At 50.4% G+C, this 71,877-nt stretch overlaps 2 protein-coding genes across 2 annotated transcripts; one reads left to right on the plus strand and one right to left on the minus strand.

The window, feature by feature from the left end:
* Positions 1-36,983: 36,983 nt before the first annotated feature.
* LOC119395042 (uncharacterized) lies at positions 36,984-48,994 on the plus strand. Its single transcript, XM_037662335.2, has 2 exons — positions 36,984-38,461; positions 48,831-48,994. Exons 1-2 carry the CDS (start codon positions 37,027-37,029, stop codon positions 48,992-48,994), a joined length of 1,599 nt encoding a protein of 532 aa, XP_037518263.2. The 5' UTR covers positions 36,984-37,026.
* Positions 48,995-54,764: 5,770 nt separating this feature from the next.
* On the minus strand, positions 54,765-58,781 carry LOC119395043 (uncharacterized protein K02A2.6-like). Its single transcript, XM_037662336.1, has one exon. The coding sequence runs from the start codon at positions 58,779-58,781 to the stop codon at positions 54,765-54,767; it is 4,017 nt and encodes a 1,338-aa protein (XP_037518264.1).
* Positions 58,782-71,877: the final 13,096 nt, after the last annotated feature.

Here is a 71,877-nt window from a genome sequence, read left to right on the forward strand (position 1 = left end):
ACACCGGAACCTTATGGTCTGGGCGATGGAGATGGCCATGATCTGCAGCTTCCTCTACTAAGAATACTGTTCCTCTCTAGCGGTAGCACTTCTACTTGTTCCTAATAAACGTTTTTTTTTTTTTCTCACACACATAACCACCAAAACGGACCGATAGCCTTCTTCCCACCGCACGAAATAGATTTCCTAAACTGAAAACTGTCCACTTCTGGCAGCGGCTATCAGTAGCCACAGCCAAATTGTTCAACGCAGAGGGATCTTTTTTTTTTTTTTTCGGGAGAAACGGGCAGCTGTCGGCTATTCCGAAAATAGTTTTGGTGTTTACTCGACGCATCATTAGTGAAGTGCTGTTTATTACGTGCGTACATCTCATTTTGACTCCGTGAATTTCGCGGTTTTGTGACATCATGTCGCAGGCAGACGATTTAACCTCAGACTGAAAAATTTCTCACCTACAGCGAAGGGCCAGAAATCTAAAATCATGTACCTTTCGGAAATAATTTGTTATCTTATGTCCCAAGTAATCGTACAACATGAGTCATTACACGACTGCAGGCTTTCACACCTTTCGTTGCAGTGAGTTTCCACAGAAACGCTGTGGAACGACCCAGTAGTTTTCTGCCAGTCACTAACACCTTTCGGTTTGTATGGAATGGAAACAGAGGTTACCAGTTGAATGTTATGCCCGTCCGCACCGTCAAAGCAAGTATGGAATTGTGTCGCTTGTCTAGGCGTACTTACCAGAAGTTGTGAGGAAGGGGTAGGACTTTTAGGAGGGATGATGACACTTGCTCTCAACCGAGCACCCCCTTCCCTGTAAAAAATGTAGATGAACAATATATCACGTTAAGAACATATATTCGTTCATGCTTACAATTATTCATGCCGTTCACTGTAGTGTTTCGTAAAGACAAAATCGATAAAGTAGGTGTTCATGCTGAGGTTTTTATATAAAACTCTGAAAACAGAAAATACTGGTCGTCTGAATTTTTGACTACTTCAAAGCCTTTGACCTTGTGAACCACAAATTTTTAAGGGAGTTCCAATTCATGGCATCAGATGCATTACATATCTTATACTTGTCGTAATTGCAACATCGAAAACTGATTGCGATATCTGCGGTGTATGCCCATATCAATAAAAAAACGATGAAGTGGGGCACCCGACATGGAACCGACCATTTTTTTCTTAATGGTTTACATTAAGCGACATCCCTAACATTCATAGCAAGGCTGAAATCTAGGGGTCTATCCGCATCTCAACGTCCATTTTAGTGTAATTCGGGTAGGGACTTGAATGAAAATAAGGGGCGCTAATCACGTAATGTCTAGGCTAATTTATGGCTTACTCAAAACCGCTTAAACATCAATGATATTAAGACTATGAATGTATTATTTCGACGATGAAACATCCACTGCTCTGATCACGCCTGCTAAGGTAAGTGACGTAGTATAGATGGTTACCATAATAAAGCCGAATGATATATTGAATGACCATGGTCGACCATACGATAATCTATCTCAAGCGATTTGTATTCTGTGCAAAGTCAGCTTGTGATCGCCCTACATTGATTAACATGCTCACTGCAACCCGCGTTATACTTACGATAAACTTATTACACGCCAGCACCAGTGTGCAGAATGTCAAGTTAACAAGGGTCGAACTAAATACGGAAAACAAATGCTACGTTCATTGTCAAACGCAATTCAGCGTAAATAGATTTTTCCATGTTAGTGTTGTTATATCATTGAATGATATACGAAGTAGGCTCCTGGAAAAAAGGGCAGTATAGCACAGCATGTTCGTGTTAGTATTCACTTTAGGATTTTTTTTTTGTGGGGGGGGAGGCAGTGAGTGTGTGTTTATTACCCAATTCACAAACATAATTCTCAGTTCCATGTGTCGTCAAATTAAAAGTTTATTTCATCATCATCATGAAATTTATGTCGCAGAGTAGGCTATTTAAAGTGCATTGTACTTTTTATGATATTGCCTTCTTGCAAAATAGTTGATACCCCGATGCTAGACGATTGATGCAGCACTGAAACGAACTAACTCAGATGGAGCAAGCCAATCGAACGGGGCTCTCATGGTGTCGAGCGCACACCGATCTCCGAGGTCGGCGTTTAAGCGCTTCTAGTCGTGACTTTCTCCGTGAGGCGGCGCAAGCATGCTGCGAATCGAGCGAGGCAACGGTACGTTGTATATTTGGTCAAGTATGCGCAGAAGCTTTGCTATAACATCGGTGGAAATAAACCGGCCCTAAATAACTACTGAAAGGGCATAGAGGTAGTCAAGTGGGAAGCATTTGATGACACTTAAAAGGGAGCACTTTACAGCTTCAAACAAGGTCGCGTTGCCTTTGTACGCGTAGTTACAAAAAGAGAATCAGTGAAGACGCACGTCAGTCCCGGAAAATTGCAATGCCAACATTCTAGGGCTAACTAATACAAGGCATTTCGTTTCGTTCTCGCTGTTACGCTCAATGTGGGCATGACTTTGTCTTGCAGACTTAGCGTAGGACTGAAACAACAGGCAGTTTTAGAATAGCGTATGGTAAGCTTTGCTTTAGCGTTTTTTGCCACTACGCATGCGTCGTACGCTATCTTCTTGCGGGCCCCCGTTAAGTGAGCGGTGACCGCATGGAGGAAGGAATACTAAGGAGAGGCCCTGACGTCACACTCGTGAAGCCGCCACATCGCAAAACACCCGCATCGCCTCCTAGCGAAGGCGCAGCGAAACTTTTCGCGACTTCCGTTGCGACGTTCGCAAGCGCATGCGCGCATCGCGAAACTGTGCAGCCTTTTTTTTTTTGTTTGTTTGTTTTTCGCCGTGCTAGCGGTGTAGTCGGTGTAGGTGTAGTAGATTCACGCATGCTGCTCTTTGTGTGTGTTCTTTAGGAAAGCTACGCAATGCCCAGCTGTTGCGTATACCCTGTGCAAATCGCGTGTATACTGCGAGCAGTACCGGGTGTCACTTTTCATGTGTACGTATACGTTCGTTTGATTACTGATCACTAAGGCATGGTATTTGCATGCGGAGCACTCGGATGTGCGCTCTGTTGCTTCTTACTCGTTGCGTCAACTCGGAACACATGTGAAATTTTGTTTTTGGCGTCTGACGCGCCGTACATACCATGCGCTGAAGACATCGTACGTTTTAGAGGCTGTGTCGTTCAAACGAAAGCGCAATAAACTTTTGTTGTTATCGGACTACGTGATGTATGTATCGTGCGGTGTGCGCTCGCTGCGTGCTTTGTTGTGTGCGCACTGGAATGTACAAATTTTATGTGACACGATCGCGTAACAATACGGCGGTGTCTTCTTTCGACGTGAAGTACGTCAACTATAGGTTGGCGTTGCGACCGAATAGCTACTGCGCTCACTCCATATACACGAAACAAAGAACCGCTAATCGGGCAATAGATCAGGAAATCGGGCTACAAGAAAGGAAAAGAAAGGCCTAACGCTCAGCCGAACGCGTAAGTCACTGCTAGGTGAGTTCGAATACGATGTGGCAGGGGCTAATGTTTTGATTACGGCACGTACCGGTAATTTCTGTACTGTTGCACAAAAACGCTCTCGAAGAACTTCAGCACGCACCGCGGGCCTGCCGCGCACGAACAGCCAGGTAAAACGTCTGCTTGCGAACATTTTACTGCTGCGCAACCGCACAATACGCGCTAAGTTTACGCCGGGACTACAAATCCGAAACAGAAGCGACCACCGCGGAGAGCACGCCGCGGGGCGTCTGCTGTTTTGTTTGCCCCATATCGGCTTGTTTGCCCCATATAATCTGGACGTCACTTCCGCACACTTTTCGCAATGCATTGGGATACGATAGGGCCTCTCCTTAGTTTTTTCCTTCCTCCATGGGTGACCGCAACTAATGTGTACCTTTGCGTACGCTGTTCTAAACGCCCTAATGTGTGCAACAAATGTTCACTAACTAACAGAGAGTTAACAACGAGGAATTGAAAGTAATGCTGATTTTTTTCCCGGCTGTGTTAGGAATAACATATATTTCCTAGCTTTGTTTAAACTTGCTGTTACCTTTGAGGAATGTTAACCTATGCTCTGTCTCACCTTGTTTAGCTTGATACATATGTTGTCTTATTGCGGCATAAATATAACGCGTTGTACTTAAAACTGCCTCCGCTGCGATACTGCCTGCGAGGAAACGCAGGTCTTCTGTCAATTAAGAAATAAAACAAGAGGGCAGACAATACCGCTCACGCACTAACTTTCCGGGCAGTGATACTGGCCACCTTAAGTGACTTCTAAATCACAATCCTTCGTCAAAATAATAACACCACTACACTCGCAAGGGGAACCACTCGCATTTACTTGAAAACTTTTCAACCCTCCCAACAAAAATCCAACAGCTTGTAAGGCCATTAATTGGAGAAAATTTCAAAGACGGATTTATCCCCAATCAAAATCTTTGGCCGGGTCGCTGAATCGGGTGACAGACAGACAGACAGACCAAAATTTCTGCGTGTAAGTGTGTAAATGTGCAGATATCCCACGCATTGTGGCAATCAATTTCATGCGAAGCAGTCAGCGAGTACAGCGTACGCAGAGTTTCATCTTTGAGCCAAGTGTTACGAGGTCTATCGACGTTTTTGTGCAGATTGAGTACTTGTGCACAATAGTGCGCTTATCAGGCAGGGCGAAAACACTGGTATGAGGGTAACTCATGATCCAATGTAACGTCGGCGCTCACGTTTGAGAATAGAGGTCAGTTTTAATCGCCACGACGTGCACGATACGGTATGATGATGTTCATACGATAAGTAGCGGCCGTAGGCGTATTCGCGCAGCTTTGTTTGATACCTTGCGCAGTCATAGCTCTACACATGTAATGCAATTATTACATTGATATAGAAGCAGACAGCCACTACTACTGCAAACACAGTTGGCATTTTCCTGAAATGAAGCATGCACAGGATATTTGTTCCAAGCAATTTGAAGCACTGGCGTTGCTCTATGGTGGAATACTTGACTGCAATTAGAATGCTTGGGTTCAATTCCGGCTTGAGCCTTAATTTTTGTTCTTTACTTCTCTATGATGTTTCACCAATCGACAAAGCTGTCAGCACCGCATTTTCTGCGACACGGACTCCTTTTGGCTTTCGCATTAAGATTTCCAGTTTTGGTGGCGCACACCTGCATACCATGGGCAGCGATATGCGGCTATGTGCCACACGTGACGGTTCAAAGGATGTCATGACGTACGCAACAAGGCAGTCACGTTATTAATGTTATGACCTGCGAATAGTGTTCATCACACATTGACGTCCTCGTATGTCCATTTTGGTACACACAAGTTAAGAAGACGACCAGGAGAGGCCCCCTACTACGTAGGCGGCGAGTAGTAGATAGATAGATAGATAGATAGATAGATAGATAGATAGAAGATAGATAGATAGATAGATAGATAGATAGATAGATAGATAGATAGATAGATAGATAGATGATAGATAGATAGATAGTAGATAGATAGATAGATAGATAGATAGATAGCTAGATAATAGTAGATAGATAGATAGTAGATAGATAGATAGATAGATAGATAGATAGATAGATAGATAGATAGGCCGGTGGGTGGGTGGGTGGCGGGTGGGGTTTGTGGGTGGAGAGGTAGGTAGGTATGTAGGTAGTAGGTAGGTAGGTAGGTGGGTAGTAGATAGGTCGGTAGGTAGGTAGGGTCAAGTGCCTGTGGTTTGCTAAGAATTAAATGCTTCGCATTTAAAAAGATTACACATCATGCTGGTGATGTACTTCCGGGGCTCCTGCCCCGGAAGAAGTCCATGCGGTTTACCACATTCCCGGGGACTACTTGACATAGCCCGGGCACCTGAAAAACATACAGTCCACGGCCATAACCCTTTGCGACACGGCGTCCTCATTTGGGGACGCGAACTTCGGAGGCGCGTCCGACGTCGCGTGTTTCTTCAAATGGCCTGAAACTCAGTGTGCATATTCGTGCACGCTTCTTGATTGGACAACTATCGGCCATTTTACTTCATTGTTCTGCGTGTTGCTGCAGATGATCACTTTGCTGGAGACACTACCATGTTAGACGATCGTTCGACGTGCCGCGTTCCAGGACTACCGTCAAGAGTTTTTTTTTTTTTCTCCGCTCGACGCGAGTACAACCAAAAAAACAAGTGTGCATGCTTTTCGGGCCTAATAGTTGATTCTTTTTACGCAAGCATTGAAGCTGACTGATGGCAGAATAATTAGATAATTAGTTACACGCTAAATAACATTAATTACTGAAACTCACACAACACAACACATTCCGTCGTTTTCTTTCTTGGAATTCAATAGTGAGCGTCTTGAAATTCATGCCACGTAATTTGACGCATTTGCAGACAGTGCATCCATAAGTCGTGTCTGAAGGGGATAAAGACGACGGAGCACTGGGAGGCGCGACTTTCCAACTGTGACATGGAAACATGTGACCAACAATTGGCTGATCAACAGAGCTTTCCCCAAGGGAATAATTTATCTTCGATTAAAGTTTTAAAGACGATAGTCTTTCTTGGGGAACTTAAACGCAGAAATTTTGGTCTGTCTTTCTGTCTGTCTGTCTTTCTGTTTGTCGGCACGTCACCCGATTCAGCCAACCGGCCAAAGTTGAACCACTTGCTTACCGTCCACCCATCTTGAACTGGTACGGCTGTTCATACTTGTGAATGTTTGTCGATCAAAAAGTAAATATTACGCATATCTGAGGGCGTAACATCATTAGGTAAGTATTAGGCGATGTGTTCCTTTAATAGAACAATACATAGATACGCAATTTTAAAGACCTTGATGGTATGCGTTTAACGTTGAGACAGTAACGCGTTTATTAAAAGATTGCCACAGCTGAAGCGATCAGCGGTCCAAGCCGAGCAAGCGCGAGCGCCAACAACAACCGTCTTCGTCTTCTCTTTCGCAGGCGTTCTTGTCTGCGCCCTACCATGTTACAAATCACTCCCCGCAAAAAAAGGAGCCATCCTGGCGACCTAAGGAACAGGTACAAACTGGTGGGTCATAATGCGGCTTCAGTCGATCGACGTGAACAGTCTCGCGGCCGCGACAACGGCGGTCCGTTGATGATTGAACAGGCTAAATCATATAGTTAACTGGGGATGCTTGACGTAGGACGTGGTAGGGGCCTTCGTACTTAAGCAGTAGCTTTGTGGAAAGGCCAGGAGCGGAGGAGGGAACGCGAAGCCACACCAACGTTCCAAGTGAATACGACTGAGGAGGCAGGTTTTCGTCGTGACGGTCCTTCTGGCCCTACTCGCCCTACAATGTTACAACCCTAATTTCTTAAGGTGCGCTGAAAATGCAACTGCGCTGAAGCTTGTCTTCCTCCGTGCCCTCTGCACAAGCTCATGTTGTGTTTCGGTTTCGGTTCAGTATTGCATTGTACGAATGACAGGGGGCGCCGCTCTGGCATTCCTGTTTACCCAGGCGACGTGTAAGTAAGAGAGTTTGTGGAGAGTACTCGTTGAGTGCGGACGTTTCTTCTCCTTCGGCGCATCGCGCCAAACAGCGTGTTCGGGCTGGCCGGCGTCCCCACCGGTCGCGTTGGTCACCGCCAGTCTTCGCCTGCCGCTGCGCCGGGACTACCAGCCCACAACACAGCACTCATGTTTCCCGACGTATTGCCAGATGGCGTCCATATCTCACGCAGCGCCTCTTCTATCGTCTTTAGACGACATTTGCAGCGAAGCACGCAGATACGCGGCCAATTTTTTTCTGTTCAGTTATGTTCTTTAGGGAGAAGATTTGATTCGGGTCAGCAAGGCATTAGTATAATCAAATATATAGCTTCGCGTCTCATAAATAAACTTCCCGTTATAAAGGGAATGCTCATAGCCTCGATCCATCCAGGCTTCTCACAAGGTGCCTTACGGGAAAAAGCGATCTTGGAGTAAAACACGCATTTCAAAAGCTAACTTAAAAGAGAAACAAAAATTGCACGTGAAATGTACTGGAGAACGTGAATACAAGGGAGTTGAAAGAGCGCGAATGATGGGACGCCAGAGGAAGAAAGACATACACTAGAGGTGGCTTCTACAAACAAACCTACAAACGGAGGATGGACAGACCCACGGCATAAGGAGCTTCGCCCCTAAAATTTGTTGTGCACTTAGCTCTCGTTTTGATGTAATTTCCTTTTTAAGGTGTTCACTGCGGTAACGTAGCAGAAATTTTTAGGGGCGAAGCTTCTTATGCCGTGGTCTGTCCATCCTCCGTTTGTGTGTAGCGTTGTAGTAGCCACTTCTAGCTCGTGAGAAGCGCGCGCTCTGGTATGCAGTAGAAGAAGCAGACGACGTTGACGAGTGACACTCTCGTGCTTGTTCGCCTGTGTGGCGTTCTTCCTTCTTTACTACGTCTCGTGTTTTCAACGACACCCGAAGACAACATTTCAGAAGTAACGCGCCATGAGGCGGCTCCCTCTTGACACGCTTTCTCTTTAGCTTGGTGTCGCCAGATGGAAGACAAGGCTGCGGAACGGAGGGCACGGAAGGCGGCGGCAGCGCACGCTCGCAGACAGAATCCTGAGGTGAGAGCCCGCGAGGCCGAAGCTGCACGTCGACGCCGCGAAGGAGATTCCGCCGTTCGAGCCCGCGAAGCCGAAGCTGCTCGACAAGCTGCACGGCTGCGGCGAGAAGACCCCGCCGTTCGAGCCCGCGAGGCCGAAGCTGCTCAACATGCTGCAGGGCTGCGGCGAGAAGACCCCGCCGTTCGAGCCAGCGAGGCCGAAGCTGCTCGACAAGCTGCACGGCTGCGCCGCGAAGACCCCGCCGTTCGAGCCCGCGAGGTAGAAGCTGCTCGACAAGCTGCACGGCTGCGGCGCGAGGACCCCGCCGTTCGAGCCCGCGAGGCCGAAGCTGCTCGACAAGCTGCACGGCTGCGGCGCGAATCGGATCTTTAAAATGTGAAGGACCGTGAAGCGGCGAGAAAGCGCGCGTACCGGCAGGCAAAGCCCGAGGCTGTGCGAGCACGTGAAGTGGCTGCAAAACGCATCAGGCGGGCTCTGCCCGAAGGCGCCGACGCGCGCTTCCAGCGGGACTTCCTTGATAACAGTTTCGGCCATAGTTGCGGTGTGTGCAACAGATCGTGGTTCTCAAACAATCTAGTCACATTATCTTCCATCAAGAAAGACCACGCTCGCGCCAATGCCATCGCCGTGCTGCAGCGCGAGTTCGCTTCGCCCCACTCATCATCATTCACCACGTGTATATGCTGTGATTTTTTTCGAGTCGTTCCACCATACTTTATGTATGTACGTGCATGCGCTTGTATGTGGGCGTGTATGTATACACATGCAGAACTGAAAAGTTTCGGGGAGGGAGGGGGGGTTCAAACACCCGAACCCCCCCTCACACACACACACACACACAAACGCGCGCGCACACACACCACCTGGCTACGCCAGTGGTTCGCTGCCAGGGGAGAAATTGGCTCTACGCGATTCGACCCGGCCAATAGGGGGACCCATAGGCGTGCGCACAGGGGGGGGGGGGCAGGGGGGGGGCGGCCGCCCCCCCTAATCACCTAAGAGGGGGCCGCAAAATCTGCCCCGTACATTGACTTAGTAGGGTGGGGGGGGGCGCTGTGATGAACCTTTGCCCCCCCTGATGGGCAACCCTGCACACGCCTATGGGGGGACCTTCTGGTCTTTTAGCGATCTGGCTTTCTGATCCTGCTCTGCCCTTCTCAGACATCCCGAAAAGACCCCCAGGAGTGTGTTGATCCAACATTGAACACGCGACTCACCGTGTAGAACACGGGAGAGATCGTGTTCTGTGAACCTTGCGAGGCAAAGCACAATTACGCGGCTATGTTCAACTGTATTCGCCTTTGTGCCATCTTAAGTAATAACATTTGTGTTTTCCTGTCGTAGATAGAGTTCGCGCACGTCTTCGTTTGAAATTACTTGGATTTATGTGAAAATTTATCGTGCCTATATTTACGATATTGGAGGCCTAAAATGTTGTTTTCCCTGCCTATTTCTGGATACTAAAACAAGCTTTTTTAATGCCTAAATATATGGCCTCTAGTTATTAAAGGGACACTAAAGGCAAATATTAAGTCGATGTTGATTGTTGAAATAGCGGTCCAGAAACCTCGTAGTGCTACTTTTATGCCAAGGAAGTTCTTATTTTGAAATAAAATCACGTTTTTAGTGGTCCGCATCGCGTTAGCGCGCTTCAAATCTCCCGCCTGAAAATACGACCTTCATACGTCACTGCTGCCGTGGCCAACGTTGCCCGCTTTTACTGCGCGGACGCCGACACTAGTAGCAGCAGAGCGGAAGTAGCGGGACCCCCAGTAGCAACAACGGCCATCGAAGCTTGCCGCAGTCCCGCAGTCCCGCAGCGATCGCACACGCAGAGGTTTTGACTGTTTAGCACACTGGCCCAATGGCATGACACTAAGCCACATCGAGCGTAATTGTTCATTCCGCGGCACCCAGTGAAAAGACACACCGGTTTCCCTGCTGCAGCACTGGCCTTGTGCACCATTCGGGCATTCGGCAATGTCACATGCATGCGGCATTTTGTCGACCTTTCGGTCAGAGCGACTTTCACGAGCGCGCAAAACACACGCGGCAGTACGCGATCCCGAAACTACCACTGAGACGCGACCGCGTGAGCGAAGCAGGGCGCCGGGCGAGGCGCAGTTCGGCGAAAACGGAACCTTTGAACAACGCGCGCCGTTCCCCATATGGCAACGCCACGGATTCATTTTTCTATGAATCAAGCGGAAACGAACAAACAGCATTTTATTACGTCTTTTGATGCTCGGAAGGTTCTTTTTTTACTGCTGCTAGTTTGTTTACTAGTGATTTATTGTAGGCCGACTTCCATACGTCATCGGGATCACTTCGAAAATGTCCCACCCGTGGCGCTCATCATGTGATACATTTAGCTTAATTTCTCGGTAAGTAGGGCACCGCTATTGATAATATTGCCGTTTTAGAAGTTGTCATACATTGGGCTTTCACTCTGACATAAATTGTTATTTGCCTTTATAGTGTCCCTTTAACATATGAGGTCTGGCCTTGGAGCTTAAGAGAGAAGGGTATCAGCTTCATTTATAGAAGCAGGAATTGTCCGGGCTTGAGCCGCAAAACCATGCATAGAAAGCTGAAAATTTGATCATTATATGTGATCCAATTAAGGAAGCAAAACGACGGCATATTTTTAGTGCAATACCGTTTTCGTCAGCCCTAAGTAAAAGAGGCTAACACAGAGGCGTCATTGAAGAATCATTACGTTTCTAGTACCATTACAGAAAGAGTAATATTAAACCTTACATTTATCAAAAATAGGTTCCATGTGTTGTGGAGAAGAATGGCGTAGGCATTATGGTATAAAAACAATTTACGTCAGAGAAAGTTCATTTTGTGGAAATGCAACACATATTTGTTATTACCAACCCGACAGAGTAAGGCTGCTTTTAGTCGTGCGTCTGTCAGTACATCATCTGCCAACAAATCTTTCACTTCAGCAGAGAAGACCCTGAGCACACTGAGAACACTGGGAACACCCTCAGCACACTAGTCTTCGCTTTGTTTAGCAAAAACTGGCCTTATCGTCTACATATTTTGTCATTCCGGCGTTTACAGAATACGCTACAAAAAGAATAAAGTTAAGAATATTAAATGCACATGCTAAAGTAATTATGACACGGGGGCGATACAGTAGGTTATTCTCTTATATACAGCTAGGTTTTATGCGACAACTTTGTTCATTTCGTTTTCATTTATTTAGGACGTACCTCATTTTGTTCATGCATCAAGCATTTAACGATTTCATAGTCACGCGAAATATTGTCACAGTAAACACATCAAGAAAAACTATTGCAAGCGATGACATGAAATGGACTGGACAACTGCTGTCAATCATTAGAAGATTTAATTAAGTTAAACAAGTGTAATAACGGGAAACCGCCATAAAAACTTCAGTCACCAAAAAAAAATTAACCGCGTATCTGCGTGCTTCGCTACAAATGTCGTGGAAATACGATAGTCTTCTGCCGGCCGTAGTACATGAGTCCTCCTCTACGTTGAATCGCCGCATCTGGCTCATAGCGTCGCATTTGCAGCGCAGCCCCAAAAAACACTACCATTTTCAGCGCAGCCTATGAAACACTAGGGTCCTTAGAATTACGTATCTATGTATTTTCTAGTAAAGGAACACACCACCTAATACTTGTATATTGATGTTGTGCATCAGATATGCGTAGCATTTGCTTCTTGATCAACAATGTTCACATGTATGAACGGCGCTACCAGTTCAAGATGGCTGGGCGGGGCTTCGCGGGGGGGGGGGGGGCTGAATCGGGTGACAGACAGACAAACAGAAAGACAGACAGACAGACCAAAATTTTTGCGTTTAAGTTCCCTAAGAAAGACTATCGTATTTAAACGATACAGCAATATTTCACTATTCGTTCATCCATGAGATTTCCAGGACAAATTATTCACAGGCATAGCTTTACTCGGAAGAATATCGCCGCCAATAAGCCGCAGCGTCCATTGTTACTACAGGACGAAGGTGTACAACTGCGACATTGGTGCAAGAATATCAAATGACCTCTTGCGCTGCAGTGAGGAAGGTTCATAAGAAAGCATTACCACTTGGAAACCACATCGAAGCAGGAGTACTCAGTTATTATGGCGGTTCCGGCTTCACTATTGTCGGAATTTTTATTTTATCTGAAAATAGACGTTTGGGCTACTCATACAGTAGATGCATTATGCTCCTTTGTAGAGGCATATTGCGGGTGTATGAAAACATTTGCTCGTGGAGTTCTCTTTCCTATAAAAAATTTCAATCAGTTTTGACATGAGCGGTATTTGATGTCTACCTGTCAAACCTCAAGGTACTCGCGAATAAGACCTTCTCGCCGGGGACGCCTTCTCGCTAAGGCACTTTATATCTTCCACGTGCGAACTCCGAGCACCCTTTGCTTCGGGACATGGTGAGAGTCGTAGGGCCCGAGCAAAGATACTTCAACGCGCCGTCCAAGGACCCGTGCGTTCTCGAGACGCCAGATCTCTGCGATTCTGCCATCACTCACGCACGAGCCAAGCGAGCGTGAGCCGCTACGAAAAGTGTCGAGCTTTGTGCTGAAAAGCCCGCCGGCTGCCCTCTGCCTGCAGCACGTGCTCCCAAAATAATAATGCGCGAATGCCGGGAACACTGCGAGCTGCGTCCATTCGTCACTGTCGCGGCTGCGCTCTTCTAATTGCTTTCCGACCGTTTGCCAACGCGTTCCGGTTGTTGCGGCGGTCGGTGCACACGCGATTGGAGCTGCGGCGGACGTCATCCCGGCATGCCCTGCCACCGACCTCTCTGGGCAACTCCTACCCTGCCGCGTTGTGTATACAAGCTCGGACTATGTAGGCCCGCATGCAGTAAAAGCACCGCACGGCGGCTGCCGCCTTCTCTCTGTGCGCAGCTAAGTGAGAGAAGCTTCAGAAGCAGGCCATGGAGTCCCTTCGTGTGAGCATCGACGCGCGCACACGCTTTCCTACAGGGCAGATAACGAGTTACCCCTGGCGTATCCTCGAACTCTTCAACGTGTCCAACAAAGAAAGCATAACGAATAACAAAGCTGTAAAAAAGCAGCCCCTGCTCGGAACGTGCTCGAGTCCGCCCTCGCTCTCTCTCACTTTGCTCGGAGTCCTAAAATTAATGGAACTGAGCACCGGTGCAGCCTCCCTATGCAGCCGTGCCCAGCGAACAGAAAGACTTAACGAAGCAGCAAAAAGGACCCGAATAAAAATGAAATTTCGCAACCGAGTGAGCCCTCGCGAGAGGCGCTTCTTCTTCTTCGCGGTGATTCCATTTTCATTTATTTCGCTGTTGCATTGCTTTATTTCTAACTTATTTCTCGGTCTTACGATTCGTACAACAAGACGGCGCCAGTGGACCTGACGTCGCCGCCGCTTCGCGTATGATTAATCGGAGCGCTGAGCAAATGGAAACAACGAGCCGCACTGCTGGAAAGCGGGATGACCGATGGATCGGGACGATGACTGTGGTGCAGCGGCGGGCGGCGGACGAGTGCGCGGGCCAGTTTTGGGAAGAGCGCGATGGCGTCCGCGTGCTCATGTCATTAGACACTTTTAGTTGGGCGTACGCAGAAGTTGCGTACACTGCGCACAATACGTTGCGTACGCTGCAAGCGAAGCGTGCTACAACAGTTTTAGTTTAACGTACCCTGATGCGTTTCACTCATATAGATTAGTCGTACGCGAGATGTGAGTGTTTTCACATGCTTATCAGCGCCACCGACGTCAGAAGTATGCTAGGTCCCAGGAGTAACGTGGCCTCTGTGATCTGCACGCAGGACCTCCCGATGGCCTGGGTAATGGCCACTGGCATACATGTGAGGCCGCGGCGTTCGCTGTGTGCATTTTTGGCGTCGTCCCTGGCTGCAATGGTTGCGCGCGTTGACCTTTGCCGTAAACGTTGAACATTACTATGTGCACACAGCTTTGAAGCTGGGTACACTATGGAAGAATGGCGTTTGATGGACTACGGCCGCACTGGATCGAACACAGCGTTCTATCTAGCGCGGCTGTGAATGAGGCTTAGCGTATACCTTACAGCAACTGGTCGTATTGCAGGCATTCTTGACTTTCCGATCTACTAGCAGTACTTTCAAGGAATCAAAGCTCGCACAACGCTCAATGTGCGTTATGTTGCGGCATGAATAAAAGTAAGAGCCAAGCTCACGTTCTTTTTTTTTACGGCGTCATTCGCCGAGAGGCCTGACAGTAAGAGATAACGCGTTCGCGCACACAACCTGTCGAAGACGGTTGCTTGAGGATTTCTGGGAGACGCCAGGCTATGTCTTCCCACTGGTCAGGACGCCGGAACGTGCCGCTTGATTGTACCTTGTCTGGCATGGAAACATGGCCTTTCAATGTGGAGTACACACGACTTGCATCGGGTTCACTATTGCTGTCTGCGTCGAACGCCACTGCAGCCGCCATGGGCTCTCGTTTCTGGTTTGTTCGAGATCTCGCGAGAACGCAACGTAGTAAGCGTTGCGTTACGTACGCAGCGTCTTGCTACGGGCGTACGCGCGCATCCCTGGAATAGATACGTTACGTACTGCGCATGCGCACTTCTCTCCCGTGGCCGTGCTGCGTACGTAGGCTCGTTACGTACGCCCAACTAAAAGTGTCTATTCGCCGCGAACAAGCTGTTTGTCTTGGCGTTCGAATCGAGACGCCGCCTTCACTAGCGTTGCGGCTGCTGCTCATTTTGATCATGATGAATCAATACAGGCTACCCGTCCACCGTCCACGGTCAGGTGGTACGGAAATGGGCTTAGGCGTGAGTGGTGACGGTCCCGGACACGCCGGCCGCCGCCAGAGGGCGCTCTCAGCGTCTTTGAAGCTGCGTCACGTTCTAATCTGAGCATACACAGGGCAAAAAGTAACTTGTTATGGGCTTGTATGCATACATTATTTCCGCTTCTTAGTTGCAGGCCGTAATTACAAGGTGCTTCTTCGTGTCCCTGCAGGCTTTGAATATACACGCTGCAGCCACGCATGCAAGCAAGCACATGCCCACCGTGGTAACGTACTCTTTAGAGATCCGCTTAACCAATCCGAATACAGTAACAACCTCAGCCCTGCTTTTATTTAGACGACGTCGTCTAACAGCTCTCTTGCTGAGCTCGGACAAGAAATTCTAGCGGTGTCCGTGGCCTTCTTCTAGAGACGTATTCAATATAGCACTCTGAAGGAAAAAAAAAAAAACACAAGAACGGCCGACAAAAAATGAAACGGTTCAAATGATTTTAATCTATTTCATGTTAGGTCGGCATTTCTCGCGTTTTCTTTTTTTTTTTTCATCATGCGGACCCCGACCACACGAATTATCGTCGAACCATCTATTTCAACATAGCATTCTACAAACCGAAACAATACTACTCCAGACCAGGCATGTAAAGAAATAGGAAACGTCAGTTCTCATTAATATTGTGTCTAACAAAGAAAATGAGCCCTTAAGAGTAATCTTCTTTCCTTCATTCATAGCAAGGGTCTCGTTCTGGCAGACGTGGTGCCTTCAGGTAATGTGTGAGGGATAATTGGTCAGCTGCCAGCTCGTAAAAATATCACGTGCTACGTGACGCCAAAAGGCAGAAAAAGAGTGTTCCACACTCGCCGCCATGGCTGCGATCGGCGCTACTAACACTCCTAGGTTTTAAATGCACATATATACCCTATAAAGTGGACGGGGGGATGACCGCCGCCGTAGCTCAGTAGTAGAGCATCGGACGCGTTATTCGAAGGTCGCAGGTTCGGTCCCTTCCGGCGGCAAGTTATCTTTTCGTGCACTTCACTTTCTTCCCATTTATATTCATATTATTACGAATAACATATCCTATACTTTTCTTGGCATTATTGTCTGTTAGTTCTCATTATTATTGTAGCTAACAAAGAAAAACGAGCCCTTAAACGCCATCTTCTTTCCTTAACACAACAGAGCTCACAACATACTATACACAAACATAGAATGCCTGGGTAACAATACGAGCAAAGGCTGCTGTATTTAAAGTATTAAATATTTACTTAGAGATGCCGCTGTATATATTTTACACACAACCTATCGTACGAACGTTAAAGCATTACCCCAAAATGATAACGACAGTCGATGCGAAGGTGGTGGTTAAATGATGTTGCCACTGGTGGGTTTTCCCTGGTGGACCTGGCCAGTATTTGCTTCAACGGAACATCCTTTTCCACTTCAAGTAGTATCCACGGTTCACCAAAACAACCCTCCCGAAGAAGTATCACAAGGGGGCCCTGCGCACCATCCGCGGTCCTTCAGGAAAGCTAACGGTTCTACCGTCGGGGGAAAAAAAAGGAAACGTCTTTTTTTTCTGCCCTCCAGAAGTCTCTTTCATAAATGCACAGAAGCGCTTGTAGGACCATATAAGTGCCACGTACAGCCTACTTCGTTGCACTCACTACACGATGAGCTAGACGCAGCACACCTAAATTTAAACATGCGTGCAGAACTGCAGTCTGATACTTTTTGTTGTCAGCACAGAAGGGCTGCTTCTGGGTCGGTCAGTATAGAAAGAAAGCGTGAGATCCAGTCCAAAATTGAGCAATGCAACGATGAACAGAAGTAGTTCCTGAAGCGTCACTCAAAGAAGCACAATAACAAAAACTAATTCAAGAATACGAAATAGGACTCTGCAGGTTATGGTTAACGAGAACAGAGTGACAAAAACGTTGGGGTCACTTGCCGTGTCAAGATGAGGAACACGCAAAGACGGGCCACATGATGGTTCGAGGCAAACACGTTTCGGTACAGCACCGTCCTGAAACTTCGTTGTCTCGAATGATCATGTTACCTGGCTAGTTTCGTTAAATTCTTGACAGCATAAACACAGCCTGCTAAACATCACGATAACAGGAAACATTACGCCGTTTTTCATTCTTATGCAGTGAAATAAAAGCTTGTCAGCTGGCGAAACTTAAGTAGATTACGTTTGGAGACGATGGCATGAGGAAGGGTGTCCAATCACCTAATAGGACGTGTAAGCACTGACCCATATGCATATCTGTTCCCATAGATACGCGTAAAGCTCAGCTGGTTATATAGTCTGCATGATGCACTGGTCACAACTTTCAGCAGAAAAAGTTATTTCATTTTTTAAAGTATGAACGTACTTTAGACACAATACTAGAAATGTAACATCACCGCAATTTCCGGCCGAAAGCAGAACATTCGCTTTTATTAGTAAGGTGCTCCGTTTGCAGTTACTTGAAACAAACCTAATGACTGTATTTTGTGTTGATTCTAAGGAGTTCATTCAGTCGTCATGATAAAGTGACCAAATTGTCAAGGTAAACACGAGCCACGGACGCACAAACGTCTCAAAGTCTGGCATTTTGAGGTTAGAGAGTGAATTACGGCGGTCGTACGCTGTGACACATTTAAGTATGGCATAGATAATAACAACGTGACGGCTCCAGAAAATGTATGATGTGTCACGTGATTTATTCACGTACAAACTGCGAGAACGCCGTGGAACGTCAAGGGCCAAGCGCAAGCTCGGGGCGCGTGGCTGTCGCTCGCACTGTGGCTTGCTTTCTTCGCTCTTCGTCGTCGTCACGTACTCTTCACTACATTGGCCCCTGGTGAATAGCGGAGCCATCCTGGCGACCTAAGGCGTTGTCAGTATAGCGTGGTCGTAATAGGGCTTCAGGCGGCTGACATGGACGATTTCCCGACCACGACGACGTAAATCGTGGGATGCTGTCAGAGGCTCAACCTCATAATTGACAGGAGACGTGCGAGAAAGAATGCGGTAGGGTCCCTGATATCGGGCACGTAATTTCAAGGAAAGGCCAGGAGTGGTCGATGGGATCCAGAGCCAAACGAGGTCACCAGTCGTGAAAGTAGAGAGAGGTCGGTCGGTGTCGTGCCGTAGCTTCTGGTGGCCTTGGTCCTCGATGGTCAGCGAACGGGCTAATTGTCTGCAATCTTCGGCGTATCTGGCAACGTCAGAAATCGCAGTATATTCAGACGAGTCCGGCGTATAGGGAAGCATAGTGTCCAGCGTGCAGGACGGGGCGCGTGTGTTGCGGTGTTGTACGCGTACGTGACGAACGGCAGGACGGTGTCCCAGTTGGTCTGGTCTGATGCCGTGTATATTGTCAATATATCACTGAGTGTGCGATTAAATCGTTCCGTGAGGCCATTCGTCTGCGGATGATATGCGGTGGTCATTCGATGAACGATGTTGCACTGGACGAGCAAGGCCTGAATAGCGTCAGACAGGAAAACACGCCCTCTGTCGCTCAAAAGTTCACGGGGAGCACCGTGGCGAAGGACAAAGTTGCGTAAGATAAAAAACGCAACCTCTCTTGCGGTAGCCGTTGGAAGTGCTGCAGTCTCTGCGTAACGGGTGAGGTGGTCCACGCCAACAATGATCCACCGATTCCCAGAGGAAGTCGGGGGAAGCGGGCCATATAAGTCGATGCCGACGCGGTCGAATGGACGTCCCGGACAAGGTAGAGGCTGAAGTGGACCTGCTGGGCGTTGAGGTGGAGCTTTACGCTGCTGACAAGCAGTACAAGCACGTACGTACTTGCGCACGAACGTGTACATGCCGCGCCAGTAGTATCGCTGACGCAAGCGGTTGTAAGTCTTCAGAGCGCCAGCGTGAGCGCTTTGCAGGTCGCTGTGAAAAGCAGTGCAGACTTCTGTGCGCATGTGGCGCGGGATCACTAGCAACCACCTCCGACCGTCAGGTGCGTAATTACGCCGATAGAGAAGGCCGTCGCGGAGTGCGAAATGCGTGGCTTGACGACGGAGAGTTCTTGACGCTGGATGAACCAATGAACCAGTCAGAAAGTCGACGAGTTCGGAGATCCACGCATCCTTGCGTTTCTCCGACGGCATGTCTGCGAAGTCAAGGGGCGTCAAGACAGCTGACGTGGCTGACGGCGAAGCCGTGTCAGACGGTAACGGTGAGCGGGATAGCGCATCAGCGTCCGAGTGCTTGCGGTCGGATCTGTACACAACACGAATGTCGTATTCCTGCAGCCGAAGCACCCAACGACCGAGGCGGCCTGAAGGATCTTTCAGAGATGAGAGCCAACAGAGCGCGTGATGGTCCGTGACTACTTCGAAGGGGCGGCCATAAAGGTACGGACGGAACTTGGTCAAAGCCCAGATTATGGCGAGGCACTCTTTTTCAGTGACTGAGTAGTTGCACTCCGCTTTCTTCACGGTTCGACTCGCGTAAGCAACAACGTACTCGTCGTATCCTGGTTTCCGTTGAGCCAGTACAGCACCAAGACCGACCCCGCTAGCGTCAGTATGGACCTCCGTAGGCGCATTAGGGTCAAAGTGACGGAGTATCGGAGGTGACGTTAATAAGCGCCGTAGCGTCATGAAAGCTTCATCGCACTCTGGTGACCAAGCCGACAGGCCGTTAGAGGCTGTCAGTAGGTTGGTAAGAGGTGCGATGATAGAAGCGAAGTCGCGCACAAATCGACGAAAATATGAGCACAGCCCAATAAAGCTTCGGAGCGTCTTGATGGAATTGGGCTTGGGGTACTCGGCCACAGCACGAGTGTTTAGCGGGATCCGGAAGAACGCCTTCCTTGCAGACGACGTGACCTAGTATGGTGAGTTGGCGCGCAGCAAAATGGCACTTCTTGATGTTAAGTTGAAGGCCAGCAGAGGCGAGGCACGTGAGAATAGCGCGAAGACGAACAAGATGAGTCGGAAAATCGCGGGAAAATACAACAATGTCGTCAAGGTAGCACAGGCAGGTATTCCACTTGTGGCCACGAAGGATGTTATCCATCATTCGTTCGAAGGTAGCTGGGGCGTTGCAGAGTCCGAAGGGCATCACCTTGAACTCATAAAGCCCATCGGGAGTAACGAACGCAGTCTTCGGGCGGTCAGGGTCAGCCAGTGGAACTTGCCAATAGCCCGATCGTAAATCCAAGGACGAGAAATATTCTGCCCCTTGCAAGCAATCGAGGGCATCGTCGATGCGTGGCAACGGATATACATCCTTCCGAGTTATCTTATTCAGGCGGCGGTAGTCGACGCAGAATCTGATAGAGCCATCCTTTTTGCGCACAAGCACGACAGGGGACGACCAGGGGCTCTCAGATGGCTGAATGACTCCGCTCGTGAGCATATCATCGACTTGTTCATTGATAACACGGCGCTCTTCCGCCGAAACGCGATATGGTCGTTGGCGTAAAGGGGCATGACCACCGGTGTCGATGTGGTGCGTGACGCTCGTTGTGCGACCCAGAGATGGCTGACCGCAGTCGAAGGATGAGCGGAACTCTTATAGAAGGGCCAATAGTTCGCGTCGATGGTCCAATGATAGATCCGGGGACACAGAAGGGTGAAAAATGTCTGACTTCGGAGGTGCCGCAACAGGGGCTGTCATGGCATTCAGCTGGTGGTGAAGTGGGGCTTCAGCGAACTCCAGAAAGCGAAGCAGGTCAACGGCATGTATGCTTCCCAAACATTCCCCGCGAAGTACGCGAACGGGCGAGATGCGCAAGTTGGCAATCGGCATGATGGTAGCGCCGGATTCGACGGTGAGTACGGCAAACGGCAGTCGTAGGGCGTGGCGGCGGAGAAACAGCTCTGACGGGGCGAACAGGACAGCGCCGTCAGGAGCGGCCGGACAAGTCAAGGCGACAAGGGTGGACGTGTTTGGGGCTACGTCAGCGTCGGCAGCAATGACAAGTTTACATGCGTCAGATATGGTAGGCCCAGAAACAGAAGTTTGCAGCGGCGTAAGGGCGACTTCTGCTCGGGCGCAATCTATGATGGCGCGATGACGTGAAAGGAAGTCCCAGCCGAGGATAACTTCGTGAGAGCAGGACGGCAGCACGAAAAACTCAATGACGTAAAGTTCTCCTTGAATATTAACGCGCGCGGTGCACACGGCTGAAGGTGCTATGAACTGCGAGTTCGCAGTGCGGAGCATGAGTCCTGAGAGCGACGTGGTCACTTTTTTTAACTGGCGGCAGAGGCTCTCGCAGGTTACGGAAACGGCGGCCCCGGTATCAATTAGCGCTTGGGCCGTGGTCCCTTCAACATTGACGTCGATAACGTTTTGCGGCGAAAAAGACGGAGGCCTTGGGCAGTTCGCTTCGCATGCAGTTCTTGCCTCCGGAACTGCAGCGATCAGTTTCCCTCTTGCGCAGCAGGTCGGCGACGCATAGGTGACAGGGAGCATCGTCGAGGGGACGGTGACCGGTGGGTGTCGTTGGGTCGATGATCACGGGCATACTCCGGTGGCGACCGGGACGACGACGCGACCGGCCTGCCGTCGGCGTCGAAGTGAGGAGGGGCGTAGTTTGGGGGCGACCTGGACGACGACGCAACTGGCATGCCCACGGCGTCGAATGTTGGAGGAACCAGGCGACAATGGCGAGCGACGTGGCCGGCGAGGCCACAGGAGAAACAGATGGGCCGATTGTCCGGGGTTCGCCACGCGTCGGAGCGGCGGAAAGACGGAGCCGAGGGGGTTGGGATGGGCGGCGACGAAGCATACGCGGATGTTGGCAAGACACGGGGCTGCGTAAGTGGCCGAGGTGGAGCGTAAGGCATAGATTGGTGATATGCGGTGGTCGCCAAGGCATGGGACGGCATCAGTGGTCGAGGTGGAGCAGAGGGCATAGGCTGTTGAGGGGGCCGAGCAGCAACGGCGGCGTAGTTAAGCGGCGCAATGACGGGCGGTTGTTGGAACATGGGTGGGAGAGCCTCAGCAACTTGCGTCCGAATGGCTTGTTGAATGCCCGGAGCCAGAGGATGCGCCGGCTCGTGAGTGAGCGGAAGTAAGGACAGCTGGCGTGCGACTTCTTCACGTATGAAGTCTTTGATCGTGGGCTGGAGAGTCGGCTGAGCGGCCGGAGGGACAGCTAGCTGCAAGCTGGAGAGCGTGTCGGGGGTCGGGAGGGCCTGACGGGCGACCGCGCGCTGCCTGCGCAATTCGTCGAAACTCTGACAGAGTGAAACTAGCGCAGCGACTGTGGTGGGATTCCGCGCGAGCAGCAGCTGGAAGGCGCCGTCCTCGATGCCCTTCAAGATGTGGTTGATTTTGGCCTCCTCAGGCATAGCGGGGTCGACGCGGGTGCACAGATGGAGGACATCCTCGATGTAACCCGTGTAGGTCTCACCCGGTTGTTGCGCACGCTGACGCAAGCGCTGCTCGGCGAGAAGCTTGCGAGCCGCAGGCCATCCAAAGACGTCCTTGATAGCAGTCTTGAAAGCTGACCAAGATGGAAGCTCGGCCTCGTGGTTGTGATACCACAGTTGGGCTATGTCGGCAAGGTAGAATTGCACATACCCAAGCTTCATTAGATCGTCCCATCTGTTGCTGGCGCCGACTTTGTCATACCTCGACAGCCACTCGTCCACGTCCGATTCACCGGAGCCCGAGAAGATGGGGGGGTCCCGCTGAGGATACACGGTGCCACAAGTGACGTGGACAGCCGAAGGGCCAGGCTGGGAAGGAGTCTCGGTGGCCATGTTGGTATCACGAAGGGGGGGAAGCTTACGGGAGCGAAGATCCAGGGTCGTAGGGGAAACCCACGTACCTCCACCAAATGTCACGTGATTTATTCACGTACAAACTGCGAGAACGCCGTGGAACGTCAAGGGCCAAGATCCAGGCAAGCGCAAGTTCGGGGCGCGTGGCTGTCGCTCGCACTGTGGCTTGCTTTCTTCGCTCTTCGTCGTCGTCACGTACTCTTCACTACAGATGGAATAAAAGAAGGAACAGGAGAGGAAGGAAAGGCAGGGATGCTTAATCAGTCTAGACAAACTCGTATGCTACCCTACACTGGGGAAAGGGATGGGGTAGCTTTAAAGAGAGAGAGAAAGAGAGAGGGGGGGAGCACGCATGCACAAAGACACACACCTCACAGTCACGATATCGTCCTTTGCCAACAACCGCCGGTGCAAGTCTGATGTCTTGAAGAATTTTAGACCTTCCTTCGTCGCCTTCATCCGCGTTGACCTGACACGTGACTACCGCCTGAGCCCTCGCACAGAGTAGCACTGGACAAACTGTTTTGCCAATTCCAAATAAGCTCAATGTTGTCCCGTGGAAAGCGGTGGTCATGGAAAAGGCTGTTTGGTGACATACATGATGTGCTTATTTGCGACAAATAGCGCATGGGATGTTACGTCGTTTTGAACATCCATAATTTATATTTTATATCATAGCGACTCAATAACGCTACTTGCGTGGCCGAAGTTGACTCTGGAAAGATGTAAATAATGACGATTTACGTTTGCCGACTGTCAGCGATTACAAAGTTGTGGAGCCAAGATAATGTGAGTGAATAAACTCCACTGCAGCTGATTGTGAAGTTAGGCGGCAGTCAGCTACGTGAGGGTTTTGGAAACGTTAAGGAGCGCAATACAATACGTTCATTAGTGACACTGCATTTTAATAGCGATATCAAGTTATAATTAGTAATATGCGACGGTGTGTGTCGTCTTTTATGGAACCTGCTGCTTGCCATACGTCGAACCATGCAAAAGTAGGAACAACTTAGTGCATAACAACACTTAAACGTGCGTACCGAAAACGCAGATGCAACCACCACGTGGATGCTACGAGCATCATTCACCGACTTCCTAAGAGAGGGCGCCACCTACACTGCAAGAATGCAATTGAAGCTTTCTCGCACCGCCTTGCATGTGCGATGTGCAGATCCAAGTTCGCGACCGTGTAGCTGAAAGCTGCGACTGACAACAGACCACACGTACGAGCTGACCATAACGAGTCTGCGGTGCCACGCGTGAACTTTATATCAGAAAACTCTAACTTGATGTATGAGCTATGCGTGAACTTGATATCAGAGTTGTAAACTTGGTGTGCAGTCATTTCAGTCACAGTTTATTAAGTAATGTGTGTGTGTGTGTGTGTGTGTGTGTGTGTGTGTGTGTGTGTGTGTGTGTGTGTGTGTGTGTGTGTGTGTGTGTGTGTGTGTGTGTGTGTGTGTGTGTGTGTGTGTGTGTGTGTGTGTGTGTGTGTGTGTGTGTGTGTGTGTAAGAGGTGAGGGGGGATAGGTTTTAAAGAAAAAAGCCGTGTTTTTTATAAGTTATTTTAGGAACATTAGGCCGGCAGGAAGCGGTGTAAAAGCAGCGCCTCGCTCGTTTTCTCAGTGTCGCAGCACGCTGGGCTTGAATGATCGCACCGCTGAGTTGCGGGGGATGTGGCAAAGGGAGGCCGACGCCAGCGATGACGCCTCAAAGCAGGGCCGCCCCAAGAAATTGCCCGGGAAGCTGGCGAGAGGAAACGCTCTTTGGCGGTGCTGCTGGCGAAACCAGAGGCTGCAGGCGTCAGCTGCGGGTGATGCGCTGCGGAAATGGGGCTAATTATTTCGTCAGTCCCGAAAAGGTCGGCCCTTCATTGGCAAACACATGAGCGGCGGCAATTTAAAAAGCGTGTCGCCAATTCCGTCACTTCAGGGAGGGGTTGAGTCGCAAGGCTTCTGTCGCGTGCGCCTCAAAGGCATCGCTTTGGCTTTGCAAGTGATTTTCTTTAATCTTTGCATTGAGAATGCTGTGCTAGGGTCTAGCGCACACAGGAAAGCCCCCAGTTAAGTTTTTTTTTTCGTAGCTTCCACTGAAACAACTTAGTTAGTTTCTCCTCAGTTCAATGCGAGCTTGGTACATTTCAGGGCAGGCTGTCTTTTTCGTAGCGTCGCTACACACACACGCACAAAAATAACACATTTGGAGGTGTATGAGGTGCAGAAAGAGCCTTACTGCACCCATAACTTTCCTAGAAATTTCGGAAATGGTGTGTTGTGGGAAAACATCCTTCCTGAACCTTTGTGTTTACTTTAGGGTGCTAAAAGGTTCTTGTGTGAAACTGAACAGCCTTATGTGAAATTTAAAACACACTCTCAAATTAAAGGCGTCTTATGCACTTCAATATTTTGATAGCGTGTGTGCTTCTCTCCGAGAACTTTGCGCCACCGAATTGTTTCCGCAAGGTACGGGGTCACAAAATAGGTCTTGAGTTTCGTGCTTGTTCTTCTTCTTTATGACGTGCTCGCTGAAGCGTCAGACAGGGCTATCTCTATTATATCGTCACCTACCTATCGCTTCTACCATCGCCTTGGTCTCTATTTTTTACATATCGACGTTGCTTTATAAATCAGCTGGCAGATTTCGCGAATCAGCTCATGTAGTACTTCATGGGGATGTTATTCGGGGTGTAGATTTAGTGACGACTGCAGGACACGTCCGGCGCTGTTTTATCAAATGTCGATTGTAAATACCCACATAAACTTGGTTTCCCTCTTTGACTGTGGCCAGGTTTCACCAGCTAAAACTTTCACACGTGTCATCATTCGGCGTTAGTTGCGCCTGAACGTTCTTGAACATCCTCGAACGTTTTCGTTTGTGTGCTATTCAGTTTGCGTACAGGGAAGTACATTCTCGGACGGGCGCGACTGCCGATCACTGTACTAGAATGTGTAGCATGACACATATATGAAAGCCGACGCATTACACCTGTAGGTCAGAGATCCATGACGAACCGACGACCGCGCTCGCCCCCACCGCTGTACTGTGAGTACTTTTAGTGCTGTGGACACAGGTGAGCACAATAAACAGTTAGACCTTAAATGCTCTAGCTGCCACATTTTCCGCCGTCACAACCCAGTGAAAATGTCCACAGATACGTGGGCAGAGATATCCTACCACTAAAGATACATATGACAACACCGTATTTTTAAGTGCGGAGCAATATAGGGCGCCGGGCTGTCGTAGGCTGTGATCAGTGGCGTAGCCAGGAATTTTGTTCGGGGCGGGGGGGCTCAAGTTGAAGCGCGGCCTCCTCATTGAATTTTTCGAACGACTAAGTATATGAATAACATGTATTACCGGTGACAATCTTTATTAGATGCTGCAAATCACTTCTTGAATGCTGCGCACTGTCAAGAACGAGTAAGACATGTGTTTTTTCATAAAAATATTACGTTGACATGCCCGCAAAATCTTTCCAGGAATAACTGTCTTCAATCTTTTCAATTTTTTTTAATTTCTTTTGTATACGAGGTACGGCAAATATCTCGTAAACTTTGGAACTGCATCAGTTTTAAACTGAAGAAGCGCCTGATAACGAAAAAATGAAGTCCACAAAATAACCGGGCCGAGATCAAATATTTTATTAGAGATTGTTTACGCAAAATGTTCTTGCACAAACGATGCGGCCAGGAAAACACGAGCATGGGAAAGAACACCTCGAATACGGGCAAAACACAAGTCACCGGAAACAGTGCGCAGCATGCTTACACAAAACATCACAAATGCACATTTAAATATGCAGTCAATATACAGAACTAAGCAGTGATCACTACGCATAATGCCCAAAATAAGGCAAAAGAACATGCTGAACAATCACAGAAACTGATATGTCCTTGGACCAAGCAGCTGTCTCGGACGCACCATGTGGACAGAACTATAGGAAGAGCGCAGAAATAACGAAATAAACTATTTCAAAGCTGTTTTAAAAGTGTGAACCACTATTGTGCACTCAATATAAAAGGAGGGTTGTCGCTTCTAGTTCAAAAAGCAATGAAGAACAAAAAGGACAAATGAAAGTAACAAACAATGCCGCTGGTACGGCTTCCCAATAGCTGAATTTGTTTGGTAACGCCGCGTATGCTGACCTCTCAGCGAACAAGGTGAAGCTGTCGATTGGCTGTTAATGTCCACCTGATGCCCGTATTCGTATGTTTATATTATGTCACGGTGTTAACTGCTAAAAGGTACAAAATCCTCACGGCTTTAAAAGGTGGTCAACAATAACATTGCATCAGAATTATGGGCTCATTGACCTGAACTCTGGAACAGCAGTGCATTTTCCTTTCTTTCGTGCTGATTTTTGTCCTGCTCGGTATCAAAGGACAAACTTGAGCCGGCGAGGAAGCTTAGCGAAGCGGTCAGTGACTTCCGACACGCTGATGCCGACATTTCTTTTGGTGTACAGAAGTGCCAGGCCAACCATGCGTTCCTCAGACATTGTGGAGCGTAAGTAGTTAAGTAACTTCATGCTTGAAAACGTCCTCTGCGCTGGCAGTGATCACTGGAAGGGTGACTAGAATTATAGCTGTGCACGGGCCGTATTTCCGAGCCCGAGCCCGGCCCGGGCCCGCTGACTTTGTCGAAGGCCCGCCCGAGCCCGACGGCAAAGGGCTGCGAGCCCGCCCGGCCCGGCCCGACGTACGAAAACACAATCCCGGGCCCGGCCCGGCCCGCCCCAGCTTTGGCATTTTATAGAGCATATCAAATATGATCAAACGACACACGACGAACAGCCTCTAATAGAGACTGTTCGTCGTGCCGCGAACAGTCTCTAATAGAGGCAGTTCGCGGCACTTTTGCTATACAAGTAGACGGCCTCATTCCAGCAACAATGGAGTTCGCTCGCCAAAGCCGTCACGTGTATGGGGTATGCCCATGCAAGCGTCAGCTTGCGCGAAGGCGATCTACGTCGGGTCGCTCGTCGCTGTCGCGTGCATTTTCACTCATATGGGATTTGGCCTTAAATCTAACGCGGAACAGTCGCGTGGCGCCGTCACTAGCTCAGGTGGTGTTACTTCTCTGTTTGAGTGCAACAGAGGCAGTGCTTTGCCTGCTCCCCTTTTGTTTAAAGTAGCGAATGGAAAGGAAAAGCGGTAAAGGGCGGTCGCGGAAAAGGCGCACTATGCGTGCTCGGAAACAATTCCTGCTCATTCTCTATATTTCGGGCTTGAGTCGGGCTTTGCGCCGGGCCCGAGCCCGGCCCGATAAAACTCCAAGTAGTCCGAGCCCGGCCCGGGCCCGAGGTGAAAATACCTCGGCCCGCCCGAGCCCGGCCCGCGGGCCAGGTCGGGCTCGGGCTTTCGGACTACCCGGAGCCCGTGCACACCTCTAACTAGAATCCGGAGTAGCTTGCACACATTCGGATAGAACCTGCTGTCGCATTGAGATATATGGCATCGGTTCCTGTTGTGGGGCACTGGTTTGCTGCTTTGTTCGCCCACTTTGTCCACCATAGTCGCAGTCCTCCCAAAGCAGCCCTCGTTTCGACGTCATGCGCAAAAACGGTGAGATTTCCGGCTCCTTTCTCCCGATCATCTTGCATTAGTGGTATTGCGGATGGTCCAATTACTGAAAAATCCTTTAGGAACGCCCTGTGCTTTTCGAACGCATAACTGGGCTAGTACGTGGTCCATGAACGGAATGAACATGGTTCTGCGAAAATATTCTTCCGCGCTTTCGAATGCATTGCTCCCAAGGTTTTGCTTCCGGATACCGGCTCGACGGCTGGTGACCTCCACAATCAGTTTTTCGGCCAATGCCTGCACTTGTGCAAATATTTTTGAGGAAGAAGCACACGCGTTCTTGCGGTCGTTTTTAATTGTCTGCTGTACCGCTTCTATGTCGTCAATGGCAGCGCTCATGTCGATACTCCTCGTCTGCAGCTTCTTTGACAGTGGCAAAGTCAGTGCTATAGCGCGTGCTCCGCCACATGCAGGCTTACAAGGAACGCTGGAGACAAGAGTGCCAACAATAGACTGTTTGCCTGCACTGGACTTTTGCCATTTCCGTTAAACTTAATCTCCTCTAGTGCTGCGATCAACGGCTCAAAGAGCTCACAAATGAAAGCACTGCATCGTGCTTCTCGACCCAGCGCGTTTCACATAGTCCAAAAAGGCGCTGCCTCGTAGACTCGCGGCAGCTCAAACTTATCATTCTTCGCAAAACGTGTGAGCACCTAGAAGATTTACGGAAAAAGACTGAAGTTGCCTTTAGAGTCCCAAAACAGTTTCGGATGTCTGTTATGGAGCATGCCGCACACATGCGGAACTAGATTAAGGGAGTGACTGGCGCAGTGAGTGTAGAGTGCGGCTGGATATTTCTCACGAACAGCAGCTTGAACACCACTCGTTCTGCCGGCCATCGAGCTTGCACCATCGTAGCCTTGACCACGGAGATGCTGGATGTTAATTCCCATGTCTATAAGGAACCTTATGATGGTGTCGGCGAGGGCCCGGCCACTTTGTTCGTGAATTGGCACAAAGCCTATGAACACTTCTTCGATTTCGTTCGCATCTTTATTAAGGTACCTTGCACAAACAGCTAGCTGCTCGATATCAGCAATATTCGTCGTTTCATCAGCAAGTACAGAGAAGCAGCCTGCAACGTTTACTTTTGCGACTAGACTTTCCTTGATGATTGCAGCAGAGATTTCTATAATCTGGTTTTGTACACCTGGACTTAAATACGAGGCATTATTTGGGCAACTTTCCAAATGCTTTTTTTAGATCTGTGTAGCCACAATCCGCTCGCATGCGAAGCAGCGCTCTGAATTTGCCTGTATTTGTAGAGGAGGCTGTGCTTGAATCCATGGGACCACTGCCTTTATGGCCACGGAGAGCCAGACCTTCCCGTACGCAAAAGAGAACTGTCTCAACAATAGGATGTAACTTCCTTCGGTTCTCTCCTATTTGAATTTGCCTGCCATGGTCCAATCCAGCTGATAAACAACACTGGCACACATTTTGAAGAAAATTATCGGCTACCTGCTGAGCGTCAGTGTGATATTTAGTGGCTTCATGTGCACCGAAGACTTCGAGGGCGTGCTTCCACTTTTGGAATGGCTTGGATACGAGGGCCCCAGTGCGCGCATGTTGGCCCTTGCCAACCTCACTTCTGCTAAAGAGGACACTTACTCGGCAGCACCCTCTTGAAGCGCTGAGTAGCTAAGCCATCGGTACCTGTACAGCCAAGCCACCTGAAACCTTTTTTTCTGCTTCAAATCGTTCATAGACTTAAACATGTAGCCTGGTGGAGGAATCCAAGGAGAAGTTAGCAGTTGATGTTTTGTATGATGTAAGTAACTGCATCGAGAGTAACTGTTAGACCCGGGGACGTTAGTCTTCAAAAAATTAATGTACTTAAACGTGCGTCGCCTAGTAGACCTTCTAGGTTAGGAAGAACACAATGGCAGACGCCGGCTGCATGAAAGTAAAGTAAAAATGGGAATAATCTGACCAGAGTCAATTTTCTTTTTATTGTTAAAAAAAGAAAAAAAGAATGATGCCCTGTTTCACAAACTGCATGGTTGAAAAAAATCTTGCAGAAAAGCCATCTTCCAGAATCTTTCAATTGTCCATGGCATTGTCGTGCTCGAAAAAAAAATAATTTTAGACGACATCCTGGGTGGTTTTCGGTGAAGGTGGTTATTTCGAACGGCGGTGTATCATACAACGAAAAAAAAAGATTTCAAGGGGGGCCCAATAAATGAAAATTTCAAGCCCAATAAATCCCACCCCCCGGGTGACACCCCTGGTTGGTGGTGTATGAGAGCACGAAAAACTTCGGGGGGGGGGGGGGGCTGAAGCCCCATAAGCCCCCCCCCCCCTGGCTACGACCCTGGCTGTGACGGTATGCTGTCGTCGTGGCTTGGCGTAACGCAGGCAAACTATAGCCTTCTGAGCGCACGCTCGCGTCAGAGACGTCTTCTTCCTATTGTTCTTTGAGCGCCTTGATGGTGATATTGACTCAGCCAAAACCACATATAGCATAGCCAACTGTGACCATATTGAGCGCGCACTCGATCCAAAGAGAGTTCGTCTTGTTCTTCCATCGCAGACAAAACTGCAAATTTGAAAAAGAGGAAGCAAGCGAGAAATAGAAAGAGAGAAATAAGTGATAAAATATGACGAAAAATAGAAATAAATAGAATTAAAGAGAAAAAACACACAAAAACTGGATAAGAGAAGAAGAAAGAGAGGAGGAAAGAAAGAGAAAACTGAAGAGAAACAAAGCAGGCTTCCCAGCTCCGCACTTCCTTCAGGCTTGGCACCACTAATGCGAAGCTGCCTTAATCTTTTATGTTCATATTTAGCACGCCCCCGTTGCGAAATGCGGAACCAGAACTACCTTGCATTTCTCTTTTATTGCCTATCTTTCATATGTGGCACGGTTAGGCTCGCCTAAATGGTTCTATATTAAAGCGGTTTCCAGATAAGCTTGAGAACATGACGTCAGCCTTTCTTAACCAGCTATATAGACGGCGCCAGGCTCAGCACGTGCTGTATTAATAGTTGTGCTAACATCGACGGAGCTGCTGAGTGTATGGTCACTGCAATGTCTATTCACATATTGGAAAGATATTTACGACGACTGGTACTACTGTTTGGGGAGGGGCTTATCTGTACCAGCCTTCCCGAGCTCATCCTAGCGAAATTTTACAAAGGACTCTTTCTAGAATTGTACACTGCATTTTACTTTAGCCTTTTATTGTTTGCTTAGTAAGTTTCCCCTAAGTGATTGCAATTAAGCGTCATAACGTTCGTGATAATTTTTAATGGGAACGGCATGCAAACATCGTGAGAGAGTCATAAAACTAAAACTAAAAGGTATAGTTTTGTGGTAACCTTTCTGATAGGAATCATAACGTCCATCGTTTAAAGGCCATTGAGATATATAGCATTATTTTTTTTTAATTTTCATAAGGGCTTTGTAAACGCCACTGAGATTGCATCAGCGTAGACAAACACCATTGACATGAACCAAAATGCTTAGCGAAAACATCACAGCACGCGTCACTCTAAAAAAGCCCGATGTGGGGTTTTTAAATGTTTGATTGCATCGAAGCACCCATTTTATATGTGCATAACCTCGCTAAAACCCCAATTTAGGGTTTCAGCGATGTTACGATGGAGGAAGGGGGGGTGAGTAGGTCAACAAAAAATTCTTTTGGTTGCCATTTTATCTCGCGTGCTCAGTCTCTATATACTTTCCGTCCTCGTCGACTGCTCACTTTGCCATAATTTCATTATAAATTTATTTTGAATCTAAAGCGACGGCTTTAAAGCGAACTCCGGCGACTTTTTGACGTTCACTGATCTCAAAAATATTGTCAACATATGTTCTCGTCGATGCTCCGGTATATGCCAAACGATACGACTGCAGGTCATTTAGTGTTGTTCTTTTCTGGAGTTAATTTAGACATTCACAGCTAATTGCTGAATCACGTGCTTGAATGCAGGCCACCCTGCGATTGTGACTTTAATATCCTACCCTGCGTCACTCGCTGGCGGGTCAAAAAGCAAAAGGAGAACCTTGCGCGCTCAAATAGTCGCGCGATTCGTCGCTGTCAAGTTCCGAAAGCCTGGCACAGCTCGATGACATCGTCATCTTCTCTTTTCTTGGCTCACTGGCAGCAAAGCGGGCATATCTATCCTTAGGAAACTGGGCTACCAGAACCCAGAATCGCGAGAGGGGATAACCGCCATCCACAAAGAAATTGCCAACAGGTTAAGAATACCCCCATCCCAAGAAACATGCACCCCATACACAATGATGAACGCAGGATAAGCAGTCCAACGACTCCAAAGTTCCCTCGTCCAAATACAAGGGGTAGTGTACACCGATGCGGCAGAGTACCCAGACGCGTACTACGCTGCAGTAGCAGTGAGTGATAAATGCGAGCTAATCTCGAGCTGTAGCGTGAGAAACTCTTCACCATAAGAGACACAGATGGCAGCGAATGCCTTGGCAATCACAAACCCGTCGACCAGAATCATCATTACCCATTCTAAAACTGCAATCAAAGCTTATGACACTGGTAAGGTGTCCAAAGAAGCCGGCGAAATTCTGCATGCAGGCAAGGAGAATGTTCCCAACGACCTGATTAGAGTAATGTGGGCACCCGCCCATAGTGAACTCACGGTGAACGAGATCGCCAGCCAGGTCACCCGAGGACTCACACGCAGGCCCCCACGCAGGCAGACTACTCCCTGCCCAACAAGCAAGGATTAACCGCATACAGAGAAATTCTAAAACACTACGGTATAGGCAGGAGAACCCTCCTTCCCCCCCCCCCCACCCCCCATAAATCTCGCAAAATGAAGGAAGAAGTAATCTGGCGAAAGCTGCAACGGGTACCTTCCCAAACCCATGTATCCTAATCAAATGGAATCCTTGGGGGGGGGGGGGGGGGGGGGGGATCGGAGATCTGTTCGTTCCGCTTGTTCATTGTCCTGGGGAAGAACAAGCGCGCTGATTGGCTGAAGCGGGATATGCCACTCGGGGCCGGGGGGTGTCGCCATTTCTTTTTTTTTTTTTTTGCTTGATCTTTTCTTTTTTGGTGACGTCATATCGCGGCATAACGAGTGGGGGGATCGGAGTTCTCTGTTCTGCGCCGTTCGTTCTGTACCCATTCTGGCGGCGTACGCGATTGGCCGAAGCCGGAAAAAACCACGTCTCTGAGGGGCGTAGCCATTTTTCTTTTCGCTTGATCTTTCATTTTTTGGTGATGTCATACCGCGTCATAACGAGCATGTCGTCTGCTACAAACGAACGGAGCACGAGACCGTTCGCACGCGTTCTCTCGAGCAAACAAACGGCTTCGCACGGCATGATGCGGCGGTTGCGGCTGCCGCAACAGCTGATTTTGAGAAAATGGCGCTTGCGACGTGTGCTTCTCTTGCGGTTGGAGGTGCGAGATGCGTTTGAAGACATGAGCGAGTGCGGCGTCGCTTTCTGTTCTCGAAACGAACAGTGCGAACAAAATGAACGGGCCTCCCACTGGGCTGTGGTCTTAGGCGCAGGGAATTCTTAGTTCAAAAGCGCTACCAGCTACTGCCACGTGTCGTCCCGGTCCTCACTCGTGAACGACGGCGTAGCTATCTGTGGGTGCTCTTTTATAAAAGCCAGCAGAAGCTCCTTTTGACGATTCGACACCCGGGAGCCAAGCCATTCCTGTGGGACGACATCTTGAAAAACTGCGCCAACCGCTACTTTTCTCTTTTTTTTTCGCGTGCGCGACTTCACATAGCGAGCACGTTAGAAAAACTACCACCAATAAATATCAGCGCTTAAACCTATTGCTGTTTCAGAAACTGTTTGAGCTTGAAAAGAAAAACAATATCTTTTCGTATAACAACTGTATTTATTAGAAGGCGAGAAACACTTCGTTTTGAAATATACGGTCCCCTTGCCGAGGACAAACGATGCGCGTCTACTTCCGGAAAGCTCGCCGCTCACCGCTTGACGATTGGCTGTCCTCTTCCTCTCAGCGGAAGAGAGCTGCGGACCGCCCACTTTTGTGATGTAACACCGCCAGAACGAACGCGGAACGAACAGAGGTGCACGATAAAGAACCCCAGGTGGTCGAAATTTCCGGAGTCCCCTGCTACGCCGTCCCTCATAATCATATCGTGGTTTTGGTACGTTATACCACAGTTTATTATTATTATTATTATTATTATTATTATTATTATTATTATTATTATTATTATTATTATTATTATTATTATTATTGGGGTTTTACATTGAAAAACTACGATATGATTAAGAGAGACGCCGTATTGGAAGGCCGGCGGAAACTTGGACCACCTGGGTTGTTTAACTTGCACCGAAATATAATTACACTGACATGCAGCTTTTTCGCCTTTACCGAAAATGCGGCGGACGCGATCGGCATTCAATCTCGCGAACTTCGGGTCAGCAGTCAAGCGCCATAAGCACTAGACCAGTGCGCGCGCTGGTCTAGTGCTTATGGTGCTTATGGTGTCCGTAACCTATATCGCGCATTTTGCGCGATATAGGTTACGGACACCGGCGCGGCGGCGGCGGACAACTACGGCGCCAAAAACGGCCGTTGTTGTGTGATCTCATAAGAGCTTTCGCTGTAAAAGATGGAAGTCGCATCAAAGAAGGGCGTAGTCTGCCGGCCGAGCTCCCACCTTTCTTTCCTAAAAATAAATCTCACTCTCTCTCACCGCTTGTCGCACTCAGTTTATAGAAGTACAGCAGCAATGACAAATGTGTGCATTACGGAGTGCCATACGCATGCCCGCCTGCCATGGTCATTACAGGGGCCTGTGCTCAGCTCAGCGTTAATTCGACGGGTGCTTTTATGAAAGACCTCATTTCATAGCTCTAACGACGTTTGCGGAAGCCTCGGGGAAGACCCAGTGCAGAAAAAATAGCAATTCTGACAGTATGGCCGCGCCGGAAGCCGACGGAATCATTCCTCAGCTGTCGGCTATGAGTGAAAAATGATTTGCACGTTTCCGGGGCTTAGACGCGTATGCGGGCGCCCTCAGCTTCCAACTCTAATCCCAGCTAGAAACGCGCACGTCATTTTTTAAAATGTTTCACTGTTGTTTCTCTTTAGCTGGAAAAATTACAAATGTAGCCTGCAGCAACAGCGAATTCTTCAAGAAAAAACGGCAGTGAGCAGTGCAGAGAGCAAAAGCAGCATCACTCATCAACAGGTCTGCACACGCATGAGGTTTTTGAACACCATACTTATCTGCCTTAAGCTAATCATGATCGCTACAAAATCAACTAACGTTTGATAAGATTAAGATCATATGCCTCACTGGGCAGCTCCGGCTTCGCATTCCGAATCCCTGCTTATGCATCTGTGCTATTTCTGCCCACTTGGTGAGCAGTATCAGAGTGACTGAATGCATAATCAATCCATTTTAGATGAAATAGTTTTGAAATATCAGAATCTAACAAATAGGCTTGTGGGGATCCGAGGCGCGCCCGAAGCCACTGCGCGGGCATTTCGAATCCTTTTCCCTCTCCCGTTCTTCCGCGACGGCGAGTGGCGCCATCTTGCGCTACGCGCCGACACTCGTGGTGGCGCTGCGCGCGGTCTGAGAGCCGCGAAATTCGGCGACTGACGCGCGTGCACGCGCGGGACGAACTCTCTCTCTCCTCGGACGCCGCTGGGTAAGCACGTATTTCCTTCCGGTCCAACGTCCCCTTTGGGAATCGCTGGACTGTAGCCTGCCTGGGTGCCTCGGCATCCTTGCAGGCGTGTTTACCTCAGTGTTAGCTCCGGTTCGTACGTGAAGCCAAAGAGCGGTGCCTAGTGCTCGCGCGCGGTCGTACCACGCCGAGTCGCACTTGCCGGAGGCCCACGCGTACGGAGATTGCCCTAACTCTCGCGGCCAGACCCAGTGGTCACCGTGAGAGTGCGCAGCATAGCCGCGAAGGACCTTTTCCTGAGCGGCGTGTCAAAGCTCGCCATTGCGAGCTGCGACGTGCTTCGCGGAACCCCAGTTGGTGTATCGTCCGCGCGGGAGGCCCTTTGCTTCCCCGTGCCCCGGGAGCGGACGTGTACAGTGTGTGTTGGGGTGCCGCAGAAGGCAAATAAAGTGTTTGTGTGTGTATGTTAGCTCGAACACTGTGTTTATGCTGCGCGGCGCTCAACGCCTTTGCTAGTTGAGCGCGTGCGGAGCGGTGCGCTAAACGTAAGCAGGCGACGGTAGACGCGGCCCTGTGGCTCGCTAAGCCTGAACCCGCGGTAGTCTTCGGCTCCGGTGAGCAGCGAGGGTACCACACTGGCGCCCAACGCGGTATCAAAGGCTCATTAAGCCTTTGATTAGACTTAGTCGAGTCAGCACGCCTTTGCGTATCAGGCTCGCCGTGTTACCCGCGTTATGTCTGCTAGGCGTGAGTTTTGTCCGCTGTCGTTTTTAGCAGATACCGCTTTGCTCGAGAACAGGGCCAGTGCCCCCTTCGGGCAGAATCCAGCACCCTCCCCTGTCACAACCCCCAGTGGGGATGACGCGAGGCGCTATGTACCAGCTCCCAGTGGAGATGTAGCGTGTTGTGGGAACGGGGCCATTGCCCAACCCGAACAGTGCACACGGGCAAAGTGGACCGCTACTGCTCCCTTTGGAATGCACGGCAGTTCCATGTCACATCGCTCCCAATCGGCTCCCAACGGAGCTTACGGAGCGCAGGTCGGAAACGCGGCCTCAGCCGTCACCGACTTTTGCCCGCTGGTTGCTATGCAAGCAAGCAGCCAAGCTCACTTCGAGCGCGCGTCTGTACCGCTAGCCGCAAGCGGCTTAGCCATTTCACGAGAGGCTGCCCCAAGCGGCGGCTGTGAACAACGACAGGCGCTCCCCGAGAGTGGCGCGACGCCGGCCGGTATCCCTTTTGAAACCGCGCCGCTTATCGAGCTCGGAGACAGTTCCCCACCGCTCGAACGCGCCGTTAACGCACCGACAGCTTCCTTTGAAGCAGGTGCACAGACGCTGCTGCAAAATGCCGCCCAAATGATACAGGCGCTCACAGGGGCAGTCCAAACGCTTTCGGCTGTGCCGAAACGCACTCATCCCGCTGTCATGTTGGCCGTTCCGACCTACAGCGGGTACGGTGATCTGCAAAGTGCAAGAGATTACCTGGACTCCCTCACACGTTACCAGAGAGCCACGGGTCTGGACGATCAGGAGGTGCTCGGACGCGTCGTCCCAGCTGCACTGACTGACACGGCGGCTAGGTGGTATCGGCTTTCAGGCCACCGAGCAGCAACCCTCGATGAGTTCCGCGCGGCCTTCCTGCGCGAATTCTTACCCGCTGACTACGAGAGTAGGATGCGGCGCGAGCTCGAGCTCCGCACGCAAGCTCCTGATGAGTCGCTTCAGGAGTACGTACGCGCGATGGAAGACCTTTTCTCTATCGCTGAGCCCAGAGCTTCGAACGAGGAACGCGTCGAACGGGTGATTAGGCAGGCGCATCCGACCTTTTCGGCGTACCTGCGCGGCAGCCGCTTCCGAGATTTAGAGGAATTGGCCGCCGAGGCGAAGCGCATTCAAGGCGACATTCTCGCCGCGCGCGCCTATCGCCCGCCACCGCCAGCCAGCGTGGCCCTTGAACCGCGCTGCGCGTGGGGAGGAGCCGTGCCCTTTCCCCAACGGCAACAGCCCCCCGGAGCTGCCTTTGCGGCTCCCGCTAGAAGCGGGCACAGTTGGGAGCTGAGCGATCGCGCGTTAGATCCCTACACGTACGGGAGGCGCGCAGCCTGTGCTGCACCGCAACTCGACACGCGCGAACAGGGACGCAATCCGCCCCAACGCATCGCTGAGGGTGACGCTCGTCATAACAGATCCTTTGATCAACAGGCGAACCGACCCCTGCCGCTAGAGGCTGCTCCTCCTCGGGAGAGGGGCCGCGACGGCGCATCTTCCCTTTCCCGGGACGGAATGCGTTGCTTCCGCTGCCGCGAGCGAGGGCACATAGCGAGGGAGTGTCCCGTATCTAGGCCTCCTGTGAGGCAGGGAAACGGGGGCGCGGGTCGTTCGTGAAGGCACGAGCGGCCGAACCCTTGCTTCTTCCCTCCGCGTACCGGGCAAGCAGTCTTGCTGGTGCGCACGCGCCGTTTATTTCGGTCATTATTGCCGGCCGCGAATTTTCGGCGTTGCTGGACACGGGCGCAAGCGCTTCGTTGTTTGGCGAACAGGTTTTGTCCCACTTGCGGAAGCACTCGGTGCGCTTGCGGGACAGCCGAACGACATTCACCCTCGCGAAAGGCGTGGCCCAGTCGGCTGGCGCCGCAAGGTTGACTGTCAGATGGGGAGATCGAATGAGACGCACGCGTTTCGTTCATCTCCCAGGGCTCAGTGTTCCTGTGATTCTCGGTCGGGACTTTCTCCTAAAAACCGGTATCGTTGTGGACATTGCGAATGGCGGCTATCGCGACGGACCTTTTTCCCAGCTCAAGCCGTTCATCAGCCCGCCGGCGTATACAACTGCCTGTGCAGTAGAGGCGTCGGAACCGTGTCGCGTGCAAAGTTCGGGGGCAGGCCCCTGCGCTATGCGCTCGTCGGCTCAAAATCCCCATCGGGATCGAGTGGCACGACACGCAGAGGCTCCGCATCCTTTGACCGCCTGTGCGACTCATTTGGATGATACACAGAAGGCTCGTTTCTCGGCACTATTACGCGAGTACGACGAGCTCTTCACCGATCAGCCGGGCTGTACTGAGTTGGTGAGCCACGCGATCGAAACTGGCGACGCACTTCCTTTGAAGTGTAACCCCAGGCCCGTCAGCCTGGCCAAGAGGCAGGTTATTGACGGCTTGCTGGACGATATGCTTTCAGCTGGCATTGTTCGCCGTTCGTCCAGCGCCTGGGCGTCTCCAATTGTGTTGGTGCCTAAGAAAGATGGCAGTCATCGCCTGTGCGTAGACTACCGCCGTCTGAACGGAGTGACTCGTAAGGATGCCTATCCGCTCCCCACGATTAGCTCCATCGTAGGAAACCTCGGCACTGCGCGGTACTTCACCACGTTAGATGCCTCCAAAGGTTACCTACAGGTCCGGATGGATGAGCGTGACCGGTGCAAGACCGCGTTCACCTCCCACAGAGGGTTGTTTGAGTTCACTCGTATGCCCTTTGGTCTTTGTAATGCTCCTGCGACTTTTCAGAGACTCATGGACCGCGTCCTCGGGGAAGCAAAGTGGTCATACTGCATGTGCTACCTCGACGACATCGTGATTTATTCACGAACCTTCGAAGAGCACTTGGCCCATGTTGCCAATGTGCTCGGGAGGGTGAGGGCTGCCGGGATGACGTTAAATCCCGCGAAAGCCCAATTAGCGCAGACTCGAGTTCAGTTACTTGGGTTTACGCTGGGCGAAGGCTCCATTGAGCCAGACCGGGAGAAACATCGAGCAATCCTCGATTTCCCCACGCCCAAGGACATACGCTGCCTGCGCCGCTTTCTTGGAATGGCCAACTTTTACCGGTCGTTCATTCCGTCCTGTGCCCGAGTGCAGGCGCCCTTGACCAAGCTCTTGGGTAAGTCCGCTGAGTGGCGATGGGGACCTGAGCAGCAAGAGGCGTTTTGCCGTCTGTCTAGCGCCATTGCGGAGACAGCGCAGCTCAAGCTCCCCGACCTGACCAGACCGTTTGTTGTCCAGACTGACGCGAGTGATCTGGGATTAGGAGCAGTTCTCCTACAGGAATACGATGGCGTGTTGCAGCCGCTGGCCTTTGCCAGCCGCTCGCTGATACCCGCGGAGAAGAATTATTCCGTGACTGAGAGGGAGTGTCTCGCCATCGTGTTTGCACTGCGTAAGTTTGACGTCTACCTGGATGGGACGAAGTTCGTGGTGCAAACAGATCACAGCGCGCTAAGCTGGCTGATGCGGCTCCGTGAGCCTGCGGGCAGGCTGGCGCGCTGGGCTCTCCTAATACAGCATTATGACTTTTCAGTGCAGTATCGGAAGGGGAGCACTAACGTGGTAGCTGACGCGCTATCCCGTGCCCCAGTGTCTACCGGGAGCCTGGATTCTGGTGCGACAACCGCTAGCGGTGCCTTTGCGCAAGCAAGCGTCGGGGGCGAAACGGCGGCCGAGCCGCCGAGCGGAGAGAAGGGTGAGTGCGCCGACGAGCAAACCCTTTCCGCGGGCCAGGCAAGCAATGCTCCGCGAAGCGGGCGAGAGGGTGAGCTACTCGTAAGCGAACCCATGACGCCGACGCAGGCGGAAGCGATGGCTGCAGTCCTGAGTGGGAACGATACCAGGCTCCCCTTTGGGAGAATGGGAATCGCTTTCAGCAGACAAGAGCTACTGAAGGCCCAGCAAGATGATTCGTTTTGTCGCGAGTTGAGCGACGGTCTCAGGGAGACGGAGCGCCGTGACGCTGCTGGTAGTGCGGCGGGCGCAGGGGGACGGGAACCGGCGTGTGTCGCTGGGTCCCCCGCGGATACATACTTGCTGGACCATGACGGGCTCCTGCTGAAATACATAGCCACCGATGAGGAGTCCGTGGACCCGTTTAAGGTGGTTATGCCCAAAAGTCTGAGAGCCGCACTATTGCGATCCTCTCACGACGAACCCATGGCCGGTCACCTGAGTGGCTCCAAAGTTTTTGCAAAACTGAGCAAGACTGTGACCTGGCTTGGCATGAAGCGTGACATTTTCCGCTATTGCCGTTCCTGCCATGTCTGTCAAGCGGTGAAATCAAGGGGTGGCAAGCCGCCCGGCCTGATGAAACCGATTGTCAGTGAGCGTCCATGGCAAGTAGCCACCTGCGATCTAATGGGGCCGTTCCCCAGAAGCAAGCAGGGGTTCATACATCTGATGGTAGTCGTGGATCATTTTTCGAAGTGGGTGGAATTGTTTCCGCTTCGGAAGGTGACAGCGCGAGCGGTGCTTGAGAGGCTGCAGGAAGTGTTTTGTCGGTTCGGCTTTCCGGAAAGACTAATTACTGACAATGCGTCGTATTTCACCGCTCGGGTGTTTGGTGATACGTGCCGTTCCCTAGGAATTAATCACTGCACCACTTCTCCCTACCATCCCCAGTCCAATTTGACGGAGCGAACCAATCGTACGCTCAAACCGATGTTGGCGGCCTTTGCCGAAAGTCAAAAGGACTGGGCAGACCATTTGAGTGAGCTCGCGTTCGCACTCCGAACCTCCGAGAGTCGCTCTACTGGTTTCTCTCCCGCTTTCCTCAACTTCGGAAGGGAGTTGGCAAATCCGGTGACCAGTGTCATGCAGTGCCAGCTCGGAGACGAGGAAGCACCAGCAGACTGTTCTGCTTACGCATCAAAGCTTCGGGACAGGCTTTGTCGAGCTCTCCGTAGAGCAAGGCAGAGTTTGGCAGCGGCCAGGGCTGCGCAGAAGGCCCAGTATGACCGGAAACATCGCCATCTTTCATTTAAGGTAGGTGATCTTGTCCTGAAGCGCAACCACGCTCTTAGCGACGCGAGCAAGGGGTTCTCAGCCTCGCTCGCTCCTAAGTGGCTTGGTCCGTACCGAGTGGAGAAAGCTTGGACTCCGCTCGCGTACTTGCTGAAAGATCTCCTTTCGGGAAAACTCAGCCGTGCCCACATCGCAGACCTGAAAGCCTTTGCATCGAGGTCTGACGAGCTCGCGCCAGCGCCCAGTGGCACTGCGCGCAAGCGACGGGGCACACCCGGGACGGCGGACCGCATTCGGACCACGCACCGGTATAACCTGAGGAAGCGGTCACCTTAGTGATTTCGCGCCGGACGGCGGACTCATTTCCGCAACCGAAGGCCCTCACATTACTATCTAGCCTCAGTTGCCTAACTTCTTTACGGCCTGTGCTCGCAAAGAAGTGGGGCCCGCCCAGTTTGCTGCTATCTTTCTGTGTTTGAGTGTTCATGTTTATACTTGACGTGTTTCTCGTACTTTTTGTTCGCATATGGAGTGTCATTTTGTTTTGTTTGCTTTTCGCAGTGTTTTTTTTTCTTTCGCCTGCGGAAGGGGTCGTGAATACTGGTGCTTATGCGGGGGGAGAGGTACGAAGGACGCTACGCGCCTTCCATCGCGTGGCGCGTCGGGAGAAGCCCGTCTTCGGAGCTGTGTGTGCGTGTGTGTGTACGTGCGTGGTGGGTCTGTGCGTGCCCTGGAAGTGTGCGGCGTGGGGACGACACCATAGGAAACCACCTTCACCCTATCGCCGTGGACCCAGGAGGTGTTCGGGAACCCGCTGACGTCAGGCGGACCGCCCGGCTGTGTCCTTGTCTCGGCCGTCGTCGAGAAGCCTAGCTGCCGTCTGCCTCACGGCTGCTGCGCGAGGCTAGCTGACATGGTAGCTGCGCCCGGCTCTCTGCCGACGCCGGGACGCCTTGCAGGATTACAGCAGAAGGACCGGCCGTCCCAGCGCGGTCTTTGGTCATCCAGCCTGGAATTCGGGACCTCCGAACCACCACCGAAGCGGCGTTCGTCGGACTCGCGGGTCTGTCGTCGACTAGATCGACGAGACGAAGGTGAGCCCGTTCCGGGCATGCGGACATCAAACAGGCCTCTTGCCTCGCACTCTGGCCAGCAACATTACGCACCGCCTCCCCTCCGCGCCGTGGACGCTCTCCCGTGTGAGCATCACGAACACTCGCCTTAATTTCTTTTACCCCCTTCCGTAGCATCATATTGTATAGTATAGTGTATTTCCAGTGTATTGTGTTATTATTTTTTTTCCTTTTTTATTTGTAGAGTAATTAGCAGCAGTTGTGGGCCTGGGCTGAGGTTAGCTGTTGCTCATTGCATAACGCCTTTGCATGCATGGGCGACGACCGGCTGCCTTTGCCGACCGGTATAGGGTGATTTAAGGAGAGGAGGATGTGGGGATCCGAGGCGCGCCCGAAGCCACTGCGCGGGCATTTCGAATCCTTTTCCCTCTCCCGTTCTTCCGCGACGGCGAGTGGCGCCATCTTGCGCTACGCGCCGACACTCGTGGTGGCGCTGCGCGCGGTCTGAGAGCCGCGAAATTCGGCGACTGACGCGCGTGCACGCGCGGGACGAACTCTCTCTCTCCTCGGACGCCGCTGGGTAAGCACGTATTTCCTTCCGGTCCAACGTCCCCTTTGGGAATCGCTGGACTGTAGCCTGCCTGGGTGCCTCGGCATCCTTGCAGGCGTGTTTACCTCAGTGTTAGCTCCGGTTCGTACGTGAAGCCAAAGAGCGGTGCCTAGTGCTCGCGCGCGGTCGTACCACGCCGAGTCGCACTTGCCGGAGGCCCACGCGTACGGAGATTGCCCTAACTCCCGCGACCAGGCCCAGTGGTCATCGCGAGAGTGCGCAGCATAGCCGCGAGGGACCTTTTCCCGAGCGGCGTGTCAAAGCTCGCCATTGCGAGCTGCGACGTGCTTCGCGGAACCCCTTGGTGTATCGTCCGCGCGGGAGGCCCTTTGCTTCCCCGTGCCCCGGGAGCGGACGTGTACAGTGTGTGTGTTGGGGTGCCGCAGAAGGCAAATAAAGTGTTTGTGTGTGTGTGTTAGCTCGAACACTGTGTTTATGCTGCGCGGCGCTCAACGCCTTTGCTAGCTGAGCGCGTGCGGAGCGGTGCGCAAAACGTAAGCAGGCGACGGTAGACGCGGCCCTGTGGCTCGCTAAGCCTGAACCCGCGGTAGTCTTCGGCTCCGGTGAGCATCGAGGCTACCACAGGCTCAATGACGACACTTATCACTCGCAAATTCAGATTTTTGGAAAACAGCTGCCGCTGAAGTTATATTTATTGTAACGGGCTGATGAGCGCTATTTTGTCTACCTTTAAGAAGACAACGCTCTTGAAGTTCGCAATCTAATGACCACCATCTTTTCAGCCCCAGAAGTTATTGTAGACGATTTGTAAACGTAATCTTTTTACTCACCGTAGCCATAATAATAATACCAAAAAACTTCTAGTATAGGCTAAATATTTGAAGTATGTTCCGGGCGCATCACGTATTGCACTAGTATTATCATAGCAAGGAAGTGGCTGTTGAAATAGGCATGCACATTGAAACTTGTCTTAGCCGTCGAGTACGTAGCCCGTCGTTTAGTTAAAGCCTTCTCAATCCGTGAAATAACAGTTGATGGTCACAACCAAATCACTCGCACGTTGCTCCTTGCGAATGGCTCCTCAAACATTGCTTGAACACTTTAGGCATTCTGTATTCTTAACGAGCTTCCTTTGTCTGATATGATGTCGAGATTTTTCCTACAATAAAAGGGAAAGAATTCTTCCTAAACATGTATTTTTAGTGGTTTCAAGGGTCGTCGGAGGCTGAAATAATTTAGGTACGAATGAAACAATACGAAGTAAATCGGTAATATTGCGTGGTGCGGTACAATATCATGGTGCCTGTGACCGAGACCAAATGATTGTGATAGTTTAGTTACCAGGTAACTGATGTGAGTGTCCTATTTCAACTACTGAACAAATAAATACAACACCTAGTCTCAAGTGAGCAACAACAATTTTGAGGAGATATGACTGGAACACACAATTTAGCTTATACGCGCTTGCGAATTCTAGGATTTTTTTTTTAATTTCGAAAAATTAAAATCTGCAAATTTTATCTGGGTGCCATTAACTTGCAGTGCCCTTACTTACCTCCATGATGCTATTGTGTCTAATGGGTAATTTCTCACTGATTACAAGGGTGATTAAATCGTTACTTGCTGTTTTAATCACTACGTGATTGAGCGAGGCATATGTCTCAAACCGATTCCGCAGATTCCGTACTAGCTGCAAAAGTGTGCATTATAATTCTACCCTTTTAGAAAATATTTTGCATTTCATCACTTCTTAACTTAAAGCGTGAGACGTCACCACAGAGAAGAAGGCACACAAGACACATTGAGTGCTGTGTGTGCCTTCTTCTCTGTGGTGTCGTCTCGCGTTGTAAATATGGAGGCTAGAAACCAACTCGTCCAACATATTGTTTTGTGGTATGTCAACACAACCTCCTTTCACTTGCTCAGGTGGCTCTAAATTAAAACTTTTCTCCAAACTTCTTCATGAGTATCGGTGTTGCGATCAGGAATTCCAGAGCCGTGTTCGTGTGGATTGACCAAACCCCGTGAAGGCGGTGCTGTCTCCGCCCCACGCCTTTCCATCATAACTCTCGCTCTTTCCTTGGCCACTTACCAGGCAGAGGGAACTCCGCCTTGATCAAAAAAATCTCGGGTATTCAATCATTCAGGCAGCTGAGTGCGCCCTTCGGCAAGATGCTGGCTGGCCTATCACTCTTTCCCCTCAACGCTGTAACACCTGTTGTTCAGCGAATCACGGACGCTCAGGAATTCTGTGCGCGGAGCTACGAAGCATTGGCGCGTTCTGTTCCCAACTTACGTTCCCTTGACAAATATTATAACGATAATATGTGCAGAAATTATAGACAACCTTAGTCTGCCCGTTTTTTTCTTAGCGTTTGCATTTTTACAAGATACCGGAGCCATTGAAGGCGGTGGCAGAGCTTGCAGCTACATCTTGTGGCATCTTTTCCTACAGCACTACATTTTGCGAAAATATTCAGCAGCGTCAGTGTTCTCTTCAAGACACAATAACGAGACGGTGAATTAACGATTGTCTAAGTGTCAACGCTTCAGCCAGACAAAGCCTGTAAGTCACTGCAATATTAACAATGCATTTCTCTGGTTAGGTTCTGCAGCATGAGGCGTCGCTACCAGCGTTGCCCACGTACAGTTAAAATTCGATATAACGAAACCCTATTTTACAAAGTGCCCGATCACACGAAAAAATTTCCATTCCGCAGCAGGTACTCGTAGCGTTCAATGTTGTCACCAACCCGTATTAGACAAACTTACTTGGCACCAAACCCTACATAACGAAGTTCTTCCTGATTGTCCTTCGAGCTTGTGCTCTAAGACTATCGTATCGCGTTAAAACTAACCGCCACATTCACGACACCACATTTATTTTGATCAGGCTGTACGGTGTACTTATGCACGGAACGGACTGAATGGTCGATACAGTTCTTACGTTTAAGGTGGCACTAGGGGCGGTCGTGGTTTATTGTCCCTGTAAATACTCTCGCAGGAACAACGCGGTGCTTACTTTCGTTATTTCATGGACATATCGCGCTGATTGTCTCCTCGCAATTTTCTTGTTCTGCCTGCTGGCACGATAACTGCATTCGTTCTCCCCTTCTATGCATATCGACAGTTTTGCATAACCTCATGTAACAGTCTACCTGGCCTGCATCGCCTGGATATGGCATGGCAGCCTCCATGTCCGGGTGACTTGGGGGACCGCATGTATACACAGGTGGCGCTATAGGGCTTTTTACGCACGCAGGGGTGGGGTAGCGGGTAATATAATGCCGCCGTAGCTTTTGGGTGTCGCTAGGCAAGAATTTTAAGGCGAAAGCCCTATATGTTTCATCAGTCAAGAAATTTTAGAAATTTGGCGAGGCCTGACAGTACTTCGCCAGACTTTCACAAGACCTGACGATACATCGCGACACCTTGTCGCAGCCGTAAACACGAGTGCTGACAAAAAATATTAAAATTAGAAAGCTGCTCAAAAGTCACGTTATAATCAAGTGAATATGTATGTGTGCAGTCGGCGTACTAAAAGACACATGGCCTCAATATAAAAAGATGCCATTAATCACGTCACAGCTTGCCAGAATTTGTGACGTCATGATGGCGTCACTGTGATGAAAACAGTGGACTCAGGTCAAAAAGAGGGAGGAAAAGAAGAAGATTGCTTTCTCCTTCCAGTCACCTTCGGTAAACGCAAGAGCGTCGTGTGACTAATTTTAGATTTCGAAGGACAGAAAAATTCATTTCTCGCTTTTACGAGCTTTCCGATTTGTCCAAATAGTTCGAGCATGCTGATGACTTGGTTAAATCAAGTTCCAATTGTATACTTCTCCCGCAGCCCCTAAAAACATGAGCGGCATGGAGTATGAAAGGATGGCCTAAAATTCTCAAATAAAGAATGTACGTAACTAAGCTCTGTCACTACGCTCCAAAAACGTTAAGTTGACGCTATATAGTTTTGTCACAACCTATTTGAAATGACACGTATGCATACAATAGTACGCTATCGTATAACTCGGAAAGACAGCAGGCCGGTACTGCGGGTACTTTGTACGATTCCTTATTCTCAACTCTGTGCTGTATGTATTCATCCGCTGCTCATGGCAGGTTGCTCCCATTGACAACGAGAGTGGACCATCGCTCTGATCACTGCACAAAGGCGGAAAGTACAAAAATGAAACAAAGCACCTGCCCAAAACGCCATGTCCGTCTGCGATATTAATGAGAACTAACAGAAAATAACACCAAGGAAAGTACAGGTGGTGTTATCTGTAGTATTTAGAATATAAATGTGAAGAAAGTAAAGTGAACGAAAAGATAACTTGCCGCCGGCAGGGACCGAACCTCATATCCTTCTACGGTAATGCAGACGTCATCTATTTGCATGAACATTTCACGTACGTGGACGGACGTTGAATACGAATGCATCGTGTGGTCTGTCTTTGTTTTCCCTTTTGCGGAATAATCACTATCAGGCAGCTACAACCAAGGCAACAACTATCGTTGCATTTTGGCCTTCCTGTCATGTACAATTTGTATGAAAAACAGGTCGTGCTGGATACCTCACAGAGAACGTTCGCTAGACTAGCTCGCACGTATGCTCTCTCTCAATTAAACCACGAAACTCATATTATGAGACGTACATCTCGCAGGAAGCCAAATTCTTTAAAAGGCACAGCTGACCACTACATCGGCGCCAGACAGTGATCCAACGAGTCGTAAGGCGCCGATGTGCGTCCGCAGTATGTGCCCAGGCCCACTAAAAAGACACCGGACTCAAATCTCATTCATTTGACACTAATGTTTCCGTTCCTTCTACCTTTTTCACGCGCTAACGTCATTTTGAGCACAACACGCCACTATTCTGCGGATATATTATAAAGCTGTGCAGTTTAAATAAGGCAGCAATCATTGCCTGGTGATGAGCGGATTGCGTCATTTGGCACGGGTACCAATAGAACGTTACCGTGGACACAAACCGACATCCTGGAAGGGCAAGATGTACTGAAGGGGGCAAGCAGTACAAGTAAATACAAGCCTAGAAAAACCTGGCATCGAAAGAGAGGATATGAAAGGGAGAAGTGGTCAAGTGCAAGGCCGGAGGTGGTCCCAAGTCTGTAGCACCGGTGACTATCGGCCTACCGTCTTAAGTTCGTGCCAGTGGTGCCGGCCAACGAGTCGTGCGCTCGAGCGACGTGGCCGAGGCGAGCACGGCTGATCGGGCGCGTTGCCCCGGCGGCGATGTCGCTCGTGCACGATGCCCCCGTGGTCAGCCGAGCCAGCAGCAGCAGCAGGTTGTTCCAGTGTATGGCTAGCTTATAACCCGCACCGAGGGCGCTCTCCCCTCCCTTGATCGTTTTGGCCGGCACACAGAGACCACACACGCTCGCCATCTTTTAGCAGCGGCGGCGGCGAATGTCTCAATCCAGTCGCGCCTCGGCTCTTCGCGCCGTCCGCGGGCCATAACTGCCGCGGCTGGTGAACACTCACAACCGCCTCGGCGTCGTCGTCGTCTCCCCCTCCTGGGGGCAAAGCTGTTGCGTCGCTTCGGCCAAATTACACTTAATGTTCCCCTTAGCTCGTCTTCCTTCTCTGTGCTGCTTCACCCTCGCGGCCGGCTGTTGCCGCCGCCCTAGGAGAGCCGGCGCGCGCTCCCTTAATGGTCGGGCGCTCACCAAGGGCTGCTGCCTTCCTTTGGCACTGTCTTCTCTGTCTGTCCCGGTAATTGCCTTTTCTTTATGCCTTCCCGACGGCGCTGCGGTGATGGCAAGCGCCTACTACTACTATACACGACTGCAGAGAGAAACGTGGGCATAACTACCTGCCGCCGAGCCTTTGTATGTACATGCCATCTGCGTTTGTAGTGCGCATTTGGACGGCGTGCGTGTGTAAACACTTGGGGTGGCGCTTCGTGCGGGGCGCCCCGCTTCCGCAATCTTCGACAGGGAGGCCTCCCAGAGGATCGACTCCCGCGATGAAGACATTTGGGAGGGCCAACGTCCACCGGGTGGCCTCCTCCTTCTCGTCCTTCTCGCGCCCAATTGGTTTCGGAAGGAACCCTTCTATATCTTAGGAGGTTATTGAGTTTTTTTTTGTTACCCCTCGTCCCGTCGTCCAGTTCTCAAGGTCCGCCTAGAACAACCGGACTTTAGTCGCTTTGTAGCGATCATTGCTCGCGCGGGAAGTGTGGTGTGCGAACGGTTGGCGCCATGCAGTTAGGTGTACGAGAAGCCAAAAATGGCCGAATTGGTGAGGATACACGGCAAGTCCGGCAACAAGAACTACTAGGACGAAAGAAAAGCACGGAAATAGACAAGGCACAATGCCGCACATTATATAACCCTATGTTAGTTTGAACTTCTTTGCTGTAGGTACTCACGAGTCTACAGCTCCTTGGTATGGCATGAATAGCAGCGCCAGAAGCCGTAAGTCATCCTGGAGAAATAATTAGACATGGATGACCATTAACGACAGTAACTATTACATTTAACGTAGTTTACTCGTTTCGAGTGCGTGAATGGTTGTAGAATCCTTCGAGACCGTGCGCTTCTCTAACTGCCCCTCAATACATACATTGAAAACTTCGTCTACCACCGCGCCACTGGAACACATCCTGAAAAATATTTTAGTGTCAGGTTCATCGCGCGTAGACAGGTTAAATTATAAATCAGAAACAAATTTATGAGCGATTATAATCCATACACTAGGCTAATACGTTTTACGAAAGCATTAAACTATCTCTGTCATTCCTGCCGTCCTTATTTCTTTCTTTGAAGGCGTTCTATCACTGTGAGTGATATTTAGTATCACCGTTAGCGATGGAGCACGAGCAGGAAGGAAGAATATAGACTGCAGGGCGTGTTCCACATGTATTCGCCCAGGGAAAAGGAGGAGTGATTTCCCCCTTCTGTTTTAACACGAAAGTGTTTTATGCCGGGGTCCACCAAGACTTTCATGATGTATTTCCGTCACGGAAGCACGTCAGCAAAATGAATGCCATCACATGGCAAAGAAAAAAAAAAGCTGCAAGAAAAAGTTCTGTTGACGGGAGTCAAACCCATTACCTCTCGGTCCGCGACGATGGCTGGAAGTCGTTTAGCCCATTGAGCTACTGCCAAATACATTACGGAGGCAACATGAACGCGCCTTTTATCTTTCACTTTTTCCTCTCGCAGTGCTGTTCGGTGGAAGGATGGGTGATGCTACGAGCGTCCCCTTTATAACGGGGTGGTGACATCTGCTGCACCAGGCTCGAAAAAAAAAAAACGCGCCGTTGCTACGACTGTCCCATTCGCCCCGTTTTCAATACAAGTTCAATTTCGTCAACTCCTTAACACACTGTGAGGTGGCGGCTTTAGCCACAGCCTCGCTCATAGCATCCATCCATATCGAAAAATAGCTCCCCAACACTCGCCAGACTGTGCGAAATTGATGTTTCCGGGCCAACTGAATGTGCAAAACACATTACAGACCCTGTGTCTTAACAGAATAACACGTGGCCACTTTGTACACGTTGAGAAGTACGCTGTCTGAACACCAACTCAAAGCAATCACCAAGGTAATGCGGCATGAACTGTAGTGGGGTATGCGATATTAAACTCATTTAGCGGAGAACGTCGCATGAAGAGAACATTGGTCTACATTGCTTGGCCACACAAAGGCACAAAGCAAGTAAGCTTCGACTAAGTGGGTCCTGCCGTTCTTAAGCAATCTTTCCAGCTGAGGTAAATCCTCCACGAAATGTTGAATCTCGCTTTCAAAGCGATGCCAAGAACTGTTGTCGTATATAGAGATGGTACATTGCATACTCCTCTAAAGAAGAAAACATTATTAGGTGTTCATGTGGTAGAAATTGGGAGAATATAGCTAGAGAGGGAAGAAGTGAGAATCCTGTGCGCAAGAATCGTTGCTCCACGAGATTTTGTGAGAGCGACTATGAAATGCTTCCATGATGAAACTGTACGAAACTTTTCGTGCTCTGCTAGACGAGAAAGCCTTTCTCGGTGATTGAACACTTATTTTAACTCTTATTTTATTTAATTATTTATCACAGCCCCAGTGGGAATGACAAGCGCCTAGCGCTTACATTATACTGCTATTAAACTTTGTGTTAACGCTTCGCTGCTATATATTTGTGACATGGCTAGATGAAATCCTGTCGTGCACGGTGTCTGCAGCGCAAATTTTTCCCGTGATGACGTACGCCTACAAAACATCTTAAAGTTTGCATACCAACTATTTTCGGCACCGTTACCTGTAACTGCATGCGTTACGCCGGCAACTGTACATTGACTAGATCGCTTTTTGCGATCGCTGACCCTGCCACATGCCAGGGAAACAGTAAACACATACAGAACACTCTCGTTTACTTTTTTTGTGGGCAGTAAATTCATATGTTTGCCCTTGCATCAACACAGCCTGAGCAAATATTCCTCTGGGCTATGGCTTCATATACTGTCACCGACGGTCAATATGGCTTTCAGGATCAAACTTATCACCAAATTAGTACGTCCTCAAAGTGCGCTGTAACCTTGAGACTTCGCAAGCAGGTTTATTGTATCTACCAAACCACATGCTGGATCTTCCCAATCTTTAAAATTCACTCATTTATGTATATGATCAAACTAAATGATTTCTTCTCTTGTAATTCTAAATTGCCGAACGTTATAAAGGTTTTCACCTCGCGATGAATCTTCAAATTTGTCAGTTTACACCAAAACTTTGTTTACAATGTTCATGCGAACATACAAGACAATCGACAGTGCATTTATTGACACAGGGTGACGCGATGACCACGTCTGGTCTTCGTGTTTTCGGAATCTGGCCTCTTGAAAGGCGCCCGTGGCAAGCTCAGCATCTCGGCCGAAGTGCTCCGGTAGTCTGCAGAGTGGATCCGTTGCCGTCAGAGGTCGACGGCGGCGGCGCGTGGTTCCGACCAAAGGGCTCCGACCGCGGCCCATTAGGGTAGCATCGGTCTCGGTTCCGTGCCGAAGGGCCCGAACATCTTTCGACAGCGCCAAAAGGACGCCGCGGCCGCGTAGAAAGAAGAACCAGAGGCGCCGGCAGGCAGCAGCCGGCCCGCCGTGTTTGTTTGACGGCGGGGAAAGGCCGTTAGGCCTAACCACCCGGTCCTCCGCCGAACGAGCGCGCGGAAACGCCGGCTAGAGCTGCTGCTAGCTCAATCTGCACGGCGCGTGGAAGTCGTTTTGGCCGCCGCTTCTTCCCCACCCGACAGATTATATATAGAAGGAGCACCGCGGTTACGCCACTTTGGTTTTTGTTTCTAGTAATTTTCTCCCCTCTTTTCCACCGAAGCTGGGCGAGGTTTTTCTATCTATCCATCCGCGGCTTGCTTGGCGCGCTCTGCATGCGATGGTTCCATCCCTCGAACAGGACTCCCCGCGGCTGCAGTGAGGCGGCAGCTACGCTCTTCATGCGCGGAAACCCGGCCTCCGCGCCCGAAAGGGTTGCCGCTTTGGGCTAAACTGCGAAACAAGAGAGAGATAAACAAGAATGAAAAAGGGAGATGAAGGGGAACTCGAGATCCGCTCCATTTGTTGTCGTTTCTCGGTCCGCCGCTTGTTTTGATTCAGTTCCCGCTGAAGCGGCGGCGGCAGCCATGTTCGGAATGATGCATCAACCTCCGCTGCACGAGGGGCCGGCTGCGTGCCGTGCTCCGCGGGCTTTTATAAATGGCAGCGTCGCCGCGAGTCCCTCCTGGAGGGAAGAGCGAGTCCTCCTGCGTGCACGGCGTGGCACGCCGAGTCTTGGCGACGCTCCCTCCTCTCTTATAAAGCTTCCCTTTGCTTCGTTCCTGTCAACCGGCACCTGCGCCCCGCTGCTGCTATTGCTGTGGACGTGTTTCTCTGGGTGCTCCATTCATTGCTTCAGCGCACCGTCATGACGCTGCGCAACGCGTTTTATTTATCGTTGCAGGGGTGCCGACCCCGTGGCTCGCATGCACTGCACGCGCGTCTTGGAGCTCCGCTACTTCACCTCGAGCGTGTCCGAAATCCGTGGCGCACCGTGACGAGCAGTTGGCCGCCACTTGATTTCGAGAGACTGACGACTCCTCCGCGGCCAGACTACATGGTGTCACCCACCAACTGTTTGGCCGTCGCGGGGCACAGCATCTCTTTGACAACATCTCTTCCGAGAAAGCGATGGACATTAGATCTGTAAAGCAGTTGCATAAAATTGTTACGGGTAACTATGGTAACCTTTGGCACGCTACAACACCGAGTGAAGCGAAGAGCTCCTACTTCGCGGTCTAATTTATAACAAAGAGGCGATTAAATTTTAGAGCACATGGGAGGCCGCGTGTTTGTTTGAGCGTTGAGTGTCTCGCGCTAATCAAAAGCTAGGTGGCAGGATCGTCGCGAGCTACACTTCTCTGTATGGCAGCTTGGCTTCTGCTCGTTCAATTTATGAATTTAATTGTGTAAAAGCTCCTGAAAGCAAAGCCTAAGTAAAGGAGAAAAGCGCCATGTAATGTCGTATGATGGAACACACCTACTGCTCCCGTGTCCCAGTGATGACTCTGAGAAGGCAAATTACTGAAAAGCTGTTCTGATGACGTATTGTATATTTTTACAGTGCGATAAAAAACCTCGGCCGTACTTTATTTAATGTTTCCTTTAACTGGCCTCAAGTAGGTTGGCAGTTAGCTTTATTTGAAAGCCGACGGCTTACTTTTAGTTCATCTAGGCATAGGTGCTGGAGATTAAATGTTAGACCGGTGTGGCTTGTCCCGCAGTTAGACCAAAAGTCGTTAAAATCAAGATATGTCGCAACCCATTAAACCTCCTGTTAGGTTGCGGGGTTGTGGGGTTTTCCTTGGGAAGAACCACACCGCTCGGCTGCTGGGTACGAACTGCTTTATTGCCAGAAAACGGCGCCTGCTCGCGAAGGCGCGGTCCGTGCGCGGCGTCCCTCGTGAAGGGAAAACGTAACCCAATCTGCCTTGTCGCTCTGGCCGCGCGGCTGAGTGACCGGAAGCCGGTGCTTGCGAGTCCCGGAGCGGCGGCACGCCTATTTGCCGGGAGCGGCAGTGCGTCGCCTGTAGAACATCACATCCCTCCCCTCTTAGATGGAGTCCCCGTAGCGGTCTGGGGGCTGGCGATGTCGTTGCGGACGTGATGCCGTTGTCGTGTCCGGCTGCGTCGCTGGTTGTTGTGGCCCTGGCTCTTCTGTTAGGCTGAACCCTGATGAAACTGGGGAATCTGCTGGTGGATCCAGCATGTACGGGGCCGGCACGGTAGCTTGCCGAGTTGTTGCGAGTTGCTCTCCGTGCTCGCTTTCTATGCGGCTTTCCGCCTGACTCTTCTCGACACCGGGTTTTATGTGGTCTAGGAGCCTTCGAAATGTTCCCGTTTCACATTTAATCATCCAAGACCTGTGTCCGAGCCTCTCCGTCACCGTTCCCTCCATCCATGCAGGGCTGCCGACGAAATTCCGGATGAATGCTGACTGCCCCACAGAAATTTCCCTCGCGGAGTTGCAGCCCCTGGTGTTCGAGGGTGCTTCCTCGGGCGGCTGGGGCTGGAGTTTTGTGAGCGCGGTGACCATGTCGCGCCCGAACATTAATGCGGCTGGTGTTTTGCCCGTTGCCGTTGATACGGTGCTGTGCTGCTTAAGTAGGAACCGCGCCAGCCTGCATGCAAACGTTCCTGTTTGGTTCTTGGCTAACGCCTGTTTTGTTTCGGACACCATCCTCTCTGCCTGGCCATTAGTGGCGGGATGGTAGGGGGCGCTTGTGACATGTGTAACCCCGTTCTTCTTTAAAAACTCCTCAAATTCTGAGGAAACAAAAGACGGGCCATTGTCCGTCACTAGCTTTTTGGGGAGCCCAAACGTTGCGAAAAGGTTTCGCATTTCCTCAATCAATGTGGTAGTCTGGATGTTGCGCATGCAGCGCACTTCCAGCCACTTGGTGTACGCATCGACCACCACTAGCAACATCCTCCCCTCCACAGGGCCAGCAAAGTCCGCATGAATGGTGTGCCAAGGTGTCGTTGCGCGCTGCCACTGAGGCATAGGTGCCTTGCCTGGTGCCTTTTGGTGCTGGCGACATATTACACAGTTTCTTGCCACCTCTTCAATATCGCTGTCAACACCTGGCCACCAAAAGTAACTCCTAGCGCAGGCTTTCATGGCGACAACTCCTCTGTGGTTTTCGTGGGCCAGGCCCAACACGCACTTTCTCGCTTTTGCAGGAATGACCACCCTGCAGCCCCTAATAAGGCAGCCCTCCTGAATAGAGAGCTCGGCTCCGAGCTTTCTGTATGCTGCAAACTCTTCATTGGCAAGCTTGCGCAGTTCGCCGCTTCCGACAGCTGCTTTCACTCGAGACAACACTGGGTCTTGTCGGATCATTTCAGCAAGTCGGTTTGGTGCTAGTTCAAAGCTTGACGTGGAAACCAACATGAGCACGTCTCCTGGCGGATAAGGCTCATCGACCTGTGCTGGCAGCGGGAGTCTGCTGAGAGCGTCTGCGTTTTGGTGTTTTTGGCCTGGTCTGTACACCAAATTGTAATCATAGGTGGCTAGCTTGAGGCACCAGCGAGTCATTCTAGGCGATAGTACTAACGGCACTTGTTTCTTTTCGCCCATGATACCAATCAGTGGTTGATGGTCTGTCAATACGGTCACGTGCCGACCCGCGATGTACTTGTGAAAATGGCTGACACCGTATACTATCGCCAATCCTTCTTTGTCAAGCTGGGAATAGTTCTTTTCCGCGCTTCCCAATGTTCGCGAAGCGAATGCTATGGGTGCCTCTCGGCCAAGAGCGTCTTCCTGAGCCAGCACCGCACCGATACCGTACGGTGACGCGTCTACGGACAAAAGAAGGGGATTGGTTTCATCGTAATGAGCCAGTACTGTGCAAGTGCAGACCATATGTTTCAGTTCCTCGAAGGCGGTTTCGTGCTCCGATTTCCAGTTCCAGGGCGTATTTTTCTCTAACAGTTTGTACAGCTTGGCTGCGACATTTGCCCTGTTCCTTAAGAAGCGGTCGTAAAAAGATATCAACCCAAGAAAAGCTCGGAGAGATGTTCTGTCAGTTGGTTGTGGTGCCCGAAGTATGGCCTCGATTTTGCTCTCGGTGGCGTGCACCCCATTGGCGTCAATTCGGTGTCCCAGGAATTCCACTGACGTGATGCCAAAGTGGCACTTATCCTTCTTGAGGCGTAGGCCTCTCTCGCTTAGCCTTGTTAAAACCTGGTCAAGCCGATGTGCGTGCTCAGAAGCATCTTTCCCGCTGATAATAATATCATCAAGGTAAACACTCACCCCGGGAATTCCGGCCAGTGTTCCCTCCATCATGCGCTGGAAGATGGCAGGTGCGGCGGATACTCCGAACGGGAGCCGATTCACTTTAAACAGTCCCTTGGTCGTGTTCACCGTGAGGAGCGCTGCTGTTTCGTCGTCGACTTTCAGCTGTTGGTAGGCTTGGTACAAATCCAACGTCGAGAAGAGGGTTCCGCCGCGCAAATTCGCGAACACCTCCGCTGTAGTTGGAAGAGGGTAGGAGGCCTTCTTCGCCGCTGCGTTAACAGTGCTCCTGTAGTCACCACACACACGCAATGTTCCATCATTTTTCCGAACGAGAACCAGCGGTGTCGCCCAGTTGGAATGCTGTATCGGTGAGAGGATGCCCTGATGTTGCAGGCGATCAAGTTCATCTTTCATAGGCCCCTGCAGGGCAAGAGGCACAGGACGAGCCTTACAAAACTTGGGGCTTGCGTCTTCTTCCAATTCCAGGTGAATCAAGGGGCCTGTGTAGCCGTCAATGTCCTCTCTGAACACGTCTGGGTGTCGAGAGATGACTTCCCTGATCTCATCTGCTGGATGTTCCACCTGGTTGATTCCGTGGACCTGGATATGGAGAGGCGCGAACCAGTCCCGTCCCAAGAGGTTGCATCCAGCTCCTTTCATCACCAGCAACGGCAGCACGCAATCGTCTGACTTGAACTTCACCCGAACATGTGCGGTTCCCAGAACACGCAGTTCTTCTCCCGACCAAGTGCGCAAGTCGAGTGGCTCCCTTGAAAGTTGGGGGGCGTTCCTTGGCCACGCTTTGTGGTAGGTCTCCTCGCTTATCAGGGAGCGTGCGGCACCCGTGTCAACTTCAAATTGCAGGGATTTTCGCTCTACTTCCACGTCTACCAGGAACTTGGGGCAGTGTGTGCGCCCATTTACTGCATGCAGCTCGTACGTGGAATCACTGCTTACAGTTTCGTCATACGGTAGGGGGTTGACACTGTGCGTTTGTTGCCTGGTGTGTGTGCGTGCTTCCTTTTCTTGCTTCTTGCGTGCAATGCAGGCGTCTCCGATATGGCCCACTTTGGCGCAAAAACGGCACTCTGCTGTTTTGAATTTGCACGTCGAAGGGTCGTGCCAGCCATCACATCGGTAGCAACGGCGTCGAGAAGGCGGTTTCTTGTCTTCTTGCTTGTTGGGAGTAGCCTTGTTGATCTCTCCGGAGTTCGTTGCCGCTTTGATTCCCCGCTGCTGCCTTGACGCACTCTCCGCTGATAGGGCTATATCCAAAGCACGTTGGAAAGTCAGCTCCTTTTCTGCGAAGAGGCGCTGTTGGAGATGTTCGTCGCGGATGCCGCAAACGAATCTGTCTCGCAGCATTACGTCCTGTGGCAGCATTGTTGGGTTCCGTTGTGAAACGGGCTCTTGACTTCCCCCTGACGGTGTCGATGTTGCAGGCGTAGCCGCTAGCACACCGAAGTTGCAGTCCACTGTCAAACTCTTGAGGGCTGCGACATAGCTGCTTATCGATTCGCCGGGGTTTTGGTCTCGTCGCTGGAACACGTACCGGCCGTAAAGCTCCGATGGTCTCGGATCGAAATGCCGCTGGAGAAGTGTGACCAGCTCGCTGAAGCTGACCTCTCCAGGGGTTTTCGGCGCGACCAGCGCACACGCAGTCTCGAAAGTGTCCGCGCCGCATAGCGTGAGGAGGAGGGCCCGTTTCTTCTCTTCGTTGCTGATGTCGTTCGCCACAAAGTAGAAGTTGACGCGCTGGATCCATGACGCCCAGGACTTTCCCGAGAAGGGCTCGATGGCGCCGTACATTCCTCCTGTAGCCATGGCACGTAACCTCGAAGCTGCGCTCGCTTCACAACTCCTGCCTCGTCGCCAGTGTTAGGTTGCGGGGTTGTGGGGTTTTCCTTGGGAAGAACCACACCGCTCGGCTGCTGGGTACGAACTGCTTTATTGCCAAAAAACGGCGCCTGCTCGCGAAGGCGCGGTCCGTGCGCGGCGTCCCTCGTGAAGGGAAAACGTAACCCAATCTACCTTGTCGCTCTGGCCGCGCGGCTGAGTGACCGGAAGCCGGTGCTTGCGAGTCCCGGAGCGGCGGCACGCCTATTTGCCGGGAGCGGCAGTGCGTCGCCTGTAGAACATCACACCTCCCAAAGGACCAATGCCATACCCCATTCTAGTCATCTGTGTCTTAGAGTGCACAGTACTCGCGAATTGAAACACGACATCAAAATATTTAGTATAACGACTTGTATGCGCACACTCTCGAGATAACAACGTCTTGTCGCGACGAATTTGGTTTCTAAAGATAATGTTGGCACTGATCTACTCGTTCGATTTAAAACTGCGCCGATATGACCCGAACTGAAGACGGTAGAAACGAAAACATGTGCATTACTTAGCCCTAAATTCCCCTATTTCACTTCGTCGGTACTGTACATCCGTGTAGCGAACCGCGAGACAACGCCGCACATAAGGCTATCGTGATGGCAGTCGCTTTATATATATATATATATATATATATATATATATATGTGTGTGTGTGTGTGTGTGTGTGTGTGTGTGTGTGTGTGTGTGTGTGTGTGTGTGTGTGTGTGTGTGTGTGTGTGTGTGTGTGTGCGCTTGCGTCTGACGCAAGAGTAGAGTGATGACTGGTAGAAGCCGACAAGCAAGAAGCGCGTATGCAATCGAATAAAGGCATGGCGAAGAGTCACGGCACGTCTCACATTCATAGCGTCGCACAAGTTGACAGGATAAAGGCCTGGCAGCCACTTCATCAGTCGCATATATTCGACAAAGTTCTCCACAAGGCGCCCTCACCATACGTGGACTACCGAACCAGCTCCGAGCAGCACACAGCGACAAGCATCATGGCAGAACCATACGCGCACCTTGGCATCCCAAAGTACACCGGATCAGCGGACGAAGCACCCGTACAGGAGTGGTTCGACCTACGCAATCTCCACGCCACCGCTGTATCCTGGTCGGAAGGGGAGATGGCTACCCACTATCTCTGCCCTATACATTGACTTAATAGGGAGGGGAAGCGCCACGACGAACCTTCGCCCCCCCCCCCCCCCCCACTGAAGGGGAACCCTGCGCACGCCTATGCCAGTCACTATGCCGAGCATCAATCTGCCATTCCCACTTGACAAGCGTCTGCCGATTGAAAGTCACCCAAGACGTTTGGCAAAAAGACCCGATCTTCCACCAGGATGTACTTCTGCACGAAAATTGCCGTCGCCTATATCCTTTCGACGCGCGACAGAATCGGAACTTTTAATCTTGCTCTTGATGCACTAGATACCCCGCGCCGCATACCTAGTCCACAACCTGACTTGGCATCACCTGACATCAGTATTTCTGGTGAGCCTGACGGCGCACTTCACAAGATCGTTGCACTCAGACTGGACAAGCTGGTGAATCCGCACAATACCATACCACACCGTGAATTTCCAGAACAGAGCCGTTCGTCAGGTGTTTTCACTCATGGTTCGACAACGAGACAAACGTTCAAAACTGGAACTAGCTCAATCAATGTCTGCTGCGATACTGAAAAACCGATTAGCGCAACAAGCAGACGCCCAGAATGAAGTCGCTGTTCAAGCGAACGATCACGGAGGTGTAGAGCGCTCACTCATTGTGGACGTCTCAGAGAATGTGGCAGTAGCGCTCTTCCGTATTTCAGTTTGGCCGCCGACCTTGGGTCAATTTCATTACTTCTCAATTATTAGTAGATGCCACTTTTTTGAAATATCAAAGCTGCAGCGGGTTCTTTGCATAAAGGTCTTCAATTCTCCTATTCGATATAACCGCCTAATTCCCCTAATTGGAAAGTTAATTAATGTAACTTTCCCAATTACTGCCCCAAATGATGTATTTAGCCATATTAATATTCCTGAGGCTACAGAAGAAGCAATAATGAAGGCATCGAACAAATATTGCATTTCCTTGATTTTTGAGGATTTCGGACAGATTTCTTGAAACACCCTGTATATATATTGCGTGAAAGACCGCTCCTAGAGTCTGCATTACTTGAGCATTCGGAGTCGCAACATACAAAGCAATCGCCTCATCTCAGGTTTGCATGGCTCACGTGTCCTGTTCATACCGATGCCATATAATTCATCACGTTAGCAAACTCTGCCAACAACAGCACATGAAAAGCGAGTGCCAAGCAAGACCTTATCCTTTCAGGCGGGAGATAACCAATGCACTGCGAGCATTGAAAAACATATCTAACCCAAAACTCACTGAATGACCTCACTAGAAGTAATTATTGAAACCAAATGAGCAAAGTGTTGTTTTTTCAAGTAAGTAAACGCAAAGCACAACGAACCGCGAATGCAAAGGACCACACAAGCACTAGCTCTAGTGTGACCGAGGGCAGTACCGAGGCACATCTTCTGAAATACGTCATCGCTTTATGCAATGGCGTGCTTAAAGACGCCGTTAAAACTCCTATGTCGCATAATTCATCCTTCAGCTTTAAATTTTGATACAAAAAGACAGTGGCTGATAATGTTCTTTTTTTTCTTTTGAATAACAGTTTCGCGACCACCTACAACTGTGTAGCAGATCACACTACGCGTTACTCAGTGTACACTGTAACGGAGCAACCATGCCGCCTCGTGCGATATGCCACGCGGAAAGGCCGCGCACATCCACTTGTGCATCGCCACAACACAAAAATATGTTTTGTACGTTCGCTTCGACGTATGCAAATGATGCAAATACCGCAGAGGAACTTGGCATTCCGTTACCAATCAGTACAAGCTCTTCGTCATTAACCATCGTGACAGATTCACAAGAAGCGTGCTGGAGACTCCTAAAAGGGCAATTAGCTGATCAGCACTTCCGTTTCTGCTCAAGCACTACCTCGAAGACTTAAGTGTTCTCTGGATAACGGTGCATGAATCTCTAGCGGGGAACCGAGCGGCGCATGACGCAGCCGAGCGCATATACACCAGTATGCTCCGTAGCGATATTGGGACTCTAAGAATGCGGAGGAGGGATTGCCGAGAAAATCCCCGGAAATACTCGCGCATTGCAGGAACCAATGACGGCACTATCCACCTATCCACCTGCTCACAAAAGGCCGACTAGAGACCAAGAGTGACTTGGAGAAGGCTCCAGGCGGGAGCCTCTCTACACGATGCACTACTTCACGCAATTTACCCCGGAAACTTCAGCAGGAACTGAACATGATTCCTGGAGACTAACACCATGTACCATATGGTACGGAGATGCCTAAACAGTGCAAGTATCCTGCCCGTATTCGAAAAATTACACCATCTCCCGCTAAAGGGAACCATGTGTGGATGCGAAGCAGCGGGGAGACGGTTCGCTTGAGCGAGAGATGGTGTAATTTTTTTGGAACTGGCTCGCGAAGTTCTTAGGCCGGGGCAAAGTCCCGTGCCGTAAGCTGCATCCTTCCATTCAAAGCATCGTGGAACGCGAAGAGGAACGCCACGCGCTTCGTGTATTCCCTCTAGCCTGGCCGTTAATTCTCACAGGGCGAGCGGAGAACGCGGTTGACAGTCGTGCGAGAGAGGGGAGCGTAGGAGAGGAAAGAGAGATGGAGGGGACGCGCATGCGCTGGCGCTCATCGCGGCGTTGCGTAGGAGAGAATGAGGCGCGCGAGAGGGGGGAGCGTAGGAGAGTCGAGGAGAGAGAGTAGGCACATGTACAGTGGAGCGCGGACGCCACCACCACCACCGGACAGAGCCCCAAGCAAAAGCTGCTTCGCATCTAAAAAGCGCAGAACAAAGTCTGGTATACCAGTGGAGGCGTCGCTGACGTCACTAAACCAAGACGACAAGCTCCGGCTGTTGGACAGGGCTCGAGTGTAGGCTGCAAGCCATGGCTACCTAGAATAAGGAAGTCACCTACCCCCGGCAGAAGAGAACTCGCACCTGGTAGTAAAAATAAAGTTTTTTTACTAGTCTCTTTGCTAGTGTCCTTTGCATTTTTTACTCTACATCACACCAAAGCCGTGTATGGATCTGCTATGTCAATTGACCCCGGGCCAAAACGTATGTGTCACAGAAATTGGGCCAACCCCACTATTCACCGCTGGTACACAAAAAATGAACAGGAAAATTCACGGGCGGCAAACACCAACTCAGATCGTGCGCGAAACTCCGATCGAGTAAATGCGGTAATCCAGACAAGACGACGCATGTCGCGGAAGAAACACGCCCTCTGCTGAAATGAAAAGTTTTAAACGAACATAACCTAATTTCACAATGAAATTTCTCGACGGACATTTAGGAATTAGTTGCAGGGTGCGTGATCGCCTTCGATTGGAATGTTTGTATCACCTCTTTATTGTGTGAGTTTAACAGCTGCGTTGCTCATCCACGTTCGCGGAGTGGAATGGCTCCTCAATATTTACTTGGTTAAATATAAAGAAGCTGCAGCGAACTGCATCGGCTACAAATGTAAATGTATTTCTTTCTACAGGCCAAATCAAATGTGTCTCTGGAAGCTTTTAATTTTTCCTTTTCAAAACGTGACTGGTCACTCAGCTATTTATTAATTGCATTCACCCAGTTTATTCCAGGTACTACCCTTTTAGAATGCGATGCGCTGCCATCGTCTTCCTTGACATTTTGCCATTCGGCCACCCAACGGTTAAAATACGATGAAGAACGTGGCGAGGAGATTACGGCACGCAGGCGATTCGCTTTTTCGAATGCTCCCACAAACATATTTAGGCGTGAAAGTAAAGTTTGTAACTGTTCTAACCCTTCGTCACCTACCAACGTATACTAAATAAAGGTTTAGAGCTTGAGAACTACACGTCGTCTTGATGACAAACTGTCTCACTTTTCATTGTGACATTTTGGGCCCATCGTTGGCGCAATCACGGGGAAGAAAGTGAAACTGCGAAGGAAGGTTGGCGGATGGAGCGGATGGAGCGGGTGACGTCACGCTCGTGATGCTAATGTCGTCCGCCGCGGAGTGACAGCAACGAGCACCTCGTCGGGATCCTCCGCGTGCGCGGGATGCGAACGAAAGGGGAGCGACAAGGCCGCATGTCTCGGTGCGCAGAATGGATCTGGCGCAGCGTGGCGAGGGACGGGCCGCATGATGGACTGCAGTGCATGCCGGCTGCGAGAGAAGCGCGCCCGGTACGCCGTGAACACGCCTGGCGCGCGGGAGACCAGGCGCTGACTCGGAGCGTCAACTGCAGCCACTAAACTTAGCCGCGCGCCGTCTTCAAGACGATTGCCAGACTAACGACGACCCGGCCGTATAAATTCATATAAATCCTGCGCGCTTGTTCAACGAGCGGGTTTTTCCTGTCGCCTTCACTCGAGAGCACCTTCTAACTTGAGCTTAATGGAGGCGTGTCTGTGTGCACGGAGCTCAACTCGGCGCCCGCTTAGTCACACCGCCTAATGCACTTGACTGAACACCGTGTACCACACGCATTTAACGTCATCGCACAGTCTCAGAAAACATATCCTGCGGGGAAATCAGGCGGGCAAGAATTATTTTCGCAGTGCTCACACATAGTACCAGTTCCAATCGTGTTTATGTTGCCGCTTACTCAAATTACCGCGAAGTTATGGAAGATTTTGATGGTAAAAGGAGCACAAAAATATGGCTACACGAAAGAGACGAAGACACAGCGCAGACGCTGAATATTCTTCAGTGCAGAGTCGAAAGCAAGTGATCAAGGTACTTGAGGGCTCGTTATGCGGAGCGATCGTGAAGATGAGCCTAAACTGCGATATCAGCGCTGTACCTCATTTGCCACGTGTGCCATTCTACATATAACGTTATAAAAAGGACCTCTTTCCAGCCATGGAGCGCTGCGCTCTTTCCCTCGGTGAAGTTTGCGAGAGGGCACGTCGGCCAGCAAACTTTGCGAAGGCGTCGTGCGGAATTTCATTTTTCTTGGACCTTCCGCAGTGTGTCCATATCAAAATGTTTATTGAGGGAAAAAAAAGTCGGCCAGGGAGCCAGCGGGTGAGCCGCTATTTTAGGGCTCCACAGGATTGAGTGGCCCGCCGCTACTGATCGAGGAGAGCTAGTTGCATATCCCGATCCTCGCTAGCGAGCCAAGTTTCCCACTGATCCCTTCCGGGAACTTGGCCGGGAAGTTGCGGTCAATTCGAAGTCGAGAGTTGGACGGAAACCCGTCTGATCAGGAACAGACATGAAGACATGAAGCCTTTTCGGTGATCGGTGACTACACATCATACGTGATATCTGCCTCACTGTCGTTCTGAGAACTTCGATTGTTGTCCACTGATTTGTTGCTTTGTAGCCACAGCCCGAGGACTCGCATTTTTTAGACCTCTCTTATCTTGCGGTTTCCTAGAAAGAGGTTGACCGGCTCGTGAAGTCGGTGGCCTCAGATCAGAAAAATAAAAATTTTTCTGGGGTGCAGCTCATTCTGATGCTACAAGCCAATGTTTTAACAGACTGTGCCTTGTAGGATTTGCGCTTTTTGTCTTAAAAAGTCCGTGGTGAGCCACAGGATAGCGTCGTCCGCATATAACACGCACCCTAGCCCTTGAATACCATCTGTTGAATTTCCTGCGTTCAGCCTGCAAGAAGACGAGCTTTGTGCCGGCAGGCGCGTGCACTCGTTCGACCAGAACCAAGGAGCCATCTTTGAGTTCTGGGCTCATGCGGACGCTAATAAACGTCTGTGTGAGTTCCTAAGTCCGCGTCAGCTGTTCTGTTTGCCACATATTCTACACCATCTAGGTTCTTGGTTTAAGCGCCTCATGCCGATGTTGAAGAGAAGGGGCGAGGCATGGTCCGCTTTGTGTTCCTTTATATGGGCATTGGAAAGGGATTTGAACGTGCAGTGTCTCTGCCTATAGTGAGAGGTCAGGAAAGAGTGGACGTAGTCGTAGATTCTTTGTCCACAACCGATGTCAATAAGGGATATTCACAATGCTTGGTGCTCCGGCAACCCTGGGCGCGTCCGCCATTTTTTGTTCGGCGCCGTCGCGAATCGTCTGCTAGGCGTCTCCATAAGAGGCCACGGAGAGGCTGAACCGCAGTCTTTGGCAGAGCTTGGGGACCAAGAAAATGCGGCCGTTTCTTTCGCCCCCCAGCGCCGAACGCAGAGTCCGCTGATCCGACGAGAACTCAATGTAGGAGCTCTGCGCGCATGAAAACTCATCCGGACGGCAGCTACACGAGGCGCACCGCTTCGCAAAGCCGTACTGCTGTTCTCTAGTGGCGTGTGCTTCCGATCTGAGGTAGGCGTTCAAGAAAAGTATTCATTGGAGAGGAGATGTGATTCTAAAACTTCTAAGATAACCTTGCACAACAATATACCTCCATTGTATTTTCCACTTCGACTATAAACACGCGTCAGATATCGAAACCACGCTGTTTTTGCGCGACCTGTGCAACGCTATGCGGCATTCCTCGGCTCATTTCTTAAGCCACAGGTATCTCTGCACCCTTCACAAGAGCGTGCGTCGTAGTTTTTCGAAATAGACAAGGCATGGACGTGTGCAGGAGTGGTGCGCCGCAAACCATACAAAAGCAGTTATCGCACGTTTCTGCTGTATAGAAGGAGATGGGCCCGAGTAATGCTCTTTTAATGCACACTGGTTGTTTCAATGCCTTATGGTCGTAATCTATCGCGCGGATTCAGTCGTTCCGGTTTTCTTCAAAGCTGTACGTGTGCGTTCATTGACATATCTTTTTAAAATATTGCACTCTTTACTTACGCATGCCACGGAGGCGTGCATTATCGCGCGCCCCGCGCTATTGCGAACACCACACGAATGCCCGCCTCTGTGCCCGCCATGCCCACGATCAGCGGAAAGATGAGTGCTATGATCTACGCAGGGCAAGGTAGATGGGTATATACGGTTCTGGATCTACCGAAAAAAACAACAACTTCATCGACAAAATAAAAATAAAAAGGGAGCGACAGGGAGGAAAGGAGGGGGTGTAAAGCGAAGGACAGACGCGGCGTGCCTTATGTACTTCGGCGCACACTGCCTTGTGAAGCTTGCAAAGAAATGCTTGTTGGGACCTTTTGCGCCGATGGAGCCTCGTTTGGCGGCACTGATTTACCGCGGACACGCGCACCAGTGTCTGTGGAACTGCTTACACACGTTTGTACTATACGTAAATCATTGCTTTCGTCGATCTGCAACACCGACAAGCTTATGTTGATCTATCATGCTCTCTCGTCATAATGTATTGTTCTGTAAGTCTAGCTAATGTTGCAGGCGAACAACTAACTTGCACGGCGAAATAAGAACTGAGGTTTAAGAGCGCTTCTGCACGAGCCAGTCATTTCCGAACCTAAGCACAGTGCCGATCTTGTAGACGAAACAAGTTCGCGTTGGCACGTTCTTTTTCTTCGTTCAGGTAACTAATAAATCGATTAAGATTAGTGCTACCTTGTTCCCTGCATTGTCAGGGCTCCCTCTTTACCTGAACGCCGCACGAAGCATTGGGAAGTCGTCGCAGAACGTTGATAAAAAATCAGCAGCTAGCACCTGAAAGGCAGCGATATGCGACTGGTTTCGTTTTAGCGCCCATATAAACGTGGCGGATCGAGCGTATGGCGTTGCCGACAGATGGCGCTGTACATTTTGAATATCCCCTATTAACCTCAGATACGATGGCCTAATGCGCCGTAGTGTCGAATGCGCTTTTCAAGTCAAGATGCTAGGACGAGGTGTTCTGCACCAACCGTGCTATTATTGCAAAGGACATCTTCCCGAAGTGTGAAAAACTCCTGCATTGACAAATGTTGGCAAACCGAACACGTTAGTTCGAAAAAAGTTCCGATCTTCAACGTAAGACGTGTGTCAATGAGCTTTTCAAATATTTTGCCAAGACAGGATGTTTGTAATATTTGTCTGAGATTCTGTAGATCATGGGTTGTTCCTACTTTTGGAATAAGAACAGATTTGGCGTCCTTCAAGTGTTATGGAACGACGCCCCTCTGCCATACGTGTTCAATAAGATACCGAGCAGGCTGTTCTAGAGGCTTGACGCTCAGGTTCCGGATCAAAGCGCTTGCAAGTTGATCAGGTCCTGAAGCAGTATTGTGCTTCGCAATTTGCTATGCCGCAAATAGTTCTAGCTTGCTCATCGATGTGACGAGCACTGAGGTTTCTTGCCCTTGGTATGCTGAGGTTCACGGGGGACTGGTAGCCGGCCCTACATACTTTTCTCGTAGCCTTGATGAGTAGAGCCTCATCTGTGCCTGCAAATTCTCCGGGGTGTTTCTGAAGACAGCAGTTTGCGGCAGATTTGGTTGCACCTGGTTCTACTAAGCTGCGCAGTATTGCTCACGTCATGGAGGTGTGTAATGTTTCGCAGAGCGAGTCGTAAAAACTCACCGAGCTCGCTGTCTCCAACTGTCGCGCGTAAGAATTTGCACGCTCGGATATCTCGGCAATTCTGTGGCGCAGTTTTCCATTATGTCGCTGTTTTTTACAATAGCTTCGTCACCCCTCTTCTACCTTCCCACATATGTAGCAGTTGGCTGTCGACTACCGGGGTTTCCACTACGAGCTTTAGCCACTTGGAAGTTGTTTTATGAGCCTGTCGTATGTGCGTAATGAAAGCAGGTATTTACAGTTGTACTCTAAAGACGGCAAAATTCTGCTGTATGCAATTTAGGTTCTCATCATAATATCAGCTCCCTTCACTCGGCCTTACAAGGGAATCCATATCCTTACTAGACATCTTAATCACCTCAGAAACGTTTACTAGTTGTATTCAAACCACTATCTGAGATCTCGCTCTTGTGCTGGAACCATGACCATGCACTTTTCATTGCATAAGTTCATGTCTAATATTCCAATACACTGTTCTGTGTGCAATGGGAGGAGTGTAAAAATATAAAAATAAGAGACACAGTAAAACAATCAAACAGTTAGTGTTGGTGCTGCTTTTCTTGTCTATTACAATTTTTATATATTTACGTAGCGTCAAGCTATGTGACGCCTAGCGTTTCCTACAATACTTACTAGAGGGAACTCTGGCGCTAGTGTCTATGGGAACTGCAACGCACGGCGCTTCATCCAGCATGGGAATGATGGGTAGTACACGGATTTGTCTAAACTTCGTTCTTTCGGCTTCGTTTCGCTCCGCGTCAGCCTGCATCCGCTTTGTCGCAAAACGAAGTTCAGCAAAAGTCAGCAGTTCTACTTCACCACTTTAACCTTTTAGGCTCACCAATTCAAATCTGATCACGAAGTTCACAACGATCCATTCTTGTATCCGAAAGAAAACCAAAACACAGCAATAAACAAAGCCACAAGTGCGTTCGAAGCCCGCAAGTACGAAGACTAGGACAAATCCGTGTACTACCCATCATTCCTATGGTGGCTGAACGATCGCAGCGCCATAGTCCCCTCTAGTTTATTTTAGGGAACTATGATATGACGCAAGCCGAAGGTGCTGCACTACGTTGAATACTACCTCTTTCCCAAAACAAAGACGCTATAGAAGTCTCGTTAATAACACGCGCCCCACTTTAAGTCACCCGTGCTGCTCATCGAGGCATGCATCACCTTTCTGGGTCGGGTCGTCAGGCGGGAAGTCAATAATATGCCCGACGTGCGGGCACGCCGAAAAAGCGACACACGGCCAACAGCCGTCGTCACGTGGTTCGCCGTTGAACACTGCGCGTGCAAGATGCGCGTACAAGGCGCGTCCGTTATACGCTCGCGCTCGACCCACCGCAGCAGGCGGCAGCGATGATGGCAAAAGGCGTCGCGCGAAGGACTTGTCTCGCTGAGTTATGGCGGCAGTGCGGGGCGTGGAAGCCACATGTCGTCGTCGACTGCCGACGTGCGGTGAGGAATACTTTCTCGCACGCCCTGTCGTCACGGCCTCTGCAGCAGCGCTGCCTTTTGTTTTACACAGTTTCCTCGCATCCCTTGCCGTAATGAACCCCCGCCCTCCCTACGCATTCCCCCTTTCCGCTGTCGTGTCGGGAAAACGGCGACAGAGCGCTTCTCCTTCTTCATCCCGGCCTAGCTGCCTGGCACCTCCTCGCGAGGACAGCTGTTTGTCTTCGCGGGCTGGGGGAGCCGACGGACCGTTGCCTTGCACGTGTCGCGCTCTCGGTTCACGTGCAGCAGCACGCGCTCAGCCGTGCTCTGCGCAGTGTACGGAGGGAGTTCGGAACTGTGCGCCTTCATGTGCGCGTGACCTGTCCCTTTTCTGTAGTAGTCACCTCGCCCAGCTTTTGGTTTTCATTTTCTTTCCTTGTCTTCTCCTTCTACCGTTATTCGCCGCGCCGTCGCTCCTTTATTCATGACGCCCCAGATGTAGCGTCTCTCGCGAGCCACTGACCCCGTCGCTGCGATAGTCGTCTAATCGGATGTACGTCTTGCGCTTCGTGGAACACTTTCTTTTTATCTCTCCTGTCACTTATTTTCGAGGCCTATATTACCTGTGTCAGAAGGGGCTGCTTTCTGCCTTTTGTATTGGTGTCGCAATTACACAATCCATGGTGTTTCTTTTAGCAGGATCGGGAAACATCAAGCAGTCGCTGTATCCTGCGCTGCCGATCTCGAGCGTCTTAGCTGGACGCAGGCCTTTGCGGGCACCTTTTGATGTGAGAGTAACACACAAGAACAGCCATATATTTTATTTGTGTTCGCGTAAAAGCCACCGGTGCTAGAAATTCTTTTGCAGCGACAGCACAATCCCTGCTGCGTTGCGAATTTATACACACACCTGGGTGCTACATAGAGCTGGGGTACATGGCCGGAGCTTCTCGGGAACACGGGTTTGCTCCGAGTTCGCATTACGGTGGTTATGACGGGAAGACAGTGCGGAACGACCGAAAACAGCTTTGAGAAATACGGCTATAAGAACGGGCACGGCGTCGCAAATGCATGTGCGGCTTGTTTCAAAAGAACACCTCGTTCGCACGCGTCAGCGCCGCCACTCAGTCGACATTTCAAAAGTACAGCGACGTCAGCGTGATTGTCGCACTATCTCTTTGCCAAGAGAGCATTGCGCCTCCCACATTCGTGTTCGTTGGCGTCTGTCCTTATTCGGGTAAGTTCTTTCGTTCCACCTGAAGCATGGAAATTTCAGCTCTCGAAAACAACAACGGCGCACACGCAGCACTCTAGAGCAGCTCGTTTAGCTTCTATCGAATATTGCAGATAAATTAATACACAGGTTACTGTTACTTACAGTACACGTCTGAAGATTTTTCAGCGTAGAAACAGGTAGAAACAATGTCTTCACAAGCATGTAAATAGTAACATTTCTCGCCGCAAATGCCACCAGGGGTGCTTGCTTCATGGCGGCAACGCGGCTGTGAGTGGTACGTCGTCAGCGCGGTGAAAGTTCGGTTATTCAGCATCGTAGATTAATCGTGCTGCTTACTGGCGTAGCGGCGTGAGCACTGCTCCTCGGCAAAAGCAAACGCGGTTGGCGGACCCAATCCTTGCCGTGGGTGCCTGTCATTCAAGCTGATTGACACGCGAACTCGGGTTCAAACTCATTGATTCTGAGAAGGCCCCAGTTCAACTCGGGACTATCAAAGTGCCGGTGTGACTGTGAAGCGTTTCATGCGGCGGACGCTAAGTACCAGCTTTTATGCATGTAAAAAAAATTTGGTCAGCTTGCACTGGTTGTGCAAGGCTGGAGCCATCAGCGGAGCTTGTAATCACCTAGCTTCTTCCAGTTTTTAGGGGCGAAGCTCCTTATTCCATGGGTCTCTCCATCCTCCGTTTGTTTGTAGCGTTGTAGTAGCCACCTATAGCTCGTGAGAAGCGCGCGTTCTGGCATGCAGTAGAAGAAGAAGACGACGTGGACGAGTGACACTCTCGTTGCGTGTTCGCCTGTGTGGCGTTCTTTCTTCTTTACTACGTCTCGTGTTTTCAACGACACCCGAAGGCAACATTTCAGTAGTAACGCGCAATGAGGCTCTCTCTTGGCACGCTTT

Source organism: Rhipicephalus sanguineus, chromosome 5 (genome assembly GCF_013339695.2).
Source record: "Rhipicephalus sanguineus isolate Rsan-2018 chromosome 5, BIME_Rsan_1.4, whole genome shotgun sequence".
NCBI classification, from domain to species: Eukaryota; Metazoa; Arthropoda; class Arachnida; order Ixodida; family Ixodidae; genus Rhipicephalus; species Rhipicephalus sanguineus.

Coding starts and splice junctions, on each gene's coding strand:
- LOC119395042 (XM_037662335.2), top strand. CDS start 37,027: ATGTCTGCTAGGCGTGAGTTTTGTCCGCTGTCGTTTTTAGCAGATACC. Junction 38,462..48,830: donor GCCCCAACGCATCGCTGAGG/GTGACGCTCGTC, acceptor TACCGTCTTAAG/TTCGTGCCAGTGGTGCCGGC.
- LOC119395043 (XM_037662336.1), bottom strand. CDS start 58,781: ATGGCTACAGGAGGAATGTACGGCGCCATCGAGCCCTTCTCGGGAAAG.